The 52,684-nt window shown below is 51.0% G+C and overlaps 2 protein-coding genes and 1 long non-coding RNA gene across 5 annotated transcripts; 1 reads left to right on the top strand and 2 right to left on the bottom strand.

Moving 5' to 3' along the window:
• Positions 1-4,289: 4,289 nt before the first annotated feature.
• On the bottom strand, positions 4,290-7,782 carry TFF1 (trefoil factor 1). The gene is made up of 3 exons (XM_036876902.2): positions 7,639-7,782; positions 4,891-5,046; positions 4,290-4,478 (listed from the first exon to the last, which is right to left on the bottom strand). Exons 1-3 carry the CDS (start codon positions 7,712-7,714, stop codon positions 4,462-4,464), a joined length of 249 nt encoding a protein of 82 aa, XP_036732797.1. The 5' UTR covers positions 7,715-7,782; the 3' UTR covers positions 4,290-4,461.
• Positions 7,783-8,927: 1,145 nt separating this feature from the next.
• Positions 8,928-13,488, top strand: LOC118907866 (uncharacterized). Its single transcript, XR_008998584.1, has 4 exons — positions 8,928-9,024; positions 9,553-9,792; positions 11,923-12,076; positions 13,337-13,488. It is a non-coding gene; the product is annotated as an uncharacterized LOC118907866 (long non-coding RNA).
• Positions 13,489-28,023: 14,535 nt separating this feature from the next.
• TMPRSS3 (transmembrane serine protease 3) lies at positions 28,024-50,746 on the bottom strand. 3 transcript variants are annotated; one of them, XM_036876897.2, is made up of 13 exons: positions 49,404-49,440; positions 48,831-48,969; positions 44,529-44,639; positions 43,581-43,697; positions 43,053-43,176; positions 40,732-40,857; positions 39,463-39,506; positions 38,605-38,770; positions 37,660-37,829; positions 35,725-35,820; positions 33,133-33,275; positions 32,320-32,472; positions 28,025-29,119 (listed from the first exon to the last, which is right to left on the bottom strand). In XM_036876897.2, the coding sequence occupies exons 2-13, from the start codon at positions 48,922-48,924 to the stop codon at positions 29,102-29,104; spliced, it is 1,362 nt and encodes a 453-aa protein (XP_036732792.2). In that variant the 5' UTR covers positions 48,925-48,969; positions 49,404-49,440; the 3' UTR covers positions 28,025-29,101. The 3 variants fall into 3 exon arrangements, with proteins under 3 accessions (XP_057360900.1, XP_036732792.2, XP_036732796.2); XM_036876901.2 differs by lacking the exon at positions 49,404-49,440 and adding an exon at positions 50,278-50,745 and having other exon boundaries at positions 28,027-29,119; XM_057504917.1 differs by lacking the exons at positions 40,732-40,857; positions 49,404-49,440 and adding an exon at positions 50,278-50,746 and having other exon boundaries at positions 28,024-29,119.
• Positions 50,747-52,684: the final 1,938 nt, after the last annotated feature.

Here is a 52,684-nt window from a genome sequence, read left to right on the forward strand (position 1 = left end):
CAAACAGAACCCTGTTATTGTGTGAGAAATTATCTAGAAGCAATGCTGGCCTCCAAGTACACCGCTAGCCGTGGAACAGAAAGGCTCAAGAGTCAAATCAAGGCTCTCCAGCCACAGCGTTTATTAAACAACCCACAGCACGTGGTGAAGGCGAGGGCCAGAGGCGAGCAGGCTGCCACTGTGCAAGCGGGCAGGAGGGTGGGGGGACCGCTCTCCTGGCTTCTGGGTGGTGAGCTTTGCATGTGTCCTGTCCTGTTCTCAGCCTTTCCCCAGATGCACAAAGACCAGAATTGGATTTGGGCAAGGGCCCAGGTTATGGATGGTGCCAGGGCCACCGCACGCTGGCGCTTTGTTGGAGAAGCTCAGGGCAGGCACCACTGGCCCAACTGTGTCATGGCCTGTGTTTCTGGGGCTGATGCTTGGGGCCTGAGCTGGCCCTGGCCGGGTCACCAATGTGACCGTCAGAGCTGTCAGCCTGGACATGCCAGGCTGCCTGCTATGCATGGCTCCCCACCCTCCTGTGGTAACAGTGTTTCTGCTTACCCATCCTTTCATATAGCACATCCCACGGGTCACCAACTCTCCTCTTATAGCACATCTTATTAATGCCACCTGTGTCTCCCAAGCTGCAGATCTGTGGGCTCTCTGCCCTGGGCGTGTCTTCTGCTTCACACTTCCCATTTAGTTTCTTATCATCTATAGTGGCATCGACTGACCTCAAATACAGCAGACAGTCATGACACCTGCCCTTTGGCCATTGGCATTGATTAGGGCCCTTCAGTTGCCAGTAGCTGTCACAGGCTGAGATGTGTCCCCCAAATCCTTGTGCTGCAGTCCTAATCCTCAGCACCTCAGTACCTGAGTATCTTTAGATACAATCTTTTAAAAGGTAATTAAGCGAAAGTGAGGTCATCAGGGTGGGCTCTGGTGCAGTCTGCCTGGAGTCCTAAACAGACACAGACACAGACACACACAGAGGTGCAACAGGGCCAGGGTGAGGACACAGAGCAAGGGTGTGAGGACACAGGGCAAGGGTGGCTGTCTGCACACCCAGGAGGGGCCTCAGGAAGAGCTGGCCCTGCCTGCCCCTGGGTCTCAGACGACCCGCCTCTGGGACTGTGAGGAAATCCGTTTCTGCTGTGCGAGCCGCACAGCCCGTGGCGTTTTGCTGTGGCAGCCGCACTGACTGGTACATTGGCTCACACTGAGGGAGGAAGCAGGGAGGGAGCACTGTGTGGCTTCGGGTGTCCCTGGGGTTGGACTTGTTCCATCTGCTCCGGGCCCCTCTGCATGTTTGCCTGAGCCTGGCACTCCCCGGCTGAGCAGCTTCTCCATACAGAGCCCGAGTCCACGCCAGGGCCGATGCAGACGCGACGCCCTCCCACACAAGCTGTCTGCCCCGAAACCCCCGACTCCTCCCTGCGAGAGGCTTCCTGAACTTTTGTCTGAAGCTGTTCAAGGACGTGCAAGCTTAGAAAGTTCCCTGATTGGTGGTTTCCTGGCCAGAAGGAAACATAGCAGGTAGGATGTTACAGAGGTCCCCTAACCCCGGTACCGAATGGGCCAGATGAGCACTTTAGCCTCATGTCTTGCAAAACCAAGAAAACTTGGAAGTGACACATTGGCCCACTGTGTTGTTCTAAAGTGGGAAGCCTGTTTCCACAAAACAAAAATAGGAAACATATATAAAACTTCCCACTCCAAGCAACATATTCAAATATAAAAGTTGTAAGCGTTCCCTCCTCTGGCAGAAATCCAGTGCTTTGAAGCTCTGCAGAGAGCTTGTCCCCAAACACCCTCAGCCTGGTCTCCCTGGGGTTGGGGGTGCAGAGGAGCTCAGACCTTTATGCGGGGTGTGTGTCTGTGTGCACGGCATGCCCTGTGCCTTATCAGCAGAGCTGTTCTTAGTAAGGCACTTTATCTCCACAGCTGCCCTTTTCCCACCAATGTCCTGGATGCTTCAAGGTCTTGCAGGCTCCCCAGTGACACGCCATTGATTCTGCTCCCCACCCAGAGGTCATGGCTGCAGAGTGACACAGGGTGGGGCCATGGTACCAGAAGAAATGCCCCATCCAGGTTCCTGGGTAGTCCAGAATTCCCTCCCCAGGAACCTGGACAGATCAGCTCCTCTCTCCTCATCCCCATCCTGGTTCTGGACACAGGGAGGAAGCCACACGTCTCCTAATGCCCTCTGTCCCCTCCATACTGGCTCCATCTCCACATGCATGGCCCTCAGCCTTAAGCATGGAGCTCACAGCTCCCACCTGCCTTCAAATCCTCAGTGAATCCTGCAGAACTGCGGAGGGGAGGGCCAGCCACTCAAGGCATGGTCTTAACATCCTTCTGAGGCACCCTGGTTTTCCAGAAGCTCCAGCTCGGCTTCCAGGAGCACCCTGCCTCTGCCAAGTACCCCCCTGTGCTTCACCTCCAGCACTCCGTCTCCCTCCTGCTAGTTGCTTTCTGCTGTTGGAATTCTTAGGGATGTTCATGATTTTCCAGGACAGTGTGGCAGAGACCAAGCCAAATCCTCCCACACCCCACTTGCCAGTCCAGGTGGGTGCTGGGCTGAAGGACAGGTGTCTCTTCCAGGCTGAGGCAGGGACGTCCCTGCAGAAGCCCCAGCCTCTCTCTTCTGTGCTGGTGAGCACAGACGCCTGGCGTCCAGATGGTGGAGCCACGCTATCACACATGCACACATTTTGGAGGCGGACACCAGAGCAGGAAATGATTGTTGTGGACCTCAGACTGTGACTTCCTTCTGTGCAACATGTCGAGGGGAGAGGCTGAGGCCCCTTCACTGGGCGGGAGTCCAGAAAATCGACAGGGGGGACAGGACCCACGTACCCCTTGCATTGTCACCTGGCCTTCACGTGCAGTCTGAAGCATTTGTCAGGAGAAAGACACATCCCTGCTGAACCCCTGGCCACAGGAGGACTTCGAGCCAAGGAGCCCCCACCCTCTGCCTCAAGGATCCCAGACCACATCACCTAGCGCACTGGCTCCCAGGTGAGAGGGGTGATGCCTCGCCCACACCACAGAGCACGTGTGGCATGGGAAGGACAATGGGGGGTTTCCCCTGACCCACTCTCAGCATTCGCTTGATGGCACCCTTGGAATCATTAGTCAGCTTCCAGTCGGGAGGACCTCCAGTCGCCAGGGTCTGCCGGGCTGGCCTGACCTGTGTGTCTGCTCACTCGGGTGAGTTCTTAGTCACTTCTGGGCACCACTTTCCTCATTTTCAAAGTGGGGATGGAGACGAGGATGAGCTGTTACTTGTAATTGAGTCGGTTTTGAAATCGTGGAGAGATGCCTTTTAATCTCCCACATGCACCTGCCTTTGCCACCACTGCCTCCTGAGGTTGAGCCTGAGAGGGATGCATGGCCCGACAAGAAGTCAGGGTGAAGTGTCAGGCATGGTAGAGGGGATGGATGGCCTCCATTCCTTTGACAGATCAAGGCTCAGCCTGGAAGACTCAGCCTAAGGACTCTGAACTTGGGCAAGAGTTTGGCCCTGGGAGCTGGGCCATCAGCTCACAGCTCTGTGGTGCAGGGATGATGTGGGCCTTGGTATGTTTTGTCAGGGAACTAGTAGTAGTTCACCCCATAAGGACATTTGGGTTTACTTAACATGAAGTCTGGAGGTGGGTGGTGCTGGGGTCAAATCAGCAGCTCAAGGATATTGAGGCTCCAGTTCTCTGGTTTTTCCTCATTATCACAGAATGGCTGCCTGAAGTACCCTACCATACCCTTGTACCACACAGCAGCCAAAGGCAGGCTGCTGGAGCCAGCCAGGGCAGCTGGAGGTTGCTCTTCTTTCACCAGAGAGGAAAAGTCTCTCCCTGGAGCCTCCAAATAGACACCCTCCTCTGCCCCATGGGCCAGAATAGAGGCACATGGCCACCTCTAGCTGCAAGAGGCATGGGAAAAGGGAAAACTTTCACCATTCTTTATTGAGTGGAAATCAGGTGAGAAAGGAAGGAAGGAATGGATGGCAGGTATTTGGGAAACAGGGCTGCTCCGAGATGGCACAGGTGGAAGCCCAGCTCTCTGGGAATGTGGGGAGAAGCCTTGAGCCACACTTTGCAACCCAATGGCCTCCAACACCCTGGCTAATATCTTCTGGGTCAGCTTAACACTGCCACCACTCATCTGCCCCTGGGGTAGTGGGAATTTACGTGTAATCAATCCCTGATGGGAAGCTGGGGAGTGAAGCATTGCACTTCTCTTTCAAAGAAAAGAACACCGTTTATAATTTAAAAACAAAACAAAACTGATCTAGAAGCACCAACTGACATTATTCTCTTTTAATTTTTAGGCCAATTTTGAGTACAAGGATCCAGAGCCGTCCTCCATGCAGCGAGCTGAGACGCAGACACAGAGGGACCCCAGCCTCGGGCAGGTGTGCACTGAGCTTCCGTCCGGAGGCTCCAGCCCCTGATGCGATCCCCTCCGGAAGAGCATCTAAAACAGGCACTCCTCTAAAGGGGGGAGAAGAAGCGCGTGAGTGACAGTAGGCATTTTCCTGTACTTTTAAATAATTACAGAGAATTTGATTTGAAAGCAGGGGAAGATGCTTTAGAAAGCATGGGCTGTCTTCACATCTTCACTGCCATTTCGCCTGCTCCCCGCAAGCCAAGAGGTGTCACCAAAGGGGACTCCGCAGACTTTCCGCCAGAGATGTGACGAGCCAGGAAGAACAGGGCTCCTCGCCGCGCAGCCCTCAGTCCTGTCTGCAACCCCGGACCTGATTTCAGCTCGGCGCAGCCCACTTCTTCACCATCACCCTGTGGCCGTTATGCTGGGTAAAAACCCAGCTGGCGTTGCAGACCCATGTGGGTGTCCCTCGCTAATTCTACATCTACCGACCCCACAGCCTTGCGGTGGCCGTACCTTCTTCTGGAGCCTTATTGGTGGACATGGGCCGGAAGCACCACGGGACTCCAGAGACAGTGTTGTCGAAGCAGCAGCCTTTAGCCTTGCACACCGCGGGCGTGATGCCGGAATAGCCACAGTTGGCTCTTTCGCGGGGAGCCACAGTGCAGCTCTCTAAGGGAGTCCGGGGCAGGAGGCGAGGGTAAGTCGTGGGCGGAATGCCTCATCGTCACAGGCACACCCAGCCCCGCTTCTTCTCCTGTTAAATCAGCCACCAGCTGGCGCCGCTGATGTGCACCCACACCGGGGATGCAGGAGGGAGGCGCCGCCCACATTTCCCGATGTGAGCACCCCAGCTCAGGAGAACGCAAGGCGCCCAGGATTTGTAACTTTGCACCTACCTAGATAACTTGTTCTTTCACTAATTAATTTCCACAATGATCAAATTTTATTCACTCGATCGGTAAGTGTCTATCGAGCACCACTTCTGTGTGCTAGAAACAAGAGCTAGCACAACAAAAATAGACAGGGAAGGTCCTTCAGGGGTTGAGGCAGGCCCTGTGCTGGGTGATGGGGACCCAGAAATTAAACATAGCGAAATGACTGTTAAGAAGCTAAGTCTAATGGAGGAGAAAATCAGCAATGTTCAAAACAGTGCACTGTGACCATCCCAGGGTGCTGAGTACAAGCACAGGAGGAATAAGTGACAAAAAGCAAGGAGGACTTCCTGTAAGAGGAGACTGACCAGTTGAGGATGAGGCAATGGGAGTTAGTTACAAGCAGAGGGGGCAGCATGTTCAAAATCAGTAAAGATAGAAAGCAAGGCGTATTCTCAGAGGTGGAAGTCCATTCGCTGGTGAGATGCAGAGGCTGGGATGGGAGCGTCTGGGAAGAGCCAGGCCCAAGCTGGGGTGGACAAGTTCAGCCCAAGAGCAAAGGGAGCCACTCAACAGCTTTGACCAGGGGAGGGGTGAGAGCAACCGTAAGCAGGAAGACACGGGGGAGACGGGAGCCAGGCCAGCTAGCAGCTCCCACACAATCTAGGCACGAGATCTGTAGGGTCTGACCTTGGGCAGAGTGTGAGCCCAGCGCTCACTGTTTGGTGCTCATCAACCCATTGAGGTGGATAACACAACAATGGGGAGCCCGTTCCCCATCTCTGTCTTGGCCTGGGGCCCAGGGCAATGAGAGCTCCGCCCGTAGGTGCCCACGACAGGTGCCATCAACAGGGCTCGGGAGAGAGACCTGGCTGTGCGGGGGCAGACCCACCTCTGGTCAGAGCCTGTTCCTGGGTGCAGAGGCCCAGGAGTGAGGCCTAGGGGCCTGGAGAGTGAGGCACAGTGGGGAGGAGAGCCGGGGAGCCCCCGGGGCGCAGGGGGGCCTTGGTCTCGGCTTCGGGCTCTCTGGAATAGACAGCCCGTCCAGAGGCAGGCAGATGCGGGTGCTTTTTGTCCAGACCCAGAGCGCAGGCCCCCGTGCTGTTGAACCCACACTGTGTCAGACCCAGCGAGGCCTGGGAGCTGAGCCACCCCTGCCCCTGCTCCTGGGGGGCTTCTGTTTTCACACCTGAGAGAAATGCCCCAGGCTTTCTTTGAAGAAAGGGCTTTGCGGCTTTGCTGGATAGATCTAGATCCATCTGCCAGTGGCTGGGTGGCCTCTGGGGGTGTCAGCCTCCTGGGGTCTGGCCCCCCTCTGCCTCAGGGCAGCTGTGCAGGTCAGGAGGGGCTGTGTGTGGACTGGGACGATAGTTCTGTCCTTCCCCTGCATAGTCGCCCGCAGCCCTGGGTGGGGTGGGGCCTTGCTGGGTACCAGACCCCCTCCCTGCTGGGATTCCTAAATGGGAATTACGGATTTCCAGGGGTTCTTTCATAACAGAATTCCATATGCCACCCGGTTACTGTCCCACGGTGAAACGGAGCAGACATGATTCCCATTCAGGGCTACGCATGTCATTGGGGTTTTCTGGCCCCTGTTGGGACAGGACCGCTGACTGTGGCTGACCCGCAGAGAAGGCTGAGTGCTGGGCCCGAGGGCAGGGGCTGTGGTGAATGGGCTGTCCTGGCCTCCAGGGAGGGGACCCGGGCCAGCCTGGGGCCCGGAGGGGAGGTGGGAGAAGTGGCATCTCACCTTCTACCTCTGTGAGAATCCTTATTTTGATAACTTTGGAAAATCCTCTTCCCATCCCTCTCCCTTTAAAATTGTATCTAACAAAACTAAGTGATGTTTATTCAGCACTTTGCAGCTTGTGAAGCACTTCTTATGAACATCATCATGCTACCATGACAGCCCTCTAAGGCAGATGACCAAGCCCATTCGGAGCCATGCACAGATCCCGCACAGCGGCAACAGCGCCCTCCTCCACCAGGCACTGGGTGACACACACACGATGGGCCCCTCAAAGAGCAGGGAGAGCCCTTGGGGCACGCCCACTGTGGACAGGCCCTCAGACCTGTGTGTGTGCCCCGAGGCGGTCCAGCCCCTGGAAGAGCTGCTCTCATGCCCACCCGGGGATCGCTCTCTGGGGTCTGAGACCCAGGAGGACAGTGAGCGGATGGCCCAGGACTCTGCCTGCTCACACATGCCCGAGAGCTCCCCGGCCCTTCACCCTGCTCTTCACCACCTTTTTGCCTTCCAGAACATCCAAGGCCCTAGAGCAATGCCTGGCACAAAACAGCTTGGCTCAAAAATCTACACTGTGAAGCAGCGACTCCCAAGGACCCTGACCCCCACCCATACACCCACTAGGAAGCGGGGGGGCGGCCTCACCATCGCGGCCCTGTGCCAGGGTGCTGAGGGCCAGAGCGACTACCATGGCCAGGACGCAGATCGCCTTGCTCTCCATGGCAGCCGTGACCTTCCTCCTGTCTGCCCAAGGGAGACCACGAGTCAGGAATGAGAACCCATTCAGGCCCGTGATTTTATCTGCAGGCTCTGTTTGCCTAGAGAGTGAGATAACATTTGCCTAAGGAGGGTCCTGCAATCCTCCATTCCAAATACCCCGCTGATTAGAAGGTGTGTCCACACCAGGGCCACACAGATTGACACATTTACTGATAGAGGAAAGTGCTAGTCGTGTAGTCATCTTATGGGATTTGAGATTCAGAAAGTACCTCTCTTACTCCGTGGGAGTCTCCTGGGTCATGACCTGGTCTAGCTGGACTGTGTCAGTGAGGCCCCCCTGCTAATGTCAACATCACATTCAGCAAGTGATTCACAGCCCACAAGAGATGGCTCCTGAAAGGAACAGTGTGTCAACAATGGCTTACAGCTCCCCCGCGGCGGGGATTCAGGGAAGGAGCAGGTGAGGCCCCGGGGTGGTCCTTTAAAGGTGAACACGAAGTGGTTTACAGCTATTTGAGAATCCAAGTCTGGGGGACCCAGCCAAGACGAGCCACGAAATAATAGGCCTGCACGAGAGTGACGGGCCTGTTCCTGCCAGGCCTCCGACGGATACAGAAATTGCCACCCCTGTGACCCGTCAACAGACCCTCAACATGAGCTGCTGAGGATGGCCCTTCGCGCATGTCTCCTGGTCCAGGAAACCAAGGTTCTGACTCTCAGCTTGGTCGGTGGGTGTCACAGCTTCTCAACAAGACAGTGAGGTGAAATGAAGTGGGTGTGAGGTGGGGCCCCTGGGAGGGCCTGTGGGAGGCATGTAGCTTCTGCGGGGACAGTCATGTGATAAAGGTGGGGGGCCCACTGGTTTCTTCTGAGAGCCCTTCACAACACTTAAAAAGGAAAGGAGACTCGAGGCCTGAGGGCGCCCACCCAAGAGCAGGACAATGGGAGGGGGCTTCTCTGCTTAGCTCGGGGGTCTGCAGGGCGGAGCGCTGTGGGTCAGGCCAAGGCCCAATCCGAGGTTTGCTGCACAGTCAATATTTGCCACTTCCACTTCTTTACCCCAGGATCTCGGCTGTGGTGAGGAAAGAGTGAAATTAGAGACAGAATTGGGACATTTGGGCACAAATGTGAGGCTGGGATCTTGAAACCACCCCCCTGAGCTTTCTCCACAGGCACGGATGACTGTCCCCCCTGGGATGCGGAGCAGCCCCCTCCCCACGGGAGCCTCCTCTGACCACCGGCCACCCCCAGCTGGCCCAGGATGCAGACACATTATGAGCTGTCCTCAGCTCAGCCCTGCACATCTGCCGGGTGCATAGGTTAGGCCCCTCGTGGCTGGATGGGCAGAGCCTGGCACCCTCAAAGAGCTGCAGGGCCGCCTCAGCAGGAGCCGGGGGTTGGAGGTGAGAATGTAGAGCCACACCCAGAGGCCCGACATCCTTGGCAGGACTCAGGTGCTGGTTCAGGTGTGTTCCTGAACAAGCACATGGAGGCAAAGCCCTGGGCTGGAAGGTGGCCTCCGGTTACAGCACCCATCCCTGGGGCCTTAATAGACATGCTCCCTCCAAGACTTCGGGATGTCAAACCTGCATTCCAGAAAGTTCCCAGGAGCTGCACCTGCATGTCAGGTGTGGGAAGCCCAGTGCTGCAGCAGAGGAGGGGGCCTGGGCTCAGGGAGGCTTCAGTGTCAGGGTGGCTGTTGAGTTGATGTATTGTATGCACCCTCCCCACCACCCCAGAGTGCCCAGAGGGTGCTCCCACCACTCAGGTGGTTAGAAATGCCCTGGTGTGGGGCCACCAGTGTCCTTCACAGACCCTGTGCCTCCTCCTGCCTCTCAGGCCAGAGTTACATGGGACCAGAGGGCCTCAGCAAGAGAGGAGGAGATCCCTCCGAGGACGAGCTGCACCAAGGCCTCAGGTGCTTAGGATGAGTCTTCCCCAAAGCCTTCCCGAGAAGGACCTTGGCCATTTACCAGTGCTATGGGTTGACCTGTGTTGGGGCCCCAATAAGATGCTGCAGCCCTCACCCCCAGTACCTGTGAATGTGGCAACAGGATCTTTGCAGATGACCAAGTTCAGGTGAGGTCATTAGGGTGGACCCAAATCCAGTAGGACTGGTGTCCTTATTAAAAGGGGACATTGACACAGATGTACAGAGAGGCAAGACAATGTGAAGGTGCAGGGACAGTACCATCTACAAGCCAACAGAATGGCCAGGGCTGCCCTGGGGCAGGTTCTCTGCTCAGCTGCAGCAGGAAGCAGCCCAGCCAACGTTTTGATCACAGACATCCAGCCCCGAGACCGTGAGACAATACATTTCCGCTGTAAATTCAGTTTGTGGTACTTGGTTACAGCAGTCCTAGGAAACTGATAGAAGCAGGTGACTGGGCACTGGAGAAAGGAATATATCTAGATGTTCTGAAGGTTGTTACATATAAGCTCTGACCTGACACTAATCCTCAGAGACCCAAGCCCCACGTGGTTCGGCAAAGAGGGAGCCTGTGGGTTTCAGGTGTGAGATGGAGGGCTGGCCCAAGTCTGTCTCACTGTTGGCCCCTTGGGGGTCCCCACCCCAGGCCTGGAATGTAAAGCATACAGTGCTTCTCTGGACCGTGGCGTGAGGGATGTTAGGCACAGTCCCTCTCACCAAGACAGTGAATCAAAAGCAATGCCACAGTCCAAGCGAGGAGGAGTGGATGTGTCCGGCTCCATGGGCCACATTTGGTCTCTGTCTCATTTTCTTTATTTTATTTTCACCACCCTTAAAAAAATGTGGAAACAATTCCTGGTTTGCAGGTTGTACAAAAACAGACACAGGCAAGATCTGGCCACAGACTGTCACCCAGCAAGCCCTGTGTTCCAAGCACCACGCATTTAATCGACTGATGATGGCTGCATCTTGGGTCCTGGGTGCTGTCAGCCCCGGAGCAAACTCCCTGGCATTTGATGTGCAGCTATTAACCGAGGAAATGTTTGATTTTCTCCCAATCCTTTCAGAAAGGATAATGAGCAGTATTTTGCCTTTGCATGGCAGGAGCAATGCACCTCTATGGCATGGGCTCAGGGGTCTGTCGCACCTCTGGAGGGATCTGAACGTTTTGTTGAACATCGTGCAGTCCCATTACATTGATGCTGTGATGTTATGTTAATTGGATCATAAAATGGGAAGGAAGACGCCTAGTAAAGCATGTGTGTGTCAGAGATGGCAACTGCAGAAGTTCAGGGACCTGGCCTATTAGTGAGGTGTGCAGACCTGGGCAATGGAAATATTCTCTCTCAAGGGAAAAACAAATGTCTTCACACTGAACCATTCACCCCAATAAGTATTCATGGGCCTCTTTGGAGTTTGGAGCTTACACATACTGCATTTGACACATTGTCCTGGCTCATTTACCAGGCTGTCAGTAAAGTCTGCAGTGGAGTACAGAGTAATAAATGGCTCTGCAGAAGTTGGGCCAGGCTACAATATAAGATGCCATCCCACTTGGGCCCAGAAGTTGCAATGGCTTGTGTAGTATTTCGACAGAAATTGGCATTGATGGGTATCTCTGGGAAGTCCCAGTAAGAGAAACACAGCACAGACTTGTATTAGTTCTCTGTTGCCATCTGACAAAGGACCCCGAAACTCAGTGCTTTTAAACAACAAACATTTATATCTCACAGTTTCTGTGGGTCAGATATTTGGTTACAGCTTAGCCAAGACTTCTAGGTCAGAGTCTCTACAGGCTGTAATTAAGGTGCCAACCAGGGCTGACTTAAAATCTCATAAGTGTGTAGATACATCAGTTTTCTTTTTCCTGCCCATATATAATTTGTCCATGTAAAAAGTGACAATGGTGACATAGGATCAATATCAAGAGTTTCCCCTCATTCTGGCTGTTCTGAGCCCCTCACTATAGCTGATGCCATTTCTGAGTTCCAATCCTGCCAACAGCAGAGGTTGGCACGTGAGTCTGGACATAGCATCATTCCCCAGGTGCAGCAGCCAGCAGCTTGGTGGCAAGATGATTCCATGGCATCCCTTCCACTGTGAAGGGGCAGAGTCACATGGTCTGGTGTGGTGTGGACATGCCCTTCCTCTGAGCCTGCAGTGGACGCAGGGAGCACCACTCATGAGTTTATGACCTCATGATCTAGTACGTGGGTCCATCACAACCCATTTTAGGGCAAAGATAACAACGTCCAAGTAACTCGGTGGTCTTTCCGCAGGCTCCATCACCCAGGAGCTGTTAGCTGATAGCATGGTGGAATCTCCTGCCCAGCAGGCAGCTGGTGGACTACAGTTTGCCTACGCCTTAAACCAGAGACACATATGGTTCCTTCTCAGCCAAAGTGCACATCCAGAAACCAAGCAATAAAGCAGGTGTGGCTTTTCTTATGATTTAAGGATGTAACTCTTCGGAGAAATCTTGCTTGGCATCCCCATGAATGTGGCCTTAGCGGTCAGAGTGATATTGTGCAAGAGAGGCTGGCTGCCTCTTGGAAACACGCTCTAGGGTCCACTGAGTTGGCTGTGGAGGCTGCCCTTCTGGCTTCTTCAGGCCACTGAACCAGCAGGCAGAGGTGGAGAACGGACCAGAGGGACTGGCCCTGATCGCCAAGGGAGACTGTGCTGCAGCCACACCACGGGGACTGGGAGCTGAGCTTGCAGCTGGAGGGAGGCTGGGTTTCTGTTGGTGTTTTCTTGCCCAGCAGTCCTGGTCGACGGAAAACAGCAGCAGCCCCATCAGCACAAGACCACATAGGGGCTCATGTCCTGTAGATGTCAAGCTTCGGGTCACCCTGCCAGGAAAATAATTGCATCCAGCTGAAAGGTCAGCAGATGATGATGGCGCATGAAGTGGGAAGGAAGCTGCGACAGCCAACTTTGATCTCCTGACCAAAACCAAAGCACTTACTGTAGCAGCTACTCTTTATGTGAATTAAAGAAAATGACAGTAAATATTTAACTGATGCCAAGAAGGTTTAGGTATTTCTAGGCCTTGTAACAATGTAAAGAAATCATCTAAATGTACATAACGTATATAGCTAGAAAGCAAATTTGACTATGTAAAATATTTTAAACTTTGAATATAAAAATTTCAAACTATAAAATGTGGATTGTGTATAAGATGGATAAAGGTTTTAAAACTTCAAGACCTAAGTGCCTGAAAATTATAGGAAAGATAAGAAAAATAATTAGTAATCCAAGAAATTATTCAAAATAACTGCAACAATGTTCAAGCCAGTCAAATTGTCAGATTTTGGCTTTTAATCAGAAGGTACGGTACTGTTCAAAATTAGGTGAAACGGACACTTAGATCCATAGTAAGTGGACATAGGCATCACCTTTGTGGGAATCAACATAATACTTTGTATCAAGGGTCCTAGAAAGAAAACACTGCCCCAGTAACTACACTCAGGGATGCCCCAGAGAAACAATCCTAAACACAGACAAACCATTTTATGAAGATGTTTATCAAAACAAATTTTAGTATTTGTAAAAAACTGCAAACAGCCCAACTTACCAATAATGGAAAAATCATTAACAAATGTTGATCAGCTACATGGTAAAATATCAAACAGCCATCATTAGTGTGTTTCTGTGGAATTTCTAATAACCTGGGGAATCTGCGTGCTACAGTGTTACATTAAAAAGAACAAGGTAACCAAAGTTACAAATGACTCAGGAGAAAAAGAGGACGTGCCCAGCGGCACTGGGAGCTAAGAGGGTGAGTTACATTGTTTATTGTTTTCCTTCCATTCTGCTTCCCTAGTCACTGAAATGTTTTTAAAGTGAGCACAGTTAACTTTTATAACTGAAAAAAGACTGTACTTAAAAAAATAAAATGTAAGGATTTTGCTCTCCCCAGACAGAGAGGCGAATTCCCCGGCCCTGCCCGCTGTGAGTCACGAGCCCCTGCTGGGAGGCGTACCTGCCCTGGGAGGGGCTCCGCGCCCACTCCCACAGCCCAGTCCGCCCCTGACCCGTTTGCTCACACCTTCCCTGAAGTTAAACAAGTCCTGGGCTGGGCCAGCTGTCTGTTATCTCTTAGATTTCAGCGACCCACTGAGCTCAGCCTCCGTTCCTGCCCTTTGAGTCCATGGAGCCCGCGTCCCACCCAGCAAATCCCAGAGGCGTGAGTGGTGCATGCGGGTGAGATGCAGGCTTGCCCACAAGGGAACAGGGCACATCCCGCCCCAGAAATAGTAGAAACAGGGGCCTTGTCTGTGCCCCTCCGATTCTGCATCCCGACTTAGCCCAGCTCCGGCTGCCGGCATCCTTCTCGTCCAGAAAGAGTGCCGAGGGCCGCAGTCCTTCCCCCAGACAAGCCCCCAGACCTATGTTAGGCCCTAACATGACCTCCCAGGGGTTCAAACCTGGAGTGAGATGGGGAGACCGACGTCTGGTTTGCCCCGTCCCGGTCCCCCTCCCGCCTCGGCCGGCTGCCAAGGTGCAGTTGCTGAGCCCTCCTGCCCCCACTCAGCCCCAGCAAGGGCTGCACATGCCCTGGTCCTCCCAGCAAGCACGTCCAGAATCCACCTGCTGCCTCCTCGCCTGGGAGGGGCTCTGGGGCCTGGGTAAGTGCGGGCACAGAACATTGCCCGCTGATCCGCACGTCAGGCCCCGCGGGAGCAGACTGGGCGGCCCTCCTGGACGCTGCCCCTTCCTCTCGCCTGTAGGCCCTGGCGGAGTCTGGCCTGTCTGGGACCCAGTGTGGCGCCTCTGAGTGACCCAGCCTAAAGACCCCTGCCCCCGTGCCCTGCCCCGTCCCCCTCCAACCACCTGCCACCCCCACATGAGCTCCTGATAGGGCCCTTTGGTCAGTGTCAATCCATGTCTACCCCCAGACAAAGGTGTGTAGGTGAATGTTTTATTTCAGGAATGAGGAGTTTCTATTCAGCCTGGACTGATGGTGACCTGTTCCCACTCCCGCTGAAAAAGGACAAGAAACTGACATGTTAGTTACAGGCCGGGAGCTTCCCAGGGACGGTAGTTACAGTCCAGACAAGTCCCGAGGCTGCTGCTGCTGTGACGTTCCATAAGCCCCAAAGTCAAAGGCACGGCGACGAGGCCATGCCACCCAGCGATTCAGCCGTCAGTCGTGTCTGGACAAGATGGAGACTGTGGTTCCCTGGACAAAGGCCCTGGATTTGGTTATCCCTAAAGATCCCCACTAAACTTTATTTCTATTTTATATCTTTTATTCATGTCTTCTCTTTTTTATTCTAAATACAGTGACTGAGGCCTGGGCTCTAGAATGAGGCACATCGGTTGCATGGCTGTGGGTGCGTCCAGGATGTGTAAAGGGCTGTGATTCCTGGCCAGGTCCTACCGCGTTGGCCATGTCCTCCTCTGCTCTGTGTGTCCCCACTGGGCAGGACCTCCCAGGGGATGGAGGCCCTGAGGAGAGGGGTTGGGGCTGCAGGATAGGCCACCGTCTGAGAGCTGTTGTCACGTTCCAGCTTCTTTGCAAACTTCTCACCTGCTGGAGACAAAACCAGAAACGTTTGTATCACTTTCATCATTAGAGTTGCTCCTAGAGGTTTACTTAAAAACAAATGACAGAAGTAGCCCCCCAGTAGGATCCTGTTTTCTCTTCTGACAACCCTGAAATCCAGCCAGGGCAGGCGATGAGGAAGGGCTGGGGGGCTGGGGGAGGTGAAGAAGAGTACCTGGACCCCCAGGTGACTGCACAGTAGGTGAGGCCTGGATCCGCCCCTCCTTCACTGTCCATCCCCCAGGACGTGCTGAAGCCTCAGAGGCACCCCACAGAGGTGTCCTGGTGCTCCAGGCGCCAATCACATGCCTGGGACGTGACACAGGACACAAGGGCCCGCTCGTGCCACAGAGCAGACTCAGCCACAGTGCTGCCAGCAATGTGCATTAGAGGAGACCTAAGGTTCTTCCTGTGCCATCCTCTCTCCCTTGTATTCCCACACACTTCCTTCAGTCGGGGAGAAAGGTGGCTGTGGGGCTGCTGAGTCCAGGGTCACACAGAGCCCAGGCTCCTGGGTGAAGTTTTCATCACGGTGCACTCAAGGAATGGCTTCCTGTCCACTATTCATCTGTAACGTTCTAGTTTTAAATCTCGGCTTTGAAAAGGTGATGGCCCAGTTCTTCAGTGTCTTAATGGGAGGTTTAGAATGTTCCTTGCAGGCCCACCCTTAACCTTTTTCATTTTTCCCCATAAGAAGACAATGAAAAAAAGTTTCATAAAATAATATTAAAGGTAAAACAATAGAAAATTAATGAAACCAAGAGCTGGTTCTTTGAAAAAATAAAAAAATAGATAAGCCTCTAGCCAGACTTATTAAGAGAAAAAGAGAATCTACACACATAAACAGAATCAGAAATGAGAAAGGAAAAATAACTATGGACACCACAGAAATACAAAGAATTATTAGAGAATACTATGAAAATCTATATACTTACAAACTGGATAACTTAGAAGAAATGGACAACTTTCTAGAAAAATACAACCTTCCAAGATTGACCAAGGAAGAAACAGAAAATCTAAACAGACCAATTACCAGCAATGGAATTGAAGTGGTAATCAAAAACCTACCCAAGAACAAAACCCCCGGGCCAGATGGATTCACTGCTGAATTTTATCAGACATATAGAGAAGACATAATACCCATTCTCCTTAAAGTTTTCCAAAAAATAGAAGAGGAGGGAATACTTCCAAACTCATTCTATGAAGCCAGCATCACCCTAATACCAAAACCAGGCAAAGACACCACAAAAAAGAAAACTACAGACCAATATCCCTGATGAACATAGATGCAAAAATACTCAACAAAATATTAGCAAACCAAATTAAAAAATATATCAAGAGGATCATACACCATGACCAAGTGGAATTCATCTCAGGGATGCAAGGATGCTACAACATTAGAAAATCGATAAACATCATCAACCACATCAACAAAAAGGACAAAAACCCCATAGATAATCCTCTATAGATGCTGAAAAAGCATTTGACAAAATTCAATATCCATTCATGATAAAAACTCTCAACAAAACAGGTATAGAGGGCAAGTACCTCAACATAAGAAAGGCCACATATGATAAACCCACAGCCAACATCATACTGAACAGTGAGAAGCTGAAAGCTTTTCCTTTAAGATCGGAAACAAGACAGGGATGCCCACTCTCTCCACTTGTATTCAACATAGTTCTGTAGGTCCTAGTCATGGCAGTCAGACAACACAAAGAAATAAAAGGCATCCAGATTGGTAAGGAAAAAGGCAAACTGTCACTGTTTGCAGATGACATGATATTGTACATAAAAAACCCTAAAGACTCCACTCCAAAACTACTAGAACTAATATCTGAATTCAACAAAGTTGCAGGATACAAAATTAATACACAGAAATCTGTTGCATTCCTCTACACTAACCATTAACTAGCAGAAAGAGAAATCAGGAAAACAATTCCATTTATAATTGCATCAAAAAGAATAAAATACCTAGGAATAAACCTAACCAAGGAAATGAAAGACCTATACCCTGAAAACTGCAAGACACTCTAAAGAGAAATTAAAGAGGACACTAATAAATGGAAATTCATCCCATGCTCTTGGATAGGCAGAGTTAATATTGTCAAAATGGCTATCCTGCCTAAAGCAATCTACAGATTCAATGCAATCCCTATCAAAATACTGACAGCATTCTTCAATGAACTGGAACAAATAGTCCTAAAATTCATATGGAACCACAGAAGAACCCTGAATAGCTAAAGTGATCCTGAGAAGGAAGAATAAAGCAGGGGGGATTCTCACTTCCCAACTTCAAGTTCTACTACAAAGCCACAGTAATCAAGACAATTTGGTACTGGCACAAGAACAGAGCCACAGACCAGTGGAACAGAATAGAGAGTCCAGATATAAACCCAAGCATATATGGTCAATTAAAATATGATAAAAGAGCCATGGATATACAATGGGGAAATGACAGGCACTTCAACAGCTGGTATTGGCAAAACTGGACAGCTACATGGAAGAGAATGAAACTGGATTACTGCGTAACTCCATACACAAAAGTAAACCTGAAATGGATCAAAGACCTGAATCTAAGTCATGAAGCCATAAAACTCTTAGAAGAAAATATAGGCAAAACTTTCTTGGACATAAACATGAGCAAATTCTTCATGAACATATCTCCCTTGGCAAGGGAAACAAAAGCAAAAATGAACAAGTGGGACTCTATTAAACCAAAAAGTTTCTCTACAGCAAAGGACACCATCAGTAGAACAAAAAGGCATCCTACAGTATGGAGAATATATTCATAAGTGACATATCTGATAAGGGATTGACATCCAAAATATATAAAGAGCTCATGCACTTCAACAAACAAAAAGCAAATAATCCAATTAAAAAATGGGCAGAGAATCTGAACAGACACTTCTCCAAAGAAGAAATTCAGATGGCCATCAGACACATGAAAAGATGCTCCACATCACTAAGCATCAGAGAAATGCAAATTAAAACCACAATGAGATATCACCTCACACCAGTTAGAATGGCCACCATCCAAAAGACAAACAACAAATGTTGGCGAGGTTGTGGAGAAAGGGGAACCCTCCTACACTGCTGGTGGGAATGTAAATTAGTTCAACCATTGTGGAAAGTAGTATGGAGGTTCCTCAAAAAACTCAAAATAGAAATACCATTTGACCCAGCAATTCCACTCTTAGGAACCTACCCTTAGAATGCACAAACCCAGTTTGAAAAAGACATATGCACCCCTATGTTTATCTCAGTACTATTTACAATAGCAAAGAAATGGAAGCAACCTAAGTGTCCATCAGTAGATGAATGGATAAAGAAGAGGTGGTACATATACATAATGGAATATTACTCAGCCATAAGAAGAAAACAAATCCTACAATTTGCAACAACATGGATGGAGCTAGAGGGTAGTATGCACAGTGAAATAAGCCAGGCAGAGAAAGACAAGTATCAAATGATTTCACTCATATGTGGAGTACAAGAACAAAGAAAAACTGAAGGAACAAAACAGCAGCAGACTCGCAGAACCCAAGAATGGACTGACAGTTACCAAAGGGAAAGGGACTGTGGAGGATGGGTGGGAAGGGAGGGATAAGGGGAAAAAGGGGCATTATGATTAGCACACACAATGTAGCAGGGGTGGGACACGGGGAAGGCAGTATAGCACACAGAAGACAGTGATTCTATAGCATCTTACTATGCTGATGGGCAGTGACTGTAATGGGGTATGTGGTGGGGACTTGATAATGGGGGCAGTCTTAGTAACCATAATGTTGCTCATGTATTTGTAGGTTAATGATACCAAAATAAAATAAAATAAAAATACTCATATATAAAAATGATCATACATGTAGGTATTTATATACACCAGCATAAATACATATGTATAAGCCATTGTATCCTGAGATTATATTTCTCACTTTCCACAAGGCAAAATTCTGAAGAAGACACTAAAAAGCTCCTGAGATTATATCTCCCTCCTTTGCATCAGTGAGGCCCAGCGGTGACTGCCGACTCCGTCTCTCAGCAGACAGCACGGTGCCCTCACTTTGCGCGGGACTGAGGTTCCTTTACGAAAATTCATCATGAGACACATCGTTGGAAATTGCTTTATTGTTTTGCCAGTATCTTAGGTGAAAAATGTCTTGATAGTGGTAATCCCTTTTAAAAGCTGTTTTATACCCATCGATGACTATTTTCCCCTTAAGAAACTGCCTTATATCTACAGCCTGCGTAACAATTACCATTTATTCCCTTCAAGTGCTTGGATGACAAGTTCTGTTACTACCAGCTCACAAACCTGGAGGTGGGCGCCTGCAACCTCAGTGAGCCAACCCAGGCGCCGGGCCACCGACCTCTACCCCCTGCCATCAGCTCACTGTCTCCACCTGACGGGCCACTGCTTCCTCCAGGAAAAGGGGTCCCCCACTGCCCCAGCCTCCCTGGGGCCTCCTGCCAAGGGCCACGGTTCCTGATCTAACTCCGGGACATTCCAGAGAGGGGCAGGCAAGGTGGTGGGCCTGGGGCGGCCACATCAGCTCTTTCCTGGCAACATGCCCCTTCTGCTCACTGTCGGACGGCTCCGAGACACAGACGCTTTCCCTGTGGACCTCAGAAACAAACAGGAAAATGCCTAAGCTGCCTCACCTCCCCCACAGGCTGGCACAGGGAACTTATTTCTTCTCCTCCCCTGGCCTGGCCTGGCCTCAGCCTGAGCCGTTGTCTCGTCTGTGCTCTCGTGGGGGACCCCCATCCCACGAGCATGTCCAGGCTCCTGGGCCTCTCCGTGCCTCCTCACACAAAGGAGCCCGGCTTCAGTCTGTTTCTGCTCTGCCCTGGGCCCTGTCCTCTTCCCGCCCACACACTGGCCACCGCATCCATGCCAGGCTGCAGGATTCAAGGCAAGCCCCAGCTCGCACAGGCAGGCCCACTCTCCAGAGAGCACTCCACCCAGGCAGTATTGGGAAGCATATGCGCTAAGATGGCCTAGTTCCCTTGTTTGGAATCCCTTTATATGGACTGAATGCCTACGGTCAGCTGGAGAAGAATGTGATTTAGCAGTTCTATTATAAGTTGTGTGACTACAAACCCCACCTGCTAGCAGCCTCCTCAGTCAGGCTTATACACAAGCCAGTGGAGGTTTAAGGCAGAAAAAGGGGCATTACGATTAGCACATGTAATGTGGTGGTGGGGTCACAGGGAAGGCAGTAGAACACAGAGAAGACAAGTAGTGACTCTATAGTATCTTACTACGCTGATGGACAGTGACTGTAATGGTGTGTGTTGGGGGGACTTGATAATGGGGGGAGTCTAGTAACCATAATATTGTTCATTGAATTGTATATTAATGATACCAAAATAAAAAATAGAAAATAAATAATATTAAAGGGAAAATTTAGTTAGTTCCTGAGACCCAGACTGCCACGGACCTGGCCTTTCCTCCCATGGTGAGCACCCAAGAAAGTGTGACGACACTGAAAGTAGTTCATAGTAAAAAACATGGTGTCTATACTCTCAAAATTTTCAGAACAATTACATGGCTTTCAAAGAGTTACTTTGCTTTTAAAAATTTCAAAAGTGGTAGTCCTTACCAAGAACAGAGCCTCAAAGCACGAGACAAGGACTGATAGAGCTAAAGGAAGCAACAGCGAGGCCCACAGTTGTAAATGGAGACTGCAAGACCCTCTCCCAGCAACTGGAAGACGCGCCAGTCAGAAAACCAGCAAAGACACAGGTCTGATTGCGCACCAACCCACAGGATCTAACTGTTATTTATAGAATATTTCACCCAACAATAGCAGGATACACATTTTTTTCTAAGTGTCCACAAAAATTCACCAAGATGGACCATATACTTGGCCATAAAATAAATCTCATCAAATCTAAAAGAAATGAAATCAGACATTCTGTTCACTGATCACAACAGAATCAAATGAGAAATCAGCAGCTGACGACAGGAAAATCCCTGTTCATATAGAAAGTAAATGACACACCTCTAAATAACCCATAAGTCAAAGGGAAGTTAAAAAGAAATATCAAAGTATATAGAATGGAATGAAAATGAATTTATAACATATCAGAGTTCATGGGACTCTGCTAACACAGTGCTGAGAGGAAAATGTGTTAACTTACATTAGAAATGAGGAAAGCTCTCAGGTCAAAAATTTCAGTTTCTACCTAAAAAAATTGGAAAAATAAAAGCCAAATAAATCTAAAGAAATGAGGAAGGAAATAGGTTATGAGCAGAAACCAGTGAAATTTAACATAGGGAAAGAATAGAAAAAAATCAATGGAACAAAAAGCTAGTTCTTTGGAAAATCAATAAAATTGACAAACCTATAGCAAAACTGACAAAAAATAAATGTAAGAAGTCACAAATAACATCAAAAATGCAACAGGGGATATCACTAGAGACCCCGCAGACACCTAAAGGATAATAAGGGAATTCAGTGAAGAATTACACTCATAAATATAATGAGAATTGCACTCATAAATACAATGAGAATTAACTTATTAATTAGACAACTTAGAAGAAATAGATTAATTCCTCAAAAAACACAAACTGCCAAACCTCAACTAACATGGAATAGACAACCTGAGTGGCACTATAAACATTAAAGAATTTGAATTCATAATTTAAAATCTTCAGAAAAAAAATTTGCACACAGTTTTTAAAGAAGAATTAGCACCAATATAATATAATCTCTTCCAGAAAATAAAAGAGGGATAAATATTTCCCAACTCATTTTGTGAGGCCAGCATTACCCTGATGCCAAAACCAGACAAAAACAACACACAAAAAAGACAATGCCAGGCTAATCTCTCTCATGAACTTAGATGGGAAATTCCTCAAGAAAATATTAGCAGACCTAATTCAAAAATGTATAGAGAGGAATTATACACTATGACCAAGTAGGATTTATTCTGGCTATAAAAGATGGGTTCAACATCAGAAAATAAACAATGTAATCCACCATATCAACAAACTAAAGAACAATCCTATGGCCATGCCAAAATATAGGCAAAATACAACAGCCATTCATGAAAACAACTCTTAGAAGTTAGTAAATTAGGGGGATTATCTTGAATGGAAAAAAAGCATTTATAAGCCACCTACAGCTGATGTCATACTGAATAAATTCTAAATACTTTCCCCTAAGAGTGGGAACAGGGCAAGGATGTCTGCTCACACCACCTTTATTCAAAGTAGTCCTGGAATTTCTAGCCACTGGAATAAGGGAAGAAAAAGAAATAGAAAGCATACAGATGAGAAGGGAAAAGAATGAAACTATCTGTTTACAGATGGCCTGAACACCTACATATTAAATCCCAAGGAATCTACCAAAAAACCCAAACTCTTAGAAATAATGAGTTCAGCAAAGTCATGGGGCACAAGACCAGCCCACATAAAGTGATGGCATTTCTATATACGATCAGTAAACATGCAGACCTGACATTAAGAACAATACCATTTATGATCACTTGAAAAGAGGAATACTCAGGTAAACACTTAACACAACTTAAGGATCTGTATTTTGAAAATGGTAATATTCTGATGAAAGAAATTAAGGAAGATCTAATAAATAGAGACATACCATGTACATGGATTGGAAGACAACGTAGTAAAGATGGTAATGCTCCCCAGATTAATCTACAGATTTGTGCATTTCTTATCAAATTCCATCAAAGTTTTTTGTAGAAATAGATAAGCATATTTTAAAATTTATATGGAAAGGTACGGGCCCTGGAATACCTACAACAATGTTGAAAAGGAAGAATAAAATGAGAGGAACCACTCTATCTGATAAAAAGGCTTACGATATCACTGCAATCATCAAGACAATGGGGTATTAGCAGATGGACAGACACAGAAATCAACAGAAATAGGAGAGGACACAGAAATAGACCCACACAATATGCCCAGCTGATTTTTGGCAAAGGTGTAAAAGCAATTCAAGGGAGGAGAGAGAGCCTCTTCCACAAATGGTGCTGGAACAATTAGACAGCCAAATGTCCAAAAAAATGAACCTTGACCTAAAGTTCACATCCTACCCAAAAATTAACTCAAAATGCATCACAGAATTAAATGCAAAACATAAAACTATACATCATTTAGGGAAAAAAGCAAAAATCTTTGGAAGCTAGAACTAGACAAGGAGTTATTCAACTTGGCACCATAAACACAACAGACAAAAGGAAATATTGATATATTGGGCCTCACCAAAATTAAAAACTTCTGCTCTGTGAATGCCCTTGTGAGGAGGATAGACAGATGAGCCACAGACTGGAAGAAAATACTTGCAAACTGCCTATCTAACAAAGGAATTTTATCTGAAGTGTATAAACAACTCTCACAACTCAACAGCAAAAAATCCAATAGAAAAATGGCCAAAACACACGAGCAGACATTCCATCAAGAGCATCCACAGAGGCCAAGGAGCATGTTAACAGATACACAGCATCATAGCCATCAGGGAGATGCACATCACAACCACGGCGAGATGCCACCGGGTACCCATCCCAATGGCTAAAATAAAACACAGTGCCATACCAGGGCCTTACGAGGACTTGGAAAACAGGAGCTCTCATACATTTCCAGCGGGAACGTGAAGTCATGGAGCCACTCTGGAAAGGAGGTATCAGTTTCCTAAAAAAATCTAAGTATGCAAGCCACCACCTGCACCCCTGGGCATTTCTCTGAGGGAAATGAAAACTGATTGCATTATATAACATTTGAAATGGCCGTGTTTTAGAACCAGAGAATAGGTCAGTAGTTGCCAAGGGTTAGGGCTGGGGGTGAAGGTGGTGGATTCGTGAAAGAGTTTGGTGTGGTTCTTGAAAGGGCAATGAAACTGTTCAGCATCTTCACTGTGGGGTGAATTTATGGACCTGCACAGGCTCCACACAGGGCATGGAGCTAAATACCCACCCCCACAGACAGACACACACACAGACACACACATACACAGACACTAAATACCCATCCCCCACAGACACACACACACACACACACACACACACACACACACACACACACACACACACTAAATACCCACCCCCACAGACACACAGACACACACACCAGCACAAGTAAAACTGGAGAGGTCTGAGTAAGATCAGCGGCCCTGATCACCGTTTATGTCCTGCTCCAATACCGGGCGGCAGCTTTGCTTTGAGGTGTCACATCAGGGAACCGTGGGCCCGGGGTACAGGAGACCCCTCCGGATGGGTCCCACCACTGCAGGTGTCTCTACGGCTACCTCAGTGCAAACTGCAATTTTAAAAAGTACTAGTCCAATAAGAATGTTTCTGCAATCAGAGTTCGTGTGACTGTGTAAACCGAATATAATGTAAAACATAATTTTTATGGTTATTTCTCTCAAAAACCCTCCGCGTGGTTGGCATGGCTGCTCATCCAGTGAATGTGCTGGAGATGGTCGGGAGGGATCCCCAGCCACAGCCTCTGCCGCAGGCGTGCCTGAGCCGGAGGATAACCGACCCCCCGCCCACCTACGGAGGCCCGCCGAGCAGCTCCCACCTGGGAAAGCCCGGCCGGCAGGAGGGCCCCCCGGCGCTCACAGCTGAAGGCCTGACTCCTGCCTGGGGGAAGCGGGTGCACACGCCGGCACAGCGCCTGGGCCCTGACACCTGCCGGGCCGTCTCGCCTCCTTCCTGTGGCTGGCTTGGATGCACAGGGCGCCTCCCACCCCGAGTATGGTGGCAGGAAGCCTCCCTCTAACCAGCCAGGGGAAGGTGAGACGCGGTACAAGGTCACAGGTGCAGGCAGCAGCCCCACCTGGCCTGGGAAATAATCTGGAATTTTGCAGTGACCAGCACGAGTGGGAGGGAGTGGCTGCCCTGCTCAGAGCGCCCCCTGGCGACCAGACCTGGGAAGTTTCTAGAAGGAAGTAGTGGGGTCAGTGAGCAGCTGTCTGGACACAGGGACGTCCGCACCCCCGTCCTGTCCCATCCCCTTTCTCGCCTTTTCCTCGGTGCCTGCAGGAAATGAGCACGAAGCGGTGACACTGTGCTGAGACCCATGAATAGTATACAAATTATTGTCATGGCCGTGGGGGCCTCCAGCACCGCACCCTGCAGGGGGACAGCCTGTGCCGGGCCGCTCCCAGGACTGAGGGGGCCGGGGTGCAGGCGGCCCATCCTCGTACCGGTCGGGGCAGGAGAGCGCCCGCGGTGGCCGAGACATGCGTTGGGGGCAGCGAACCCCGGCTCTCCCTGCAGCCTCCCGCCGCGCCCCAGCCTCACCCAGGGAAGGGCGGCGGGTGGAAACTTCCAGCTGGCGCTTGGGGTAAAACGGAAGGACGGGGGAAAGCCAGGAACGGCCTGGATCAAGAAAATGTGTCATGGGCGCCTTTCTCCTCAAGTCTGAAAACATGATTATCAACTTTTCAGCCGATGGATTTTAAAGGCCATCGCTATTGTTGCCTTTTCATTCTTAAAAAAAAAACATTCATTTTGTTATTTCTCACCCTTTGGTGATACCACTGACCTTTGCTCTGTGAACTAGACTTTGAGCTTGTTTTTTCCTAACGTGATTTGGATCATGCTAAGGCAGACCAGACGCGTGTAGAAATGAGACATAGCAGGATTCAATTCTTACACACTGACTAGTTGTTTTGTACTTTCAAGGGAAGACGTGGAGATTTTTAAAAAAGAAATCATGATTTTAAATGATAAATGTTATCTTTGGGTTGATTTTCACCTATTTCCCAGCCAAACGTGTGCTGGTCTGTGGCAGGACTCGGGGGCCCATTCATAGGCATGCTGACTTCATCACCATTTATTCATTCCACCTGTGACCATGAGCAGCTTCTGCGCCCTTCGTGGGTTGCGTGCTGGATACCCAGGGAGGTGGAGGGCAACCCCCTTCTAAGCTCTCAGCTTAGAGAAGCAGGCTCAGAAATAAATGATCTCATCACACATGTCACTATAAATGTGCCATCACGCACACACACCAAGTATCCAGGGAACCTGAAAAATGGCTTCCAGGTGTCCATGAATCTGGGGAAAATTCAGACCACTTAGGCAAGCCGGAAGAGGCAAGGGTACTGGAACGCAGCCTGTCTCCAGGAGCCACTCCCGAGCAGAGGCACAGACTGCGGGTCTGTGTGCAGAGCTGGTCCACCACCCGTGAAGACATGGGGAACGCGGTGCCCCAAGTCGCCAGAGGGGCAGTAAGCTTAGTGAGGTTTCCTTTTTCATGCTGTGGGGGAAAATGTGGCCCAAAAGTAATTGATGGATTGATTCGGAGTAATTGATTTGAAGTCACTATTGTTTAAGGCTGTGAAGCGTGAATTTGCTCTTCTTGGTTGTGACTCTATGTATTGCTGGCGAGGCCCCTTTGTCCCCCAGGGGCTGGAGGCTGGGCCTTGGGGAACTTGCACTGCCCATGTGAATAGGGTGTAGCTCTTACCCACGCCTCCCGCCCCAGTGTTGCTCTTTGGGGAATTCCGGCAGCGGAGCCAGCCTTTGGACGCTGAGACCAGTCTGGCTGCACTTGCCCCTGGAAGCCAGCAGCCCCTGGGCTGGCATGTGTTTGCACACCCAAACCCTTCTCACACCTTCCTGCACCACCACAGGCGGTTTTCTCATGTGAGAAGGGGAGGAAATATGCAGGTGTCCCCGGACCGTTGCCAGGAGCCCCCTTTAGGAGAAGGAGGAAGTTCTCACAGTGTTCGTGGCCAACTGGGGTGTTTAATTTGTTGGCTGATCTGTAACACGCCTTTCCAAACTTTCTATAGTATCTCTAGGCTTCTGTAATCTTGTTACAATGCGGAGATAAAGCCATATCAAATACTACAGTTCGTGAGAGAGGGGGACTGTTTCCATGGATGTCAGCACACAGATGGGGGTCCCCCATTCACTGCACTGGGACAGGGATGCCCCACAGTCCCGTCTTCAGGGCTAAGTCGCCAGGGGAGGAAGCCGGCTCCGTCTGTAGCCTGCTCCTCCAGCTGTTCCTCTGGCGGCAGGGTAGGTGTGGTCTGGCCACAACTTTCTGCCCTGACCCCACTGGCCTGGCCAGAGGTAAGTGCTAAGCTGTGTCCTTGGAGAAAAGGAATAAGTCGGCAACAGCCCTACCCACCGACCTGCAGCTCACGCCAGCAAATGTCTCCATCGAGACAAATATTTCTGGAGAAGAGGGTCATGACTTTGAATGACTAATACATTGCAATGGGTTCAAATCGATGGCACAAAGTCCCTTGAGACTCAAATGCCAAAGGGTGTAGCTTTGCTATCAGCTCATTGCTTTAACTCCTGCTATGATGAGCCTGGTGCAAACCCCCAATACCCCTCCTGCCCGATGGGTAGGTTGGGGAAGTCACTTCTTTACACCTGTTTCCTCATCTCTGGAATGGGACGGATGGTTCCTCCTGTCTCATAGGGGCTGCAACAAACGAGTAAACATGTGAGACATGGGGGGACAGTGCCAGGCACGTGGTTCACATGCACCAATTGCCCACCATTGGCACCGCCTTATATTCCCTAGGGAAATACTTCCTCACAACACTCAGTGGTGATTAAAGAAGAATAAGGCCACCGCAGGTGCCAAACACCTGTGGCTGCAGTAAGTGAGGTCTCTCAGCGGAGGCTCCCACATGAGGTCTTTGATCTTTTCCCCACGTGACCCTCAACGCACAGGCCACCACTACCTTTAAAGACCTGGGGAAAAACACTGAATACAAAAATGGCCTTGTCACTTTCTGACACACAGAGATCTGTGCCGTGACTCTGAGACAGGTCAGGGCCAGCTGCATCTTTCAGGCCTCTTCCCCCTTCCCCTCCCCTCCCCCTCCTCGCAGACCCCCTGGGGGCTCCCTCCCCAGGCACCTGGCCCATCCTGCTCTCTCCTTGAAAGCCACCTGTCTTTGCTACCATGGCCTCAAGGCAAAGCAAAGGGTTCATACTTGACGAATTCATGTGTGATCCAGGGCCTCTGGACAATGATGTCTTACCAAGTAAACTTTCTCTGCTGCATGTCTGCTGTGGGGACTACACAGGGTGTGTGGGTACCGGGAAGGGTCTCTAATCCCACAGGTAGATTAGTGGGACTGTCCAGAGAGGTAGGGATGTCTGTGGCCTCTTGATGACATGTGACTATCTCTGCTCTTTGCCTTCAGTGCCCTCTGTGTGGGGTTCAGGGGTCCTGTCTTATCCAGGACTTTCTGTTCTTTCTCTGCTTCTGAGTCTTATGACATCATAAAGATAATTCTGATCTGCTGAGACATCTGTTCTAACAGAAAAATGCAAACCCCACAATGTATACAGAAGAGATCAAAGTATAATGGAGCCTCTAAACTCAAGTTGATTTCAATTTATACAAGCAGTCAGCATCCATTCAGACAAGCTCTGACTGACTGCATCAAGAGAGCATGGGTCCTGTGGGAGCGAGGGACAAGAACACACCAAGCACCAGATACTACAAGAAAAGATAGAAATAAACCTTCAGACTAATCACTTGTAGGCTAGGTTCCCACATATAAAAAGAGATCATGAAAGTGGAACATTTTGGTTGGGGTCTGGGACGTAGGAGTGAAACATGCAGACAGTGCATCCGTACCAGCTCTACTGAAGGGCTGTCCCCTCACTGTCAGGAGCGTTGACACCCCTGGAGAGGAACCCAAATGGACAAGTGGGGAAGCTAGCACTTCAGAGGCCTTCCTGCTCCTGGTCGTAGTGACTCAGGAAGGAGCTTCAAGGCCTTAGAGTCTGTTGCCCAAAAGGCTCTTAGAGGTGTTAGGAGCAAGTTGTCCTAGACATGGGGGGACGTGCAGCCGATCCTCCTTGCCCCACTGCTGCCAGTTCCCGCATGAGAGGGTGCGGACGTCTCCCTCGTGGCAGAAATGCGAGGTGGTGGCTTGTCCCCTTTCCCTTCAAGTTTTCAGGTCCCTCTAGAAATGAAAACATAGTTATTTTTATAGGACTCCAAGCCATCTCTCCAACGTTAAGATCAAGTGAGCAACTGCGTGTGAGCAGGAGTGAAGGCGGTGGCCACTCCCCAGGAGTGATGGGGACCAGTCAGCTGTGCCGGAGGGGATGCTGGTTCTGGGCCGACCCCAGATGGCTGTGCAACGGCCCTCCTGGCCCTCACCTCCCGCCGACCACGCCCTGTATTTCCCATCACCGACCTGGGAGTTTTCTAGTTCCATGTGAACTTGCCAGCTCTTAGCATTATGTTCTGAAGGCCCATTTGAGTCAGAACAATTTTGTTTTAAGCCCTAAATAGAGAAAACCACCCAGCAGGTGGTCCCATCTGCTAATAAATGGGGTCATTCCATGCTAATAAATGGTGTGAGCAGGTGGGAGGCCCTAACATCCATGCTCAAAAGAGACAAACAAAAATAGATGCTCTGGAAAACCTCTCAGGGAAGCCAAGACTGTCCGGGTCTCCCAAATCAGAAGAGAGACTTGCCAGAGGGCGTGGCTCACACAGACCCTCAGTGGCAGGAGGCAACTGGTGCCCCTCCCAGGCATCAGGATTGCCACCATCCCCAAAGGCCAGGGCCCTCACCTCACAGCCCCGATCAGACCCTCTGCAAAGCGTCCTGGGAATCTTCAATGCTCACAGCAGCCAGGGAGTGCCGTGCCCCCCGTGGGAGATCTGTCAGCTCTGCTGAGCAGCGTGGCAGGGCTGGAGGGGAGCTCTGCCCGCACTAGCATGGAGGCCCGCAGCAGGTCCCCTCGCCTGTGATATGTGGCGCTCCTGGGACCTGTCACCCCGAATGGCCTTGAGGGAGACTGACAGCAGCACTGCGGAGGGCGCCCAGCCGAGTTGGGGGCCCTGCCCCCGCTCCCCATTGCCCACCTCCACAACTGCACGGTGGGAGTCGGTTTGCTCCACCCACACGTCCCATGGTTCCTAGCTGGGCCGCCCGGCCCCTCTGCCCCTGGTGCAGCCGCGGGGAGGTCCAGATCCACCCCGTGCCACAAAACGAGCATCCCAGGACAGCGTGTCTTCCAGCACTGCCTGGCAGTGGACCAGCACTGAGGGCCCGACGACCTGTCTGCAGAGGACACTCAGGGCTGGGTTCAAGCCAGGCCCAGTCCCAGCGGTGGGGAGTCAGCCTGGCACGGGGGTGAGGGGCAACCACTGTGTGTGACTCATTGTAGGAAAAATTCAAGGAGGAAGAAGTGGAAATTAACTCCCCAGGCACATGAGGAGAATGATGTCCTTAGCCAATTGTTTCAAAGTAAAAGGGCCTTTTAAAAAGGGCTTTGATCTGCAGGGGCAGCTAGAGCCTGGGAGAGGCCTTCGGGGAGACTGCTTCCTGGGTTTATTTCAGATGAAAATCCTTGCCACTGGACAGAGGTGGCGGCCCCACAGCACCGTGGGTGTGTCAATGCCACTGGATTGTTCACTTTAAATGGTTAATTTTATATTATATAAATTTTACCTCGATTAAAAAGAACACCAAAGGTTTTTGAAACTGATCTAAGGCAGGATGTGGGACTCAGAGTCAGAGAGCGAGTCAGTCAGTATTAGCTGAGCGCCCACAGGGCCGAAGGCCCCAGGCTCCTACGCCGCCCTGCAGCCCTCCCATCTGGGCACCCACGTCACCCGCGGTGCTCCCTTTCCCAGGGCTCTCCCTCCCCCCTATCTTCCGGTCTCCCACTGCCCGCCCTGGTCCTGCCAAGCTGAGATACAGCAGGGAAATGGGACAAGGGTCAGGCCATTGTAAAATATATTTAGCTTGCAGACAAAGGCCCAGATTATTCTTTAACTTAAAGCTATAAGCTGTTCTTCCTCTTCTTCTAGCCCCTTCATCAATTAAGTAACTTTGTAACCAGGATGAGAGGCATACCTCGAAGTGCAAATGAACCTATGTGGATAAAGAATGCTGAGATCTGGATTAACACCGTCACCTCAATAATCCTGTTCTTAAGACAAAACTTCAAAGGAGTTATAAATCACCTGTGTACATCATGCCTTAGGCTGACCCCCACCCAAAAGGCCCTATAAAACCCTGAACCCTACACCCTCAAGCGTGCTTCCTCCCTGAGGTCACTCACACTCCCATCTGAGCGTGCACTGTCTTATCAAATAAACCTTCACCCTGAATAAGCCTATTGCACTTGTCTCTGAACTCTTTCATGAAAAAGACAAAAACTCTCTGAATTCCACCTCCAGTGAAAAGTGTCTCTGTCCCTCTGCTATTTCCTTCAGCTCTCTAGTCTTGATGCAATCCTTTCTCTCTCTCCCTGTTTTAGTTCAGACCAGTACCTAAACAGAAGTTCTCAGAACATAAACTTTCTCCCTCCAGTGCTCCAAAACTCCCCCAAATCCTGAGATGGTACGGACATGATCCCACACCATGCAGACACAAGCAGACACTGCACACCAGGTGAACATGGCTTCAGGAGCTGGCAGGGCACCTGCTCTGTGCTGAGCAGGGGTTCAGTGGTCGTCCTCCCCTCCCTCTGCTCTGCCTTGCTCTCTGCTGCCTGCGTGGCTGCTGACATTTGCCTCTACTCTTGCTTTAACAAATTCCTTTCTTGCTGGCACTTATTTGACCTGACTGAGAATTCTTTCCCTCCTAGAGTCAAGAGCCCTTCCCTGTCAGGGCTCAGGTTTAACCTAGTGCACAGGGAGAGACCTGCCCAGCCACATGGCCAGCCTCACAGAGTCCTGGCCCTCCTCCAGCCTCCTCACCCTGCAGGGAGGCCCCCAAAACAAGAGCTGCCCAGGCCTCCCCTGATCAGAGACTCCCCATTCTACCCCTGGCTCTCAGCAAGGTCCAAACTCCTCAGTGGACACTGGGGGTCTCCAGGTCAGACCTTCACCCACCTGTCTCCACTGTGTGCACCCTTTCTGCCATGCACACATGCACCCACCTGGCCACCCCTCCTTTCCCCACATGGCAGAGGCATGTTTGTCCTTCATGTCCCACCTGTGTGTGCCCACTCAACCAGGACCACACTCCCCAGAGCCTTGGCTGTGCTCACGTCTGACACCCAGGAACAAAACCCAGGGTGCTGTATCCACAGCTCACGGACCACGGCCTGGCTCTGCACAGCAGGGCAGGGCCACCCAGGAAGAATGCTAGCGGTAGAATGAGGGCACCAGCCTGACGTGGGAAGGGGCTGCACCCACCTCCATCTGCTCGTGGATCCAGTCCAGGAAGGAGGTGATGCGGGTGTAGACGCCGGGCTTATTAGCCTCAGCACAGCCGATGCCAAAGCTCGTGGTTCCCACCAACTTCCAGACTCGCCTCTCCTGACACACCAGGGGCCCCCCGCTATCTCCCTAGGTGGCGCGAGAAGAGACAAAGGGGCTGGAATGGCACTGATGTGGGGTGACCCTGTTGTTGCAGGAGCTCCCCCTTCACCCATCAGGGAATACGGTGCCAGGCTGGCTCTGCACTCATACCCCACAGCTCCTGGAGTGGCCTCGGCCTTCCCCACGGCGGGGCCCCTTATCCCTTGGCAATGCTCTCCCCCAGCTGAGTCCTGCTAGATTCTAGACACTCTGAACCGAGCCCATGAAGGTCAAGGCGGCAGGGTGCCCCCAGAGGGAGGGTCTGCCAGGTGGGAGCTCTAGCTGACCTCCAAACCAGCAGTGTGGGAGTCCTGCCCACCCTAACTTTGGAGGCCAGATTCACAGGCTCCCACCTGCAGTCTACCCCCAGGTCTTCCTGAAGACTCTGAGGACCAGGCTGGGGAGGGAAGTGCCCTCGAGACCCCTGGCCACCCGGCTCCCAGGCAGAGTGGAGCTTTGTGTAAACAGGACCTGTCCAGCCAGGAAGGGAATAATATCTTGAGCAAACTTCTCTCCCACACCCTGTAAATTTGCTTTTCAGTCAATCACAGGGAAATGCTGGCAGTGACTTGTCCCATGGGCTGGGCCACCATACCAGAGCCTCACCTCATCGGCTGCCGTGGCCCCCAGGGGTCACAGAGGGCCTACCTGGCAGCTGTCCACGCCGCCTTTCAGGTAGCCAGCACAGAGCATGGAGGGGGAGATGATGCCACCGTACACGTCCCTGTGGTTGCAGATCTTGTTGGAGATTAAAGGCACAGCTGCGTGGTTGAGGACAGGGGAGGCGTCACCTGTGTCAGAGCAAAGACAGGCACGTGTGTCTGGAGGTCCTTCTTGGACTCAGGGTGCACACGGGGTAGAGGAAGACCCAGACAGAGCTGGAGTGGAGAAATCTGGGCCGGGAGTGGGGTGATGGGGAGACTGTCGTGAACGCTGGAGAGTCCCAGAGCCCTGCTCCCTAACGCCACAGGAGCATGGGCCATGTGGCCAGCTGCTTCCCACAAGGCCACTCACTTCCCCAAGGTGACCAACCCAGGGCGTCAGAGCGCAGGGGATCAGTAGAAGGAAGCATGGATCTGCCCAGGCCTACCCTGGGCCAAGCACTTGACCCATACTGGCCTGTTTAGTCCCCAGAACAGCTCAGGTTACAGAAAGGAAGCTGAGGCTCATGAAAGTCACACACACAATGTCCCAGTCCTGGAGCCTGTGACCACGCGTGCATATGGGATGGGGACATGGCCCTGGGCTGTCGGAGAGGGAGGGGTCTGCAGATGCTACAGAGGCAGCCAATAAGGAGGAGGGGGCCAGCAGCCCAGGAACACAAGCAGATTCCAGAATGGAGAAGGCCAGGGGAGGGGCTCTCCCACAGAGCCCCCAGAAGGCATCAGTCTTCCGGCATACTGACTCTGGCCGAGACTGGTATAGGCTGTCTCAGCTCAACAGCTGTAGATTATACATTTGGGTCATTTTAAGCCACTAAATTTGGCTTTGTTGCAGCAGCCACAGGACTCTCATGCATCTGCAGTGGATCAGCCTCCCTACCAACCCCAAGAGATCAGTGCCTCTGAGCATCGCCTGTCTGCAAAACTGGCTGCCTTTGTTCTATAGGCGTGGAGCAGGACACTCCCCTTTCCCGTTCCTCTAGCATGTGTGAGCAGGTGGTGCTCAGTCTGCGGTCCTCAAACCCTACACTGTAAGTGTTTTATGAGTGTGAATTGCCCCATGCTTTCTGCACGTGCTTCCCCAATCCACCCACACATTCTCCATCCTTGCTTCAGGGGACCACCTGGCCTGAGATGCAGATCCTGCCCCTACTTGCTTCCTAAGGATGCAGTAATGATGAAGTAATCATATTCAGATACTCCAAGTTCATGTGTAGCTACATGCATAGGGACTTGGGTGGGGAACACGAAGGTGGAATCCCAGCCCTCCCACCACCTGGTCACGTGAGCCCAAGCAAGCTGCTCCATGCCCCTGGCCCATGTGCTGGCCCTCGAGATGAGCCTGCATCACTGTCATCTGCTGTGACGAGCAGACACTATCTCACTGAGACATGCAGCTCTGCACTTGGTAAATGGCGAGACAGAGCTCAGCGCATTTGTGCAAGAAGCTTCCAATATGGGCAGAGGGATATAGCAAACCACATGGATGAGACCCTGTCCTGCAGGATCGACCTTTTGGTGTAGGTAAGTTCCAACGTGCCTGGGATGTTCAGGAGTGGGTTGACCTAGCAAATAAAACTACTGAACTTCCTGTACTGGGTTGAATTGTGACTCCCCCAAAACATGCCCACCTGCGGCCTTAGAAAGTGATCTTATTTGGAATAAGGTCTTTGCAGATATATTAAGGTAAGACTCACAAGACAAGAGCATCCTGGATTTTGGGTGTGTCTTAAATCCAAAGACTGGTTTCCTTACAAGAGAAAGGAGAGGGAGATCTGACACACAGACATAGGAGAAGCCAGGGGGAACTGGGCAGAGGCTGCAATGATGCGTCTGCACTCCGAGGAACCCCAAGGTTGCCAGCAACCCCACAGGCTGGGAGAAAGGCCTGCACCAGATTCCCTCTAAGGGCCCCCGGAGGGACCCAACCCTGCCCACATCCTGATTCCAGAGTTCTGGCCCCCAGAGTGGGAAGAACACAAAGGCTCTGCTGTTTGAAGTCCTGTTTATCGTGATTTGTTACAACGGCCTCAGCAAACTCACTCTCTTCCTATTAACAAGGAAAGCAATTGACTCATTAGGGTGATAGCAACAAGGTCCTGTTTGCTTGTCCTGCTTGACCTCTGTGGAATGATGCAACACAACCTCCAGTCCTGCAAGACAAAAATCCCAGCCTGGCAAATACAGCTTGGGAGAGGATCCCTGCACTTGGTCACCACAGGTGGGAGCGGGGACGAGAGGAGGTGGGAGGACCACCCAACAGAGGCGGGGATCTCCCCGCCATGCGAGTGTCCGCCATCACCCTTCCTGATTTATTTCTCTCCTGAGGAAGTCTGCAAGCTCACGTCCTAAGACAAGTGGAACCTGGACCCATGACCCACAACTCCTCAGCATCCTGCAGGCTTCCAGCAGTTGACCGGCACCCCCTGACCAGGGCATGTGGGCATGTCACGGGAGCCCCACATCCCACAGGAACACCACCTCGGGACTGGATGGCAGAGTGTGGTTATGGCCGTCCAACCTGGCCCTCTCGGTTCTGGGCTCCCTGGTCTCAGAATCTTGGTTTCACACCACTGACCTCCATCCTCTGTGGCCCCCCATCCAGATGTCCAGCATGTTTTTCCATCAGGAAAGTTCTCCTCAGAGTTGGGCAGACAAACTGGTTGGATCATCTCTGCATAAGGGGAACACAACAACCTTCCACTCAGTTGAAGCTGTAGTTGGAGAAAAAGTTAATCGCATCCGTGGTTACCTCTCTGCAGAGTGCAGATGATCCCCCAAAGAAGGCTCAAGCCCTTGGTCATTTAAAAGCGACTAGTGCAGAGCAGAGATCCCTCCCCCACCAGGGCCTCAAAACTTTAAAACAATCCTGGACTGAACAACATGAGTGCAACTAGACCAGGTTTGGCATATTTTCTGTGAAGGGCCAAACAGTAAATATCTGAGGCTTTGCAGGCCAAGTGGTTTCTATCACAACTGATCAACTCTGCCACAGTAGCAGGGAAGTAGCCACAGACAAGAGTAAACAAAAGGGCCCAGCTGTGTGCCGATAAACCTTTATTTACAAAAGTAGGCAAAGGGGCAGACATGGCTGGGGGCCATAGTGTGCCCACCCCTGGCCTGGACTATGGGTGTGCTGCCTTACAGCGCATCCCTCCATGAACTTCCCTACCCTGCCTGACACTTCTGGAGGCAGCAGGCCTGCCTGTCCGCGTGGGCTGTCACAGTCGCCCTCCAGCAAAGACAGTGTAGCAGCCGTTGTGGGGCCCTGACATGAATACACTATGACATGCGCTAAGCTTGTCCTAGGACAAAACACAAAGGTGGGAAAGGCATAGGACTGCTCTTTTTAATTTCTGTCAAATGTAACTTTGGGCACCTCATTTTTTATAACCAAGTATCATTAATAACAGTTAACACATGAACACCACCACTACCAATTTCTTGTTGTTTCTCTAGAAATATTTGTTTCAGAATGTTTTGCATAGAGTATCATGTGTGCCATGTAATAAACACAGTGACAGTTCTCCCAGGTCAAACCCACCCCTGGTCTTGCACAAGGGCTCTGCTCCAATAAGGGCCTTGTTTATTACACTCTGCCAGCAACTCCACGTGCTGTGTACTCTTTGGAAAGGAGAAGGGGACTTTAATTTATTTAGGAATAGGATTTAATTTATTAGGAGTAGGAGTAATATGCTTTGTTTGCATCTCAAAATGCTTGAAAGTTCTATCCTGTGTAGCTTTTCTGGTGACTTTGTAACCTCTAGAGGTCACGACGACATTTCCCATGGAGAAAGAAAGGCTGCTGAACTCTGCAGCTGGTCGTGGCAGCATATTTCTGAACACTTCAAGGAGCCAGGGAAACCCAGTGTGTTCTAGTTTGTAAAGAAATGGCTGCACGGAGGATCCCACCTCAACCAGCCAGCTGGCCTAGGAAGTGGTCTCTTTCTTGGCCAAGATGAGACCCTGTGAAGGTGAGTGGCACTGGCAGGGGCCCTCACCACAACACGCACTGGAAAGGGCAAACCCCCTTCCACCAGCTGAGGCACAAGGTAGCCTGGCCTGGGGACAACCCTCTCATCTTTAGGTAGCACCAGCAGGAAAAAAGTGGCACCAGAGGGAGCCCAGCGGCACCAGACCAACCAAGGTGAACAGCACAGAACCATGAAGACTCTGAAATCAAATTATTGCCAGAACCACACCCCACAAAATGGACCAAGACCAGCACAGTGAACCTGCACAAGGTGGCCACCTGCTAACACTGAAGATGCGTGTAGGGTGCAGCACATCCTAACAAAAGAGCCAATGTCCACTGGAAATTACTCATCATACCAAGAACCAGGAAAATCACAACCTTAATAAGAAAAGACAATCAACTGATGCCAACACTGAAATGAACCAACCACTGGCATTCCCTTGCAAGGAGTGTAAACCAGCCATTACAAAAATGCTTCAACAAGGAATGGCAAATTCTCTTGAAACAAATAAGAGGAACAAAGAAACCCAGATGTACCGTTGAAGGTGAGGGGCCCGGCCAGCTTCATGAGGGCGATATCATTGCCCAGCCTCTTCGGCTTGTACTTGCTGTGGTAGATGATTTTCTCCACCAGTTGGGAAGGGGCTGGGCTGTCCAGCAGGGAAACTAGGCCCACCTGGATGGTCCATGACTTGGGGAGGTATAGGCTGCAATGAGAAGGCTGAGAGGTGAAGCAGGAAAAGCCCAAGCCCTTTAACCCAGGGAGCTCAGGTGTCTGAGAGCCGGTGCCAGGGAAACTGTGGGGGACGGTCCACTGCCCTGCTTACTGGCCCTGCCCTGGCTCCTGGGCCCTGCAGAGCCCACCCCTGAGTTTCCTAGACAGGCCTTGATCCTTGCACCTCTGGGGACTTCACAGCATTTGAGAACTGAGCTCAGCTTTGCTGACTGTCAGGGGTCCACGAGGGCCCATTCTCCAGTGGAAAGCAGCCAGATAGAGGGAGTAAGAAAAGCAGGGAGAAGGAGCCACTGTGCTGGGAAGTATTTTCTGTGGTTTTCCGCCGCACTGAACTCCTTTGAGAGACTGCTCTGGGGAGACTCGGCGTCCTCACTCGCCCTGCACGCTCTCACCCTCTCGGCCACAGCACAGTCCCCTGTGATGAGCTGCAGGGGGACTAGGGCCTTCATGCTGGTGGCTTTCCTCCTGCACAGAGCATCCTTCCAGCCCTTGCCACCCTGTCTGTAAGAACTGCAGGTGTCAAAACCTTAAAGTGAGCTTTGGGTCTCCAGTCACACCCAGCTGCTAATGGTGGATCCAGGGTGAGGAGGGAGGGGTCCCCCAGCTGACATTACTTTGCAACCATCTGGTCTGCTGGCCAGCTGTGCGGGCCTGCTGCTGACCACCCAGTCCATCCCAACCTGGCCCGGACCGAGCAGCGTCTGCGGAAGGTGAGGGCCCACAGCTCAGAGGGCGGGAGCACTCACTCATAGACACAGTGGGCAGCGGTGACGACCCACACGGGGGTGATGATGGAGCCCCCACACAGGTGGTAGCCCTGGAACTGAAGGCTGGCCTGCCAGGGCCACTGCATGAGCGAGGACACGTTTCCACCCACGATGCGCGAACTGTAGCCCCTTCTCAGGCCGCAGGCTGCCAAGGGGCAACAAGGGTGGGGTGTCGATCCACAGACCTCCCTGCTCCCCAGCACCCTGCGCTCCTCGGAGCTCACAGCCAAGGGAGAGGGATTCATGGGGGAGTGTGGGGTGAGCAGTGGGGGCAGGTGGCCCAGGGTGTGGGACAGTGGGTGCCGGGGGTGTGGAGGGAAGAGCCGTCAGAGCAAAGCCCAGTGCTGGCAGCTCTCTCCCTGTGATGTCTGCGTCCCTAGGATGGTGACACACGCCAGGAGTGGGGAACCCTCTGCACGTGCTCCTCACTAATGCAGGGCTGGTGTGTATGGGCCTGGCCTCTTCAGACCCAAGCCCTGCAGCAAGGACTCCCGCGCCGGGGACAAGGGCTGCCAGTCGGTAGGAGCTGCGCAGCCACACTTCCCTGGGGCAGCGGCGGGGGGGCGAACAATGAGTGAGCCGGGCTCCTGCAGCCACCATGGGGTGACAGGGCCCATGGACCACGGTCCTGTCAGCTGCGGAGAAGTCTCTCTGGCTGCCTCCCCACACCCGACGGGTGAGACCGGGCTGCACTGCTCTACCCTTCCAGCAGGTGGGGGTCCCCTGAGCTTCTACCCGGCACCTACAAGGTCTCAGACCACTCTGAGGGGGGGAGGGGCAGGGGACAGAGTCTGTGAGCAGCGCTTCCATTCATGCCTGCGATTCTAAGACTCTTACCTGTGCACTGCAAGGTGACCGCACGACCCGAGGCACAGCCCTCCCTGAAGTGGAAAAAGAGTGGGCTTAGTGATAAATACCCAAGGGCTGTGAAATGGAAGCTTTTTTACTTAATCTTACTAAAAAGAAAAATAAACTCTATTTCCCTGCCCTTGAATACAGACTGCAATTTCAGTCAATATAAAGCACCGTAAGAGGAAGATCACACAGTCATTGTAAAACACCCAACCTCAGGGAAGTATTGCCTATGTGGCAGGCCCGCCGTACTTCCACACTTCGTACAGCTAATGATATGAGACACAGGCCGAGTTGTATTATGGACACATAGATGGGGGTCATTCGCGTGTCACTTTTACCCCAGTGCTCTTTACTAGACCCTGGGGGACATGGGGCGCCCGTGGACAGTATGGCAGGCTCTTCTGGCACAAATTCCTTGCAGCCTGGACGTATGCACGTCTGAGAGCATGCCCCCTCCACCAGAGCAGAGAAGTGGTACCCCAGAAATGACACACACTCCTGGCAGAGGTGGGAGCCCTGGTGTGTGCTTTCCTTCCAAGCCACCCCAGGATCCCTTTGTAACTTTGACTGCCCTAAAGTTTAGAGTCCCGGTCCTATCATGCAATCATGAAAGAAAAAGGTGGTGTCACCAGGCTGAGGGTTTAGGACCCAAGAAATGAGTTGTCCCTAATGGCGCTTGTCAGTCTAGGGGTGATTGTCATTGAACAAGGACAGGCTGACAAGCTGTTGTTCTCCAGAGCAGAGAGCACACTCCTCTTGGGGTTTGGGCCACAGCGGCAGGCAACCCCTTCAGGCTTCAGGCCCCTGACTGTCAGTTAATGATGCCTCGGTTTACCTTCCTCATGAGTTGTAGGGGAAACATGTCATATAAACGGTGAATGTTAAAGTCATCTGTAAATGGACACACTTCCTTCTCAGTGTGGTTCCTTCTCACGTCCTCTCCCTCCCGGCCCGCCTCTCCCTCCCTTCCCCCAGCACCTCTGCAGTGCCCGCTGGGTGGGCAGCACCATCCTGCAGGTGTGATGGGTGGTCACTGCTGCTCCTCTACCGCCCTTCCTCCCACGGGCCAGATCCACCCAGTCTGGGTCTGGGTCCAGCACCCCAGTCTAAGTGTCCCAAGGGTAACCAAAGTGGCCGATGCACGTGGGGACATGCTCTCCTTCCTCTAGAGTCCTCGTGGGGCTGCACGCAGCTTTACCAATCCAGAGGACGGCTCGACACATGTGCGGATAGCGCCGTAGCCTGGCTTACCTCACATACACCGACTGGTGTAAAGCGGTCACTTTGTCCTCTGGCAAGAGGTGATTGATGGACACAAAGACCTCTCGGAACTGCTCCTCAAGTGAGTCCACTTGGAGGGTGTCTGAAGTGACAGAGCTGCAAGCATATTGGACATGCGGAGCCGACATGTGAAATTCACTCTGCTGCCGAGCAACCTGTGCTCAAGTCACAATAGTGCAGGTATCATACTGGGGGATGTCACTCTGTACCCCTGAACTGTCAATGGCTTCCTTTTTCCAATTTAGCAAGGTGTTCCAGACCTGGCATAGTTTGCCATGAGGGAGCCTTCTGCCCCCACCCCATGGCCCCATCCACCCTCCTCGGGCTCCTGGCACATTGGAGGGAGGATCACTTCCTGCTGTAGCCAGGTGGGCCCCCCTTGATGCTTTCAGCTGAACTGACCTTTGCTCAGCCTGAAGCGAGCCCCAGAGGGGACAGAAAACAGAACTAGGTGGGCGTTTGCAAGTGAGCATCAAAGTGGGGATGCTGAACACCCCAACAGCAATAGGCCAGGAAGATAAGGGACTTTCCCTGTCTGCCCAGAGCTGCGTGGGGTCCTGTTAGAGAGAGACGACCATGTAAAAGGAAGAGGTTCAGGGGCACCAGGAGCAAGCAAATGCTTACAGCATCAGGGAAGAGGTCTCCTGGAGAAAAACGGACATGGCACAGTTTGGGAAACTCAAGTGTTTGAAGAGTTACGGGATGGGAGGCAGTGAACAAATGGCCTTTCCCCCTGTCTTCATGGAACAAACAAAAGGCTTGCTTCACTCCCTAACACACCAGCTTATCAACAGGATGTCATCAGATCGCTGTCAGTGCCATGCAGGCGGGCACTCTTGTAACAGGGCTCAGTTGAGGCAAATGTAACCAAGGTGGTGGCAAGGACCTTCCCAGTGGCCCCGGGATTGCTCAACCCGCTGAGACTGCAGGCGCCCTGTGAGAGAGCCCATTGTTCCCCAGGAGACCCTGCTTCAGGGCCCGGGAGGTGCATGGGTGCCCCGCCACACTGCTGGGTCCTGTGAGTCATCAAGGGCCTGGTGGTGTTAGCAACCAGAGCACAACTCTCCTAGGGCTCTCCTACCTGCCAGGCCTGCTCTTACATGCCCCAAGGTCATTGGAACCTCATGATGACTGACCTTTTAAAGCAGTACTACTATTACCCTATTCTTGAGGCCCAACTCAGTCCAAATCCCAGCTGTGCACACTGGGCTGGGGACCTAGAAAGTCAGGCTTGACAGTTGCCCCCCTCTATATCTGACATAGGGGACAGTCAGTGGGTGTGTGGTGTGTGTGATGTGGTGCACATGCAGCATGGTGTGCACGTGGCTGGTGTCCGTGGTGTGCAGTGTGAACTCCTCCTTGTGTGTGAGGAGTACGTCTCATTCTCAGAGGCTCCATCATGCAAGTGGGTTTTGCTGTTGATGTTGAGCTTGAATTGCAGCTAATTTCTGCATCCAGGTTGTCACGAGATGAGAAGGGGCTGATCCAGGGTTAAAGACTGGAGAACGTTTGGGGTTTCACTAGCTTTGGAGAAAGGGGGCTGAGGATATGTTGCATCAGATTTAAAAATCGGCACTCCCTAATTCAGGGTGGTGAGGCTTAAACGCCCAGTTTCCTTGGTGTGCACGGGGCGCTAACTTCCTAGCAGGAGCACAGAGACTCAGTGAGCTCGCCTGCCGTGAACTCTGAGAACCCAGAGCAGGGGGAGTCTGGGGACGCCCCAGCCACCATGACACCGGTGTTGGGAGTCAGAAGGTGGGGGCCATGTCACCCCCGTGCAGAAAGCCATGTAGACCCCCAAACGTGGAAAAGTGGAGAGTCCACTACCATTGTTCTTTCTTCTACATGTTGCACAACAGTTGTGCTTAATGACTGTGTTTTCACTAAATGGCTGACTTTCCAAACCTGGTTCTTCAGGCTCCTTGGGAAGTCGCACAGACGGTGCGACCACAGCGTGGAGAAGGCTGGTGACCAGGAGGCTGCCCTAGAGCTGCAGCCTCAGGAACCAGGGGGCTTCAGCGCCCAAGCGCTACACTGCATTTGCTTTGGGCCCTGGCTTGGCCCTAAGACATCCCCAAACGTGCCTTTTCCCAGGTGACCTTGAGCGAGTCAGCACTGGGCCTCTTCTGCACCCGTAAGTGAGGGTGATGTCAGGTATCAAGGGCAGCCTCGTGGATGCAACATGACAGTGAGTTGAAGCCCCATAAGTGCCCAACTGAATGGTAGCAATTTTTTTCACTGTCATCACTGACTCATGTTTGCCTATCAGCAGGAAATGCTCTTTAAATTACCTTGGAAAGCCCATCTGGGCACAGGCGACATTAGCATGGTGACCTTGCCAGTCATCAGAGCACATGGTCCTCCAGGCAGCAGCTGTGAACACCTGCAGCACGGCGTTCTGCCCGCTCAGGCGGACTGGCCGGCGCACGGGGAGGATGATCCGTTAGTGGTCAGTGGAGGCCGGAGACCACAGGGGGAGATGCCTCTGCAGCCAGCTCAGACCCCTCATCTGCTCAGTGTGACCTGCTCCTCACCCACAGTGTCCCCACCCTGGCAGGGCAGTTCTTATTGCTGGGCCCCCTGAGCTGTCTTGGGGGGTCTCTTTTTACTGCCTGTATAGTCCCCCGAACCAAATCAAAGCCCCGTGTTATGGTCCTCCCCTAATAACCAGCCCACTATCTGGCGGTGAATGCCAATGGGATCCCAGTTGAGGACATGATTGGCAATGACACAAACATGGACCCATTTCCCAGGTGGGAAGGGCAGGCGTGGGCTGTGCTTGCTGCCTCCCGCGTCTGCAGGGGGAGGTGTGTGCTTACCACATCGGTACTCATCCTCCCCGTCTTTGCAGTCTGGGGCCCCGTTGCACCGAGCTGTCAATTCAATACACTTGAAAGATGACCGGCACCGGTACTTCCCAGAGCAGTCGAAGTAGACTGGGAGATAAGACAGGAATGCTAAGAAGGGCTCACTCAGTGCGCTGCCGAACAACTGTCCAGAGGCCACGTGGCCTGGAGCTTGCCCACGAATAATGACATCTGCACTCCATCAGCCGCCAGCTTCTCTGCCCAGTTTCTGTTCCCAATTCCAGGGGGCTGGGCTGCTGCACCCTACTTTGTGTCATTAAGTTGGCTTGAGCCACAGCTCTGGAAGGCGCCAGGTCAAGAGAGAAAGTGCATGGCAAGGGACCAACCTGCTGAGCTGGCTGAGCAAGGGCCCTAAGTGAGGACTCTCCACCCCAGCCTACTTCCTGTTGTCTCTTACTCTGGGCTACAAGTGAAGGGACTGTGGACCGCACAGCAAGCAGGAGATCAAACTGAGCTGTGCTCCAGCTATTTGCAAGAGAAAATAGAAATTGTTCTCTATTAGAGACCATTCAAGTAACTCACTTTTGCAAAAGGCGCATGCACCTTATTTTAAAAATAGCAGGCGTGCCTGGCCCTGCATGAATGGCCTTCTTGTCTTCACATGACTCTGCCCCCACCCCCGCCTGCCAGATTCTATTTCATCAGCTGCCTTTGGGCAACTCTATACCTGGACAGGTTTCTTGGTGACAAAGCTCCAAGCATAGCCAGTGGCCCTGCTGGGCCCCGGGTTGGCTCTAAATCATGCAGGCAAAGACAACTCAAAAGTCAGGGCCCCAGAGGGTGTTGTCCTGCAGTAATTAAGGCTGGTAGCAGCTCTGTGCAGCAAGAGGCAGGAGCTCATGCAAGTTTCAGTGCCTGCACACGTACCTGAGCACCTACTGAATAATGCATCGTACTCACCGCCCAGACCAATGGCCAGCACCAGTACCAACGCGATGATCCCAATGACGATGATCGGGAAGAACTTCAATGGCAGCAGTGACAGGATCTGTGCCGCCACTGCATCTGCATCTGAAAACCAAAAGGCAGGCAAAGGCAGAAAACCACAGAACAGTGAACTGAGATAGAATAAAACTGAAAACCTAGCTATTCATTTGCCCTCCCCTCAAAGCCGAGAATGTTCAAGCCCAAAGAGAGTCGCCCTGATTAGAGTGAGGGCCGCTGCCCCAGGGGTGCCCTGCCCAGAAGTCCAGCCCATGCTTTCCAGCTCTGAGTTGGGTCCATCCTGGGTCAGGGAACTGTATTGTGGGTTTGATTGCCTCCCCCCAAAATATATTGACGTTTGAACTCTAGTACCTCAGAATATCATCTTATGTGGAAATAGAGTCTTTACAGAGGTAAACAACTTAAAATGAGGTCATTAGTGTGGTCCGGATCTAATACGACTGGTGTACTTATTAAAAGGGGAAATGCAGATACAGAGACAGACACACATAGGGGGAGGACAATATGAAGAGACACAGGCAGAATGCCATGTGAAGGTGAAGCAGAGATCGGGTGGTTCATCTACAGGCAGGGATACCAAAGAGGGCCAGCATACACCAGACACTGGGGAGCGAACAGAAGGACTCCCAGCAGGTTTCAGAGGGAGCACAGACCTGCCAACCCCTGGATTTCAGACGTCAAGCCTCTAGACTGGTAAGGCAGTAGATCTCTGTTGTTTTAAGCCCCCTAGTTTGTGCCACTTAGTTTTAGCAGCCCTAGGAGGCTAAAATGGAGAGAAAGTAGAACCCCAACTCCCAAAGATGTTTCCCTACAGGGGAACACCAAGCTGGGTGTTTTCAGGAGAGGGGAGCTGGGACTGTAAGAGGGTCACCAGATGATGGAGCAGCCCGTTCCCCATGAGCCTGGCAGTCTTTATTCCAGACCACCTCTCCAAGCATGTTGGCAGAACAAACAGCCTCAGAAGACAGACATAGTATCTCTCTCCAGAGCATGGGCAGATTTATTTACTGTCTGGCTTCATAAAATATGATGTCTTCCTTTGGGACAAAGTTTGTGCAGGTCAGCTTTCAGCCCATTACAAAACATTTGGTTTCCCCCAGCTCTGTGCCTTAGCTTTGATGCAGACCCCTCGCTTCGGCTGCTGCACATCACCTCAAGGGGCTCGGCAGGTGAGGGTAACCGGCGCAGAGAGAATGTGTGTGCTGTGCCGTGAGTGATGAAGTCCTTCGTGTCTGACCCAGGGGTCTCGTGTCCTCTTGTCTTCCACCAGCATCCCTGGACCTGTGGCTAGCTTGTCACTTTGAATGTAGGGTAAATCCCAGCCCTTTCCAATTCTTGCCTGAAGAACTAGGTAGGCGGGGTGGAAAAACAGGTGTGAAGGGCATGAGGACACTCAAAGGTACAAGCCTGTCTGGGCAACCCAGAGAGTCTCCCCTCAGCCAGAACAGGTCATTTCGTGCAAATCACCTCACCTATCCTGAAAACACTTTCTGCTGAAGTTGTCTTCACATGCACTTCAGGAGGCTGGAGAACAGGAAGGGGAGAAAGCCTCCGGAGCATCCCATGCCTACTCAGGGCAGGGCCGCCTTACCCTTCTCTGCCTAGTCTTGGACGTTGGGCCAAGGGGTCTTCCACGGAAAAGACAAAATGGTCTCTCCCTGCTTGTCTTTGGAAACCCACAACTTTACCGTCTTGCAATAAAGAGGGTAGCTTTATTCTAACTGCGTTCACAGTACCTGGCAACACCTGGCATGCCAGGCTCCTTCCTCAATATCAGGGAACTGAATGAGTGAGTGGATGAATGAGCAGATGACATCATGATAATGAGGGTTGTTCCATCTTAGGATTGGAGACCAATTCCTTTCAGGGCAACTGATTTGTGGCCTTGAGTCAGCAGAGCAGGTGCCTCTCCACCCTCCCCACCCAAGGCCAGCACCCAAGTCCTGACTCTCCAGCACCGAGAGGCCGTCTCCATTTACTGTGCAAAAAACAGCGCCAACCCCAACAGCAGCCCCTTGTCATTCCCAGTGTTCTGTACCTAAGAGTTAGATCTAGGAAACAAGTCCAAACTGGATTCCAAGATTGCTGCTCCGTTAGACCTTGGGTTGGGTCACATTTGTCTCTGCAGGTTCCTCCTCCCTGGGGCCCCAGGTGCTGCCATGGCTCCACAACCCCCTCATTCTGTCCCAGAACAAAAATCAAAATGCTTAGCATCTCTCCAAAGAAGGAATGCAAATGATAAACAAGCACCAAAAACCTCTAACCTCTCTGGAAATGAAAAAAAAAAACACAACAGAAATTAGACATACCTACATGTCACCCTCCCAATGGCTTTTATTATTATTATTATTATTATTATTATTATTACTGGTCCCTCTGCTGTCCAATGTAAAAGGAAATGGACCACCACTTACAATCAATAGGAGTACACAGTGCATAGATTTTTGAGAGTCACATTGGAAATACATGGCAAAGAGCTTATAAATGGATAGACTCCTCAACCAAGTAATTCCACTTGTAGGAATTTATCCTATGATCAATATCAGTGTCTGGGAAACAACTTAAATGACCAACAGCAGGAACAGGTAAAATAGCAAATGGGGTAGAGACACTTAAATGACAGAGAAAGGAGTAGGTAAACTTTTTCTGTAAAGGACCAGATAGCAAATATTTGAAGCTTTATGGGCCTTAGGGTCTCAGTCCCAGCTACTCAACTCTACTATGGCCTGAAGGCAACCATAGACAATACGTGAATACATGGATGTGTCTGTGTTCCAATAAAACTTTATTGATGCGAGCAGGCAGTGGGCCAGATTTGGTCCAAGGGCCATAGATGGCCAGCCCCTGAAGGATATGTAATTAGTTAAAGCCTTGGAAAGATAGATGTGATGTGATGTTGTTTAGTTTTTTTTTTTAAAAAAAGCTTCAAAGTAGTACAAATAGTGTATGTCACTCCAAAAGAGAAATACAGATATGTTGATAGAAAAAAGGCAAGAAATCCAGGAAAGTGCTAATAGACTAATCTCTGAGTAATGGGAAAATTGTGGGTAATTTAAAAAATCTTTTTGACTAATTGTGTTTTATAAATTTCCATAATGAATATTTTTACTGAAAAAGAAAAGTTTGAAGAAGTTTTTGTTCCTTCCCACTACTAGGGATTAATCATGCAGAAATCCTCAAAAATTAGCAGAGAGAAATATGTATTATGCTATTCACATTCATAATATTTATTATATGGAAATGTTAGAAATGATTATTTGTCAAATAACGATAAAATGGCTATGTAGTCTACACATCTACTTGATGGGAAGTTGTGATGCTATCAATAAAAGGCATAAAACCAAATGGCACATGGAAACCCCCTGTTTGTAACAGCTCAGTGCATGAATGCATGCTTATGGGCAAGCCCGGGAGAATGAATGCAGACATAAAACGGGTGAACCTGGCGGTTCAGGTGATGGCAGGGTGGTTTTTAAATTTACATTTATGCTAATTTTTGACCCTTATTTTTAAATTGTGTATCCTTTTCCTTACTGGAAATCTCTCCTGCCTCCCAACTTCTCCACCCCCACTCCCACAACATCAATTGTCCAGGTAGTTAAAAAGGAATCTTTAGGGTAGCCCCCACTCCATGCTTTCTTAGCCAGAGCCCCCAGATGTCCCCCTTCCCAGTCCCAGAGGTGACTGCATCCAGGAGCAGCTAGCCACCGCTCATGACAAGCCCTGATAGGCCCTTGCTGAAAAGATCCTAGCTGGATAGACATTCTGGAGCCCACTGTTTCTCCTGCTTTGTGATGTATTTACAAACCGACTTTCCTTCGTATTTATTGCTGGGAACAACTCTGTTGCCTGTCGTCGGATTTTAATCTAGGCATCCAGTACCTGTAGTCATGTCCAGCTTATTTTAAGTTTTCTGGGAGGGCTGGTCAGCACTGGTTCTCAGGACTTCCTAGAGGGCTCAGAGATTTCCTAGCAGGATCTGACCCCTACCTCCCAGAGGAGGTCAGAACCTCAATTGCTGAAAACCTCCCTCCAGAGAATACAAACGCCAGTGTCTAGGGCGGTGGCCAGGGGCTGAGCAAAGTGACGCCCTCCCTAACACACCCTCTCAGGATTCTGTAAACCTAAGGCAGCCGCGTGTCAGCCCTGCAGGTGTGAGGAGTCCCGGCCAGATGTTTCCCCAGAGGGACACTCAGTCACATTTGCCATCTAGACTGGCGGGGGTGGGGAACAGAAATCACCCCTGGTTCCACCTACCTGGTGCAACGGGACTTATTTTCAAATTGTCAAGGCCGAAAAGGGATCTGAAGGAGAAGGGGCCTTCAGCAGCCGGTGGGTCATTCTCCCCCATAGTGACTATTTCAGGACCTCTGAGATTCGGCTCCACCTCCACCTCCTTTGCCAGAAGGAACAGAAAGCGTTTGCTTCCTACTCACAGTTGTAACATTAAATACATCTTTGTCATGTTAAATCTTTGAAATTCAACAATCTAGGGACAATCTACTAAACATTCAGTACTGATCAATCAAAACCATTTTTTCCTGAGCCACAGCAGATAACAGAGGACCTGTAGTGAAAAACCATGAACTTAATTCTGCTAAAATAATGGCTTTCCCATTGTTTGTTCAACCAATCATAAAGTCACCTGAACAGCACATCTTTTGAGCTGTGCCCTTTTACTGTTGGAAGTCACCGTACCCTTACGTTTCAGAAACATTGCTTTCAAAGTGCTTTCCTTCTCTTTTTTGTCATTGTTCTTTGTTCCCAGTTAAACCTCGACCCTTTGCCTGTGTCTGTGGTACACCTGCCATATGAAGTTTTGATACTTACATAAAGTCTGTGCCCCCAAAATGTAGATGGCGCCAGGGAGGGGGCACTCGCCCATGCGTGTAGCTTCCAGTAAACACAACCCTTTCCTGGCTGCAACAGGCATGACCTAATTAAAGGTGAAAGTATCCGTGCCCTCTGAGTGCCAGCCCCCCCCACAACATAGTGAAGGGAGGAGCAGCCAGGGACTCCGGCGGGCGCCACAGCCACCATGGGGCTGTTTGCTCCAAGAGAATCCCACCTATCGAATGCCCAAGAAGTCAGAAGTTTTTCAGCATCACCCCAGTTACCCAAAGAGGGGTGGGGGAGCAAAGAAATGTCTGAATGTTCCCAGCTAAATGCCAGTTCACTCTCCCAGGTGCCAGGCATGGGGCTCTGGGAACCGGCTTCCTCACAGAGGGCTAAAATCTAGTGGTCCCAACAGGTATGTAAACACACACTTAGATCACCCATTTTTATTTTCTCTCTGTTCACCTGTTGCAATGTTTGGGACTGAGAAGGGAACTACGAAACTGTTTAAAACAACCTTTGTCTTCAGGCTGGTTCACATGGTCGTAGGAAAGTCTAACAGGTCTGCACTAAAAATGCCTGTTTCGTTTCCATCACAGGAGGAGCTTTGATTAGAATTACCTCAGAAAATTAGTGAACTCACATTGAGCACCTTTTTACTTTGATTTTGACTGATAGTTGCTGCTGCCAGCATGGGGCAAATTATACCGCTTAACTTTATGCCAAGACTGAGAATAAATGGTCAAATGCCTTGTGAAACACAGAAGTCCCTTCCCAAACAGGCCATTACTGAGCTTCCACAACATCACGGAATGTCAAGAAATCATTTTTTAGAAGCATCTTCTCTCCCCCTGCCCTCTTTACTCACGATTTCTGGAGCCGCCATCATCAAAGGCAGAAGTAATTTCCTTTTTCATTATAAAAGCAAGTGTGATGCTGAGCGGGCTGCCAGCAGGTTAGTCCACCCAGGAAATACTCCCACCGAGTCACTCAGCCTTGTCGACTCCATCATCGCGGCAAATGGCATTACGGCGGGCGTCTGTGTAACCTGAGCTGCAGGTGGCTATCGGGTAGCCACTGGTGGTGTGCCTGCGGGGACCAGGGAGGGGAACATGGGGCTTGCCTTTAATTAGTAAAGTAAGGTAAACACACCTTTTCAGAAACTTCACATAAGGGAGTCTTTGGAACACAGGCACACTCCTTTTGTTAGAAGGAAAAGTTAAGTCGTGCCCAGTGCTAAGCCATGGAGCAAGCTGAGAGGGCAGGCGAAATGCTTTGGTGGGGGTTCTATGCCTGCGCATGCGACTGAGCCCAGGTTTAGATTTGCAGCTGCTCTGCAGACAAAAGACTGAGAATCTGAAGTGATCTTGCAGTGAGCACTCCAGAGAGACACTTCACGCCCCTTTCGGCAGGGGCCTCTGTGTCCCAAGAGCTTTCTGCACACAATACAGTTCAAAGATGTTTTATCAGGAGGCAACAGAGCCCTGCCACTGTGGGTAAGGGGACTGAGCGCCCTTTGGAAGGCCAGTGGGGCAGAGCTAGATGTGAATCAGGCATTCATTTATTCAGCAAATATTTACAGGCCATCTTCCATGAGCCGGGCATCTAGATTCAGAGCAGATGGCAGAAGGGACAAGGCACCTGTGGTCTCGGGTGGCAACAAACTCCAGGAAGAAATGGGACTGGAGAGGCTCTGAGAGTGAGCAGAGGGTGGTGGAGGAGGGCCTCTAGGAAGAAGTGACATTTTGTCACCACCTCGATGAAGGGATAAAGTAGGTCTTGTCAGCTAAGAGGGGAGGTTGTCCCAAGCACGGGAACATCAGTGCCAAAGGCCCAGAGGAGAAGATGAGCTGGGAATGACTGAGGAACCCCAACAAAGCTTATGTGCCTGGAGAGGCCACCGGGCAGATCGTGGAGGGTGGGGGCCATTGGGAGGCCTCGGGTTTCATTTCCGTGTGATGCAAAGTCACAGGGGAGCAGGGCAAGCCAGGACCCCTGTGTGTGCACCAAGTATGGGGGGGATGCACAGAGAGCAAGAGGAGGCTACTGATAGCCCCCATGGCCCTCACAGGCCCCCAAGGCCACTGTTTGGACCAGGGTGCTGGTGGTGCAGTGGAGATTTGGGACTGATTTTGAAGGTAGAGGCAACGGGATTCGCCAATGGCAACAACAGCCAGAGAGATTAAGTCCCCTGACTGTGGTTTATTCTGTCTTGTTTTCCTGCCTCCCAGCACTGCCCACATACCTGTCAGTGTCTTTAGGATGTCATGCCAAGTGCCTTCCAGCTTGTGCATCCCTCCTTGCATCCGCCCTAACTGCTGTCTCCAGGACCTGGACGAACATCCCTCAAAGACAGTGACGGGAGACAGGACTTCATTTTTCTTGACTTTACCTGAGCATCATAGCTGGTGCTCCTTGGGAGGACAGCCTGGGGCACACTCACAGCGCAAGTGAGCGTATGAGGGGCTCCGTGTATGTCAGTGAGCTGTTGTCAACTAAGGTGGATGAACAATAGTGAGCAGACCTGCAAAAAGCCACAAGCAATCACAAGATGGTACTAACGTGTTAACTTACTGGCCTGTGCATGAGATGAGATCAAAGATCAAGCCAGTTTGCCTGTCAGTAGCAGGCAGAGGGCCTGTGAGGGTGGCTGAACCTGCACCACCATAATTAGCCCCTTGGAAGGGTTACCTACAAATCAACTCCACTGTGTTCAAAATAAAAGTGTAAGGAAACGGAAGTGTGTGTACCTAGGGCTGGCATCTAATATTCACTAGGCCAGCATCAGGCAGGGCCTTAGGTTGGCGGTAGGAGAAGGGACAGTCTACCCCAAGGGCTCCCTCAGAGCTCCGAACCTTTCCTAACCATGTGCGCCCAGCCTGAGACCCAGGCCTGGTCTCTGCCTCCACCTGGACCACTTCACTGAGAGAAGGGAGGCTCTGGGGTTGCCCACAGGAGACCCTGAGGACCGGGGCGCTTTCATTCTCCCACTGTTGGCCTGGAAGACAGCTTTTCAGGTAAGATAAAAGAATTAAGCTAGATGGGGCATCTCCTGGCTTACACAGGTAAGATTTCTTTTTAAGGAGAAATTTACATTTTAATATGTTAAAAGCACAACTGCTCAAAAAGTGGTATACTATGTAAAAGAGAAAAATGCATATGAGCAGACAATATATTTCAGACCCCAAATCTACTTTTTTCCTTCTGGATAATAAGTCTTGTTTATTTTCAGACTTTCAAATTTAAGATCCATAATTTGTTTGATTATGAAATTA

This window comes from Manis pentadactyla, chromosome 1 (assembly GCF_030020395.1).
Source record: "Manis pentadactyla isolate mManPen7 chromosome 1, mManPen7.hap1, whole genome shotgun sequence".
NCBI classification, from domain to species: domain Eukaryota; kingdom Metazoa; phylum Chordata; class Mammalia; order Pholidota; family Manidae; genus Manis; species Manis pentadactyla.

Coding starts and splice junctions, on each gene's coding strand:
- TFF1 (XM_036876902.2), bottom strand. CDS start 7,714: ATGGAGAGCAAGGCGATCTGCGTCCTGGCCATGGTAGTCGCTCTGGCC. Junction 5,047..7,638: donor CCTGGCACAGGGCCGCGATG/GTGAGGCCGCCC, acceptor GGACTCCCTTAG/AGAGCTGCACTGTGGCTCCC.
- TMPRSS3 (XM_036876901.2), bottom strand. CDS start 50,298: ATGATGGCGGCTCCAGAAATC. Junction 43,177..43,580: donor GGAGGATGAGTACCGATGTG/GTAAGCACACAC, acceptor TGCGCCGGCCAG/TCCGCCTGAGCGGGCAGAAC. Junction 35,821..37,659: donor CGGGCCCCTCACCTTCAACG/GTACATCTGGGT, acceptor CCCCTTATGCAG/AGATGATCCAACCAGTTTGT.